Genomic DNA, 72,089 nt, shown 5'->3' with positions numbered 1-72,089 from the left:
CTGTCGAGCCAAGAGCCTGTGCCAGTTCTTCTGAAGTTATCGGGGCATCTAGTTCATCTCTACTTTCCAATGATAGTGTAGGGTTTCTGAGCGGATGCTATGTATTCATCTATCCAAATTTGGAAACCCGTCGGAGCAGGTAAGTTATACTCAGACGTGTAGAAATCCTGAAATGCCTTGGTGATTTGAGTAGGTAAGCTAATCTTTGGGTCAGTCGGTGTTGTGATTTGGGGGATATATGTTAGTAATCTATAATCCCGGAAAGGAGAAGCTCTACAGTGCCTTGCAAAAGCATTCACCCCCCTTGGCATGTTTTGTGTTTTGTTGCCTCACAACCTGGAATTAACATGGATTGTTTGAGGATTTGCATCATTTAATTTTCCTGAGCATGCCCACAATTTTGAAGATTTTTTTTTTTTTATTGTGAAGCAAACAACAAATAGGACAATATAACAGAAAAAGATAATGTACATAACTATTCACCCCCTAAAGTCAATACTTTGTAGAGCCACCTTTTGCAGTTATCACGGAGACCCCTCGGAGATTTGCAGCTCCAAGTTGCTTTGGATAAGTCTCTATGAGCTTGCCACATCTTACCACTGGGATTTTTGCCCATTCCTTCTTGCAAAACTGCTCCAGCTCCTTCAAATTGGATGGTTTGCGCTTGTGAACAGCATTTTTTAAGTCAGAGATTTTCTACTGGATTGAGATCTGGGCTTTGACTAGGCCATTCCAACTCATTTACATGTTTCCCCTTAAACCACTCAAGTGTTGCTTTAGCAGTGTATTCCACTGTCACATGGGTTGGTCACATGGGTTGATGTCACATGGGGACTATGACATCGTAAGGGGGCGGGGTCACCATGTGACACCAACCCATGTGACATAAAGCCATGTGACCGGCGGAGGCCGGAGAGATCGTCGAGGCAACATCTCCTGGAGAAGAAGAAGAAGAAGAACGGAAGGCGGCGGCGACGGCGGCGACAGCGGCGACAGAAGACCGGGCCACCGCCTGTAAAAGAGCTATAAGAAGGCGCGGTGGCCCGGCAGAAGAACCGAAGAGGGGGACAAGACCCCCGAAGTCGGGAGAAGAGGCCGGCGGCGAGGAAGAAAGCCAGACTCCTCCGCTAGCAAAAGAGCTACAAGAAGATAGCGGAGGAGTCCGGCGAGAAGACCCCTGAAGACGGAAGACCCCTGGAGCTGTGAAATAAAGTATTTTATCTCGTGTGTTGTGTTTTTTTTGGTACTTTTATTTTACAGGTGAATGGGTAGGGGTACATTGTACCCCATACTCATTCACATAGGGTGGGGGGCCGGTATCCGGGGGCCCCCTTATTAAAGGGGGCTCCCGGATTCCGATAAGCCCCCCGCCCGCAGACCCCGACAACCAACGGCCAGGGTTGTCGCGAAGAGGCCCTTGTCCTCATCAACATGGGGACAAGGTGCTTTGGGGACCAAGGCACCCCCCCATGTTGAGGGCACGCGGCCTGGTACGGCTCAGGAGGGGGGGGGCGCTCGCTCGCCCCCCTTTCCTGGCCGGCCGGGTAGCGTGCTCGGACAAGGGTCTGTTGTGGACTTGGGGGGACCCCCACGCCGATTTTTTTCGGCGTTGGGGTTCCCCTTTAAGTCCATACCAGGCGGCGGGGCCAGCGACGTCTCCTTCGCGGGCCCCGCCTACCTGGAGACCCGCTCTAAATGAGCGGACTTTTCTCCGGGCGGGAAAAGTCCGCTCATTTCAAAAGTACGGCGGACTGGCATACACCCGGGCAGATTGTCCGCCGAAATGCGAGTCCGACGGACAGTATTACGGAAATTCCGAAATACTTAGTCCGCCAGACTGCACGCTGAAAAAGTCCGCTGAAGCCCACACACGAGCGGACTGTCCGCTGAAATGTGTTTCGGCGGACTAAGTAGGCCAGACAGTCCGCCCGTGTGTACGCGGCTTTAGATTGCACACAGGTGGACATCATTTCACTAATTATGTGACATTTGAAGATAATTGGTTGCACCAGAGCTTTTTATGGGCTTCATAACAAAGGGGGTGAATACATACGCACATGCCAATTATCAGTTTTTTATTTCTGAAAAATAGTTTTATGTATATATTTTCCAAATTTTACTTCACCAACTTAGACTATTGTGTTCTGATCCACTACATATAATTCAGATTAAAAAAATATTGAACCCAAGGCTTAATGTAACAAAATAGGTAGAAATCCAAGGGGGGGTGAATACTTTTGCAAGGCACTGTAGTTGTCTTTCCCTCTTGAGCCAAGCCCCGTGTTTTATAAGGATTCCTCTAATGACAGGTTTGTGAGCCTTCCACACAATTCCAGAGTTGCAGTCCGCTGTCGTGTTTGTTCGGAAATAGAAATGTAATTTCCTGGTCACTTACTCTAGAACCTCCGGTCTCTGTAGCAGGCTTTCATTTAGAAAAATGCTCCATTCTGGAAGGGGACATCAGAAAGTGCATAAGTCAGCAAGATGGGGGTATGATCGGACCATGTCCCTTGTCCGATGGAGGAAGCTTCTACTGCGTGAAGCTGGCCATGGGGGATAAGGAAGTAATCTATTCTTGTATAGATTTTGTGGGGGGAGAAATAGAACATATAGTCCATCTCCCCTGAGTGTTGAAGATGCCACACGTCAACCAGTTGGGCTTTGTGCATAGCCTGTTCAATCCGCTTACGAGAGTCCGTGGGGACAGAGGAGGAGCCCGAGGACATGTCAGGGGAAACTTCAGGGGATCTCAGTGAAGGAGCTAGTTGAGAGTCCAGAGGAAAAACTGCGCTCCAAAGTCAAGAGAAGATCCAAGAAGAAAAGGGGGCGCAAGCCATCTGTTGCCCTTTCCCCTCAGTTACAGAGAAAACCAAAAGAAACAAAACCCTTGGGGAAGGGAAGACGGGGGCAAGAAATCAATGCACACGTTGCTGAGTGAATAGATAGATCAACTCCACTGACTTCAAAGAGACTGATTAGAGCACAAACTATAAAATCACCTGCTGGGAACCAGCTAAAGAACTTAGTGGGGCCCTCCCCTATAGCCTTAATAAAAGTAGAGGGTATCTACACTCAAGCTCTACTGGATACTGGAGCCCAGGTGATGTTGCTGTACCAAGACTGTTACCACAAGTACTTGAGACACATCCCTTAGTGCAAACTCGAGGAGTTAGAGATTTGGGGCATAGGGACCCAGAAGTGCCCATATGACGTATACATACCCATCAAGATAACATTTGACACTGCCTTGGCTGTAAAACTAGAGACATTTGATACATTGGCAGTTGTCTGCCCGACCTCCTGGGGCAGGCTGAAATGCCTTGTTGATAGGCGCCAACACTAATCTGGTGCAGAGACTACTCACTCCACTGGCCTTGGAGGGTGTCCCAGTGGAAAAGATCCATCCTCAGCTGCGGCAGGCTTTCCAAAGAGTGTTGCAAAAGAACAAGGCCCCCGAGGAAGGAGTGGGGAGACTGTAGCGATTGGATGCCCGTGAAAGTATGTTGTATGCAGCTGGGCGAGAGAGCCTGCCTGAAAGCCACGGTTAAGCTGTCCTGGGACCAGCCGGGTCCTTATGTGATAGTGGAAGCGGATTCAACAGAGGAGGAAGTTGGAATAGAGGTGGTCCCAGAGATCATACCCACTAAGGCCTTACTGAGAAGCCAAATTCCTGTCAGTGGGAGGAACGTCACTAGTCACCCAATCAGCCTAAAGCCTAGGATTGTGATTGGGAAAGTTAGTGCTGCCACGGGAGATGAGCTAGTCAAAAAGGGAGATGGAAGAGAGACTACAGTCCACTGCCCAAATCTACCCTCCGGATGGGAGAAGAGGATCAAAGCTCAAATAGTCCGATGGGAGAAAAAGTTCTCCAAAAATGACTTTGATGTGGACTGTGCCCGGAGTTTGACTAACTGAAGATAAGCCTTTTCTTGAAAGAGCCAGGCGAATCCCTTTATGCAATCTGGAGGATCTTCAAGAAAAGTTGGCTGAACTGAAGAGGTCTGGGGTCATCAAGGAGTCCAGGAGCCCTTATGCTTCCCCAATAGTGGTAGTGAGAAAGAAGAATGGGTCCCTCCGGGGGGGGGGGGGGGTGTGGCTGGATGGAGGTGGGTGTGAGGGAGTGAGAGAGAGTGAGACGTGAGTGCCCGAGCTCTCTACCTCCACCCTTTGATTGGAAAATGTAAGCCCCTGCGTGGTTACTGCCTCTGCTGCCTGATCTTTCCCGCTATGGCTTTTCATTGAGTACCGAGGACCTGGAGAGCGCCTATCACTGCCCATTCTAACGGGCGCCTTTGGAGATTGCCGGAAATACCCCAGGGAGGTCCCGCGGACGGTTTGGGATATCGCGAGACTTCGAGCGAGGACCCGAAGCTGTACGAAGTTACACGAGGACAAACGGGAAAGGCCCAGCTGCTGACTTGGATCGACGCAAGATCTTCGGCGGCGTCCGGTGGAGCGGAGCCGCCCCAGCTAACCAGTGGGAATTCCCGCTTTGGAACCACGAGGCTTGCTGAATATCTGAGCGGGATTGACGGGGAGCAGTGGAGCGACTGGACAGCAGCCTTGCCTAAAGCATCGACTTAGGCAGTGGTAACTAGGGGGGAGTGAGGAGAATGAGTAATGAAGATTGAGACTACGATCATTGTTAATGATTGAAAGCAAGGAAGCGCCCTAGCATCCCCTGCCTTGGTGGGACGTTTTCCCTCCCCCCCCTCTTTTCCATCTACAAATAGCCAGCTTGATGGAGTTTTAGTCCCATGACATAATAAGTTTATGATTGTGGTATTGTATTGATAATAGACTGCTTGGTCCCCTCCCCCATGCTTCTCTATTCAAAAGCTGTGTTTCTGCTGTGGGGACCTGACACTGTCACATTACTATCTTGCTGACTCAGCTTTTTATTACGCGGACATTACCATGCTCAGTAAAAGAGCTACGGAGGATATGTTACATGGGGAGGGGAATCAAAAAACGTGCGCAGCTAAGGCTCGGTTCACACAGGGGCGGCACGACTTGCAGCGCCGCGACCTGCACACGATCAGCGGCGATTTGCAAAACAACTTCTGTATAGAAGTCAATGCAAGTCGCTTGAAGTCGCCCCAAAAATAGTACAGGAACCTTTTTTCTAAGTCGGAGCGACTTGAGTCGCTCCTATTAGAACGATTCCATAGTACAGAACGGAGCGCGACTTGTCAGGCGGCGAAGTCACCTGGACAAGTCACCCCTGTGTGAACCGAGCCTAAGGAAAAATTAAACCAAGCCTCTGCGGCAGCAAAACTTGAGCGATTTGCCCATGCGACTTCTCCTGGCAGGAAAGCACAACATCACTCAGCAAGTTTTTTCTCTCGTACACCACTAGAATTACTGAGTTTACAAATTCACGACAATATATGGATGGGGTGTTATATGTTATTGATAGGTATTTAGAGTGGGGGAGGGGGGCGGGGGGAGGTGGATGCTTAATGAATGTTTATGATCTTTTTTGAAATGGAATAATTGGGTGTTTATGGGGTTTCCCCCCCTTTTTTTTTCTTTTTTTTTTTTTTAACATGTATATCACTAGAACTATTGAGTTTACGGATTTATGTCAATATTTGGATGGGGCGTGATGTGCTACTGATAGGCACTTAGAGTGGGGGGATATTCAATGATTGTTTATGATTTTTTGAAATTGAATAATTGGGTGTTCTTGGGGTTCCCCCCCCCCTTTTTTTTCTTTTTCTCCCTCTCTTTCCCTTTATGGAGGGGAATAACTGGATGTTATAAAATGGCCATGATATTCAGAATTGTTCCCACATTGATGCGGAGGGTAGGTTTGTTTTCCTGTACTGCTTGATTGGTGGGCAAGAATATGTTCTAGCTAATATTTATATACCCCCTCCCTTCAAGCTGGAGGTTATGTACAAATTCTTTATGTTTAGCTTGGGTAAACTAGGTGTCCCGTGGATAATATTAGGTGATTTTAGGAGGGGATGGACGGAAGATGTGGGACCGATAACTCAGGAGCAATCGGATGAGATACTAGCACAGGGGAGCTTGGTGTCTATATCCCCATCACAGCGCATGTCCCACCTGCTTCTTATATATAGGGCATATTATACTCCAAAAAAGATGTGGAAAATAGGTAGAAAACCCAAGGATGATTGCCCCAGATGTGGGGCATTAGGGGATCTTCTCCATATGGTGTGGAAGTGCCCAAAATTGTATAGGTATTGGATAGAAATTGTACACAGAATAAACAGGATTTTTAAGACCACCTTGAAACCAGAAGCTAAGATTTGTCTATTGGGGATTATAGTGGAGGGTAGAATTCCCTCTGTAACAAGGACATCCACATTAAGGTGCCTGTATCAGGCTAGGTGGTTAATTGCGATAAATTGTCAGGCAAAAAACCCTCCAGTACTACAAGCATGGGTAAATGCAATTAACTCCACAATTTGGGGTGAACGAGCGATGCTTATAAAACAAAATAACCTAAAAAAATGTAAGGTTCTATGGAACCCCTGGTTGAGTGATATGGGTTACCCTTTGGGTGGGATAGCCGAGGGGTAGATCTAGTGCTCACCCGTCTGGTCTGTGGCCGGGGGGGGGGGGGGTTGGGGGGGTCTCCCTGACACCCCCCTTTGGGGGATTGATCTCTGGATGTGCCCCTCTTTTTCCCCTTCTCCTGTCCCCGGCAGCGTCCGCTTTTCTCCAACCAGCAAACCATGGTTGGGTTGGCTGGGGTCGACAGCATGTGTTAGAAGTGGGGGGTTTTGGGTGGGGGGTGGGGGGGATATTTGTGTAGGCGGGCCAGTGGCAACTTGAATGTTGTGTATGACTCTGCCTTTATGTTATATATGCATTTGATGAAGCAAATTCTAATAGCTGTTGTGATTTGTGTTTTTTGGAAAAACAAAGGAAACATTTTTAATAAAGAGAAATTAGTTTAAAAAAAAAAAAGAATGGGTCCCTCCAGATGTGTATTGACTACCGAACCTTGAGAACCATTCAATCAGTTCAGATCAGACCAGTACATAACCCCCCGCATAGAAAAGGCCCTACAATGCTTTTTTTTTTTTTGTAATTCCTTTATTTACTTTTTCAAATGAGACAGTTTCACAATTCAAAGAAAAATGACAATATTCAAGATAAAATAAAAACAGAGACAGGAAATGAGATACAATTCAATGAGATAACAGCATCGTCAAATATTACATAACATGCAACCAATCCCCGGGTAGTGCACTCAGTAAAAAAAAGCATAGGGGTGAAACTAAACAGCATGGTCAACCGTGCACTACTCTGAGGGGAGCCATCGGACCGCATCCCCAGCAACCCACTGTTACCAGTTGGGCTACCAGGGTAGTGCTGTGAAGGATTTACTTAAACCTGTCGAGGGGGGTCGTCCCACAACCAGCTAGGCCCAGCCGACTGTCATAACTAGTAAAGTAAAGAGGGCAGGATATGCAAAGAATCTGGATGGGCCGGCCTAGGGCTGGGGGTGTCTCAGGGAAAGAAAAGAGGACAACGAAAGCGGAAAGGCAGGGTGGGAAAGATGGGGGAGGGAACAGGGAGGGAAAGTGGCGGCGCCTCCCGGCCAGAGGGTAATTCACGCTATGAGGACTAATCATGCAGAGCAACCTCGCGGAGGTAAGCTTCCGTGTAGATGTACAGTGGTGTGAAAAAGTGTTTGCCCCCTTCCTCATTTCCTGTTCCTTTGCATGTTTGTCACACTTAAGTGTTTCGGAACATCAAACCAATTTAAACAATAGTCAAGGACAACACAAGTAAACACAAAATGCAATTTGTAAATGAAGGTGTTTATTATTAAAGGTGAAAAAAAATCCAAACCATCATGGCCCTGTGTGAAAAAGTGATTGCCCCCCTTGTTAAAGCATACTAGAACTGTGGTTGTCCACACCTGAGTTCAATTTCTCTAGCCACACCCAGGCCTGATTATTGCCACACCTGTTCACAATCAAGGCATCACTTAAATAGGAGCTGCTTGACACAGTAAGGTCCACCAGAAGATCCTTAAAAGCTACACATCATGCCGAGACCCAAAGAAATTCAGGAACAATTGAGAAAGAAAGTAATTGAGATCTATCAGTCTGGAAAGGGTTATAAAGCCATTTCCAAAGCTTTGGGAATCCAGCGAACCACAGTGAGAGCCATTATCCACAAATGGCGAAGACATGGAACAGTGGTGAACCTTCCCAGGAGTGGCCGGCCGCCCAAAATTACCCCAAGAGCGCAGCGACGACTCATCCAAGAGGTCACAAAAGACCCCACAACAATGTCCAAGGAACTGCAGGCCTCACTTGCCTCAGTTAAGGTCAGCGTTCATGCCTCCACCATCAGGAAAAGACTGGGCAAAAATGGCCTGCATGGCAGAGTTCCAAGGAGAAAACCACTGCTGAGCAAAAAGAACATCAAAGCTCGTCTCAATTTCTCCACAACACATCTTGATGATCCCCAAGACTTTTGGGACAACATTCTGTGGACCGATGAGACAAAAGTGGAACTCTTTGGAAGGTGTGTGTCCAAGTATATCTGGTGTAGAAGGAACACTGTATTTCATAAAAAGAACATTATACCAACAGTAAAATATGGTGGTGGTAGTGTGATGGTCTGGGGCTGTTTTGCTGCTTCAGGACCTGGAAGACTTGCCGTGATAAAAGGAACTATGAATTCTGCTGTCTACCAAGAGATCCTGAAGGAGAATGTCCGACCATCTGTTCGTGTACTCAAGCTGAAACGAACTTGGGTTCTGCAGCAGGACAATGATCCTAAACACACCAGCAAGTCCACCACCGAATGGCTGAAGAAAAACAAAATGAAGACTTTGGAGTGGCCTAGCCAAAGTCCTGACCTGAATCCTATTGAGATGTTGTGGTATGACCCTAAAAAGGCCGTTCATGCTCGGAAACCCTCTAATGTAACTGAATTAGGACAATTCTGCAAAGATGAGTGGGCCAAAATTCCTCCAGGACGCTGTAAAAGCCTCATTGCACGTTATCGCAAACGCTTGGTTGCAGTTGTTGCTGCTAAGGGTGGCCCAACCAGTTATTAGGTTTAGGGGGCAATCACTTTTTCACACAGGGCCATGATGGTTTGGATTTTTTTTTCACCTTTAATAATAAACACCTTCATTTACAAATTGCATTTTGTGTTTACTTGTGTTGTCCTTGACTATTGTTTAAATTGGTTTGATGTTCCGAAACACTTAAGTGTGACAAACATGCAAAGGAACAGGAAATGAGGAAGGGGGCAAACACTTTTTCACACCACTGTAGTATTGCCATGGTCGCCATGTCTCCCGGAAGGCCTCCTCCCGCCCACGCAGAGTGGCAGTAAGATCTTCCATGTTTCTGATGTCGTTCACCTTGGCAAACCACAGAGATTTAGTAGGTGGGGTCTCCGACCTCCAGCACAAGGGAATGCATGCCCTGGCAGCGTTCAAAAGATGGATGGTAAGAGAGGCCTTGTATTTCTTAACGGAGAGCTTAGAGAGGTGCAGTAGACAGGCCGCGGGGTCCCCCCCCACGGAGACGCCAGTCAGGTGCTCAATTGTGCCCGTCACCTCCGCCCAAAAAGGTTTAATTTTGAGGCAGTCCCAAAAAATGTGCAGCATCGTTCCTTCCTCCACACCACAGCGCCAACAGGTACTGGGGACCTGTGGGAGAAAACAATGCAGGGAAACGGGCACTCTATACCATCGAGTCAACAATTTATAGCAGGATTCCTGGATCCTGGTGGCAATGGAGGACCTCTGGGCGAAATAAAGTATCTTCTCCCGCTGAGAGTCATTAAAGTGGACGCCTAGGTCCGCCTCCCACCTAGTAAGAAAGGGGGGGACAAACCCATCCACTGGAGAAATCAGGGAGGAGTAGAGTAAAGATAAACAGTGACGGATCGGTTCCCTGCGGTGGCAAATGCGTTCTAGCTCTGTGAGTGGGCGCGATATGCCAGGCGCCCTTGCACATCTGCGCAAAAAATTACGCAGTTGTAGACCGCTCCAGAAGTCCAGTGGGGGATCCAGCGCGGACATTCCCGCTTCCATTGCAAGTCGGCCGTCCGAGCCAAGAAAATCATAAAAATGAGACCACCCTGCCGCTGCCAACCGTCCAAAAATGGGGTTCTGCCTGCCAGGCAGAAAGTCTGGGTTACCCAAAATTGGCACCATGGGGGAGGGCATCGGGGAGACTGAGGAACGTCGTATTGTATCCCTGACTACCCGCAAGGTACTACCAAGAGTAGGATGTTCATTGAGGCCCCGCGGCAGCGGGGTAGCGATCCATGGCCAGCTCCTAGCCATACCCTCTGAGTCCTCCAGTTCCATCGCTACCCACTGCTTGGCCTCTGCATGGCAATACCAGTCGACCAGTCTGGTGAGGTGAGCTGCCCTGTAGTACGTTCTAATGTCCGGGAGACCTACTCCTCCCCTCTGCTTAGTCAGATAGAGGATTTGCAGTCTGATACGCGGTTTTTGATGTGACCAAATAAAGCCGCGGAACAGTGAGTCAACTCGCTTGAAAAAAGACGGAGGCAAACGGATGGGAAGGGCTTGCAGTAGATACAGTATTCTAGGCAATGCGGTCATCTTAATGGCATTGCAGCGGCCAAACCACGTTAAAGTAAGCGAATGCCATTGAAGGAGGTCGGATTTAAGACGGAGGAGAAGCGGGGCAAAGTTGGCCTGGTACAGGTTAGCGAGATCCGCACTAATGTTGACACCCAAATAAGGGATAGTATGGGCCGCCCAGCACAACTGGTAAGTCGACCGCAAACGTCGAACCAACGGTCTCATCCACGGTAATGTTCAAGAGGGACGATTTGGTCAGATTGATCGAAAACCCAGAGAGAGCTCCATAGTGCCTCAAGGCCTGAAGGAGATTGGGGAGAGATTGCAGAGGATCTGTCAGGAAAAAGATCAAGTCATCCGCAAAGGCGGCCACCTTGTGGGGCCCCGAGGATTTATAAAAACCCGAAATACCCGGGTCACCCCGAATCCTGCACAAGAGGGGCTCCAATGAGAGTATGAAAATCAGCGGAGACAGAGGGCACCCCTGTCGAGTGCCGTTACGGATATCGAAGAAGCCGGACCTCGTTTCATTCACCTTGACCGCAGCCGTGGGATGAGAGTAGAGGGAGAGGATCCAACCGAGCATCGAGGGACGGAGACCTATGTGTTCCAGGGACGCCTGTATGAACGCCCAATCCACGCGGTCAAAGGCCTTCTCCGCGTCGGTGGACAGCAGGAGAAGGGGTCTCGCATCAGACCTGGCCGCGTGGATTAGGTTCAAAACCCGAATGGTGTTGTCCCGGGGCTCCCGCTGCGGGACAAAACCCGCCTGGTCTCTATGAATCAGACCCGGTATATGGGGGAGTAACCGATTGGCCAATATCCTAGCGAACAATTTAAGGTCGGTGTTCAGGAGGGCTATCGGACGATAACTCCCACACTGCTGTGGATCCTTCCCCTCTTTGGGGATAAGAGATATGTAAGCGCGCAGAGAGTCCAACGGGAAGGTGTTACCTTCCGTGATCGAGTTAAGGGCCGAGACCAAAGGTTGGGAAAGCGTCTCAAAGAAAGTTTTGTAGTAAGTTGGGGTGAGACCGTCGGGGCCAGGGGCCTTTTTGGGTTTCGAGCTCGCCAGGGCTACCCCCAATTCCACAGTCGTTATGGGTTTTTCCAGTTCCTCCAAGACCTCAGGCGAGAGAGAAGGCATGCCGGACATGGCTATATAGGACCGTGGGGTGAATCCACCAGCGGGGCCGGAGGCATCCGAGTGTGGCCTACCTAAGTTATAGAGGCCTTCGAAAAAGGAACGGAACTCTGATGCTATGTCAGACGATGTGTTTGCCTTACGACCCGTAGAGGTCAGAATGTGTGGAATATAAGTGTTGGTGCGGGGGCCTCGCAACGCCCTAGCCAGCATCGAACCGGGTTTATTGCTGAATTCATACATCGAGCGGTGGGCCCACGCCAGTTTTTGCTTTGTTTTGTGGAACATGAGCGAACGGAGCTCCTCACGCGCTTTAAGAAGTGCCTGATGAGTGGACCGTGCAAGACTGGCTTTGTGAGCGCATTCAAGGGAGCGGATCTGAGCGAGCAGCTCATCCGCACGACGCGTCCTCTCCCGCTTCAGTCGGGCCCCTATCCGAATCAGGGTGCCCCTGATCACCGTCTTGTGGGCCTCCCACACCATCAGAGGGTTGGCAACCGAGGCCATGTTAATAGCAAAGTATTCCCGCAACGAGGCTAGAACCTCTGCGCGGATATCTTCCGATTGCAACAGAGCCTCATTCAGCCTCCACGATGGGGGGGACTGAGTCACCGGGCCCAGCTGAAGCGTCAGATGGATCGGCGCATGGTCCGAGAAGGATATGACATCAATGGCAGTCGAAACTACTCTAGGCAGATCCTTATGGGACAGCAGCAGGTAGTCCAATCTCGTGTAAGAGTGATGGACTTGGGAGAAATAGGAATAGTCTCGTACCTGGGGGTGCAGTAAGCGCCAAGGGTCCACCAAGCGCAGGGTGTGGAGGTCCGCTTTCATCCGCTTAAGTGGAGCGTACGAGAGATGGGAGGCTCCACGGGAGGCATCCAAGAGGGGATCCATAGCAAAATTAAGGTCACCCCCAAAGATAAGCATACCCTCCGAAAAATCTAACAGCTGAGGCAGCAGCGTCCGCAGAAACTGCGGATGGTCGACATTGGGGAAATAAACATTGGCAAAAGTGACCCGCACATCGAACACCCGCCCCTTAAGGAGGAGGAAACGACCCTGGGGGTCCACCCGCTGCGCCTCAAAAACCCATGGAAGCGACCTGGCCAGGATGATGCTGACCCCCTTGGACTTGGAGATAGGTGACACACTGTGGTATGCCGTTGGGAAGGCTCCGTTCGTCAATTTAGGGAAACGCTCATCATGGAAGTGCGTTTCTTGCAGAAAAGCCACATGGGTCCTGCTCTTACGCAGGGTAGCCAGGAGTTGTGAACGCTTTTCCGGGACGTTAAGGCCACGCGCATTAAGGGAGGTGACCTTCAGGAGACCCATAATATCGTCTTAGGGGGCAGCAACCGTGCTGCGTGGAGCAGAGAGAATAGCAATTCTTTGCCAGAGACCTCACCGGAAGGCTCCACCACCTGTGGGGGGGAAGGGTTGAAAGTGGAGGGGGAGGGGGGAGGGGGAAGGGGGAGGGGTAAAAGGGAAAAGGAAGGGTGGGAAGAACTGACTTCCAAATGCAATAGCTTAATAGTCCCCCGCTAGGCACTAGCAGTACCAAGACGGGGAGCTGCCCTAAGTGGGGGTGGACAATGTAATATATGTAGCTGAGAGCAGAACAGCGGTAGAACAGATAGATATAAACAGATGAGACAATGTGTTAGGAGATGCACAGGATGAGAGCAACGAGAACCATGTGAAGTAAAAGAACAAAAAAACATTGGAGCCATCATTATATCCAACTTTACAGAACACAAAATACAAAAAACAGAATATAAAATGCAAAATGGAGGAACCAGGTTGATAGGTATCTGACGCCCGTACTATGTACGAGTGGACCAGGCCCCTCCCATAATACCCATGTCTGTCAGGAGGACAAACCCAGAGCCCCCCCGCCCCACCCACCAGACGCCAGTGCCAGAAGGCAATCCCTGCAAGAGAACCTAACAGTCATTATATAAAGAAATAGCCAAAGGGTCATGAATGCAGTGATAGAACCAAACCCGCAGCTAGAACACATTCAACTATCCCATCAAGGGTCCACCCGCCCGACCGGCCCCACCACCCCCCACCGCAGGGAGGCCAATGCCTCAAGTCCCGCAGGGGGGGGGGAAAGGGGGAAGGGGAGCAGGGCCCAGCGAATAAACCCGAGAGTCAGACAAGAGCCCACCCCACCACATAAACAAACAAAAATCCCCAGATCAGGAGGCATAAAACCAGGGGCAGCACCCCCAGTGAGAGACCCGTCCGATCACCGCCCACAAGGCAAATCGCCAATCTCCTATCAGGGAGACGTGTAGGCTAAGAGAGGACGGGTGGCCCAACCAGGGGAACCGGCACCAGTCTAGGTGAAACAAAATGCATGACATATACTCGAGAAATGAAAAACAAAAAACACCAAGGTACCCCCAACAAAGTACTCCGTGGGATGGGGAGTCCGCCCCGGCTCAAGGCACGGCAAAAAGGACACGCAAAAGAGTCTGAGTTGGTGGGATCTCTGGACATGGCCAAGGCGCTGCAGGTGGGCCATAGGGGGGGGGGAAGGAACAGTCTTACCAGTCCGAAAGTGGGGTATCACGATCAAGTCTCAGAGGCGGTCGGATGCGGCCTGGTGTCCTCGCGACGCGGTGCACGGGAACGGGACCGACGAGCCCGCTGCCGTCTGGGTTCAGGTGGGCCAGGGGACTCCTGAGTGAGTAGATAGTCAAACCAATTTGGTACGGTGATGGCCGCTTTATCGATGAAACCAAACAAATCAGGCAACTGGTCAGGTGAGTGGAGATGAAATTCCGCACCTTGCTTCCGGACGATCAAATGGAAAGGGTGACCCCAGCGGTATGTGGCTTCGGCATCCCGTACCAGATCTAGCAATGGCCTCATCATGCCCCGCATGACACGGGTTTGCCTGGATACATCAGGGAAGATCCGTATGGAAGCGCCATCGAAATCAACAGGGCCCTTCTCCCACGCCAGGCGCAGAATCTCCTCCTTTATGGTGAAAAAATGCACCCTGCATAAGACGTCGCGCGGAAAGTCCAAGGAGGCAGAGGGCCGCGGTACCGCGGAGAGGGCCCTGGGGCCCGGTACACGGTGAACCCTGTCCAACTCCAATGCAGCAGTAGGTGGTTTGTCAAGAACCTGATTCAGTATGGCCGTGACAGTGGCGCGGAGGTCCGAGCCCGCGGTGGCCTCGGGGATACCGCGGAGGCGCAGATTGTTTCGCCTGCTCCTGTTCTCACCGTCGTCCAGGCATAACTGCACATCCACAAGATGGCGACGGAAGGCCCTGTGCTCCGTTTCCAGAGAGAGGAGGCGAGCCTCGGTGGAGGCATTGGAGGTTTCAATAGTGGTCACCCTCTCTTCCACAGTGTCAACCTGCTGTTTTAGGTCATGCAGCTCCCTTGTGAGAGCAGTGACTATGGAGGCTGCCATGGCATTCAAATCCTGCTTAGTAGGCAGGCCGGAGACCAACTCCCTGATGGATCCCTCCAGGAGGCCGCTCGGATCCCCTGCACAATCCGCCTGTGGCTGTGTGTCCATGACCGGGACGACCGGGGACTGTATGGGCGAATGCGCCCTAGAAACAAGTGGGGGGAAGTCCTCCTCCGACACCACTGCCCCCGCCAATGTGCCCTTCTTACTTGCTCCTGCGGCGCTGGTCCGGGGAGCTCGCGGCGGCGCCATCTTGGACCGCGCGGCCGGCGAGGAGATCGGGTCCTGCCGCAGGAAATACTGGGTAATTTCGGGTCCCCTCCGATCCTCGGTGGCCAGCGGGTGTTTGCGGTCCCCTGGCATGAAAGAGCGGCTCGTCTGCGGGCGTATGGCGGAGGTTCTCGGCTCGGTCCCGTGCAGAGCTCCTGACTTGGCTTCCTCACGCTGCCATCGCTAAGCCACGCCCCACATACAATGCTTATCATGGGCCAAATGGTTCAGTGTGCTGGATCTGAAGAGTGGATACTACCAAATACTCATGCATCCGGATGACGGAGAAAAGACGGCCTTCATCTATCCTCTAGATTTTTTTGAATTCGAACTGAATGCCACAAGAATTAACAGGGGCCCCCGCCATCAGAGACTGATGGAGAACACTGTGGGTGATATGAACTTGGTAGAAGTTCTAGTATACCTTGATGATATCATCAATGTACACTAGCATCATGTTCGGCAGAATGCTGGAGTAGCATGAGGCTTGGCTGGAGAAAGTTTTTCAAAGATTACACACAGAGGGGCTAAAGCTGTCACTAAAGAAGTGTCAGTTCTACCAGACTTCAGTCATGTATCTGGGGCATGTGGTATCAGCTGAGGGAATAGCTGTTACTTCCTGGCCTCGTAAAATAAACATAAAATAATTAATGTGTAATCAACATAAATTGTAGAGTAATACAAAAATTCATATAGTTAATAATTTGAGAAAAAGAGTCCATAAGATGGGCACCAATTTCACAATGGAGCTGATATAGAGATGACTGAACCGTCATAAAACAAAAACAGGTCACTGGGCAGGTATATTCATGTAGGCCAGCTTGTCTGTAAACGTCAAAAGAAGGTAGATAAATACTTCTTACCAGCTCTGTTGGACTCACAAAGTCATATGACAATTGAGTCTGAAAAGGCTTGAGGTCTCGCTCTGGGACCAGAGAGTATATGGAAGGAGGTCCGTTGGACTGGTGGAGGAACTTCAAACAGCTGTGTACTCAATGGCGTGTTTCGCAAACTGGAACATCGAGGTAGTTTGGAATCCAGCTCAGACACGGTCCAATACTCCAATCGCCCCAAATGGGGAGAGAAATGTTTGAGGGTTTAAACCACACAGAAGGGAGAAAAGAAAAAAGAGCTCCACATGGTGCGGGTCAAATGATATAAAATACGGATTTATTGAAGTCAAAAAGTTATAAATGACTTGGTGATCACAGAAATAAAATGAAGTAAAGTTAAAAGCAATGTAGGGTGCCAACAGCTAGCCCAACGCGTTTCGACATAAAAGTCTTCGACAGGGGCATGTTGGAACCCACCACATTGCTAACAAATATATAAGGGGTCATAGACAGTTCCGCCTACAAAGGGGCGGAGACTCCTGTTACAGACCGCCTTTCACAAAAACAATGAACAATTAGATCAGGTCAAGATAAATATGTTCAAACGCAATAATCAAGTACACATATCATCTAATATAACCCTTCTATTCACATAAGCAGTTAGTTTAGATTTAGTGATGGTGAAGGATAGATCATATAACATACATACCAAGTAAATCAGTTGCATATATTGATCTAAAAATCCTCCAAAGGTATCTGATATAATCACAGGGCATATGCAAACAAACATCTAACACTAATGTAAAGTTATTAGCCATACAACATTACCTCAATATAAATTATGTTATACCATCATCTAGGAGGACTGATTCACATTTATATTGTATCACCGAAGTGACTGGGGGAATCAAGAAAAGGTATCTCATGATGGTCCATCGTTGTATAAGCTAGATGTTTCTAGCTTGTTTGTTAGCGGTGTGCAGGCAAGGATTGTGTATTCGTAACTATGGTAACTAGTATTACGTATTATTTCATGGGTCAGAAATTCCGATCAGGTGACCGGAAAGTGTCATGGCGTGCAGTGTGGCAAAGAAACCTCCACCAATCACTCGATGTACATGTCACATGACAGGATGTGGGAGTGATTGTGGAGGGCAGCCGTCCGCAAAAAAGGGCGTATACTTGTGAACGTCAGCTGGTCCTTAACCATGTAGGCGTATGAGAGCGGGGAAGGGCGTCTAAAATTGGCGCCATTTACCCTAATGTACGTCAGACGCCACGGGGCATGGTGGGCGGGAAGGGCGTCCAAAATTGGCGCCATTTGCCCTAATATACGTCAGACGCCGCGGGGCATAGCAGGCGGCGCCGTAACGAGTCTCGGCGTTCAAATGTGTGACGACATTACGCATGCGTCATGGCTTGTGACGCAACTACGTCACTTTGTGCGCCGGGGTGTACAAAGAATCCCAAACATCCGGGACAAGCAAAAAAAAAATATTATTTATGCAGAGGGCGCAGTTACGTCAGGCCGGACCAAATGACGGGTCACGGCGTAGCCATAGCAACTAAAGGAACATCCTGCATTTTAAAAGGCAGAGTATAGTAAAGTGAAAAATTAAAGAGAAACAAAAAAAGGGGACTTAAACTTCTTACCAAGATTAGCATGAAGCACTAATGATGGAAGAAGAAACATAAAACAGGTTTAAAAAATATATAGGTTTAAAAATTATATAATGGGTCTGATACTGTGCGTTTGAATACGCACCACTTAGTAAGACAGACCCTGGGGTATCTCAGTCCCTAGGTTAGATTTGGAATGTAATTAATATAATATATACACAGATCATACCGAATAATTAAGAGAGCCAGATAAAAATATATGTTTCACAAAGGATATATACCCCAAATCACATAAGGTTAAGGAAATGCGATGTAATCGCACGAGGTTACAATAAAGGGTGGAGAAAAAATGGGAAACATGTGGAAAAATAAGTGAATCGAAATGTAAAAATTACGAATTATATCTATAAGATTGGGTGACGTGGAAATAGCGTACAGACCAAAGATTGTGGATTGTGTACCATGGAGGTAGAATGTTACATGAATTATTATGCAAACATACTAGAAATCCATGGAAAAGGTGAACAGATGAAAAAATATTTTGTAATACTGTGTGAAAAACTGTGGCTGAATTAAGCTTGATTAATGAAGCTATTGATGTCCCAATCTGTGTTCATGCCAAAGGGGGAGTAGCACCTCAATTCATAAATCCAAAATGTCTCGAGGCGCGACACCCCCCTCAGGCATGAATCTCCCCTCCAGTTCGGGACAAATTTATCAATAATTTGAAAACGTGTGCCCGTAGGGTCTCTATTGTGTTTCTCGAGATAGTGTCTCGGGACCGTGTGTTTATCACAGCCTTTTTTAATTTTGCTGAGATGTTCGTTAACTCTGATAGAAAAGTTACGAATGGTACGGCCAACATATTGTTGGTTACAAGGACATGTGATCAAGTAAACAATATACCTGGTAGTGCAAGTGGTAAAGTGTTTCATAAGGTACCTGCGTGAAGTGGCTGTGGATGTGAAAGAATCACTTTTCCTTTTACCCAACGTGTTATGTATACAGACGTTGCATTTTTTACAGGGGAAGTATCCTTTGCTGTGTGGGAAAAATTGTATTGATTTAGGAATGTCTATTACGTTGGGGGAGATGTCATTTTGTATTGATCGAGCTCCTCTGTAAATAGTTCCAGGTTTCTCTGGAATTATTCCCCCTAGGACTTTATCACTACTTAATACCTTCCAGTGCCTATTAATGATTCTCTTTATATCATTATGTTGTGTAGAGAAAGTTGTGAAAAACGACCATTTAAATTTGTCGTTTGTTCCTGTTTTAACTTTCTTTTGTATAAGGGAGGCCCTATCAGTGTGTAAAGCTGCTTTAATATCAGCATCCAGGGCACATGGATCATAACCCTTATCCAGGAACCTCTTACGGATGGTATAAGATTGTGAAATAAAGTCACTAGTATTCGTGCAGTTACGCCTAAGCCTGAGAAATTGGCCACGTGGAATGGAACTAAGCCATTGGCGGTGGTGGCAACTATCAACCGGAATGTATCCATTCCGGTCCGTTGGTTTAAAAAAAGTTCTCAAGGCTAGGCGTTTCTGCACTACTGTCACCTCCAAATCAAGAAAGTGAATACTAGTTGTACTGGCCTCAAAGGTCAGCTGTATGCCACGATCATTTCTGTTAAGGGTTGCCATGAAGGTATCAAGGGATGACCTACTGCCTTTCCACAGGAGGAGGATGTCGTCTATATACCTTGCCCAAAGCACCAATTCTGGCCTATTAAGGGCATAGACGACATCCTCCTCCCACTGGGCCATAAACAAGTTGGCCAGGCTGGGTGCGTATTTAGCCCCCATTGCAACCCCTCTGGTCTGGGTATAAAAATTGCCCTGAAACCAGAAATAATTGTGGGACATGGCGAATTCTAATATTTGCATAAGGAAATTCCTGTGTATCACAGGGAGTGTAGAATCTCTGGAAAGAAAAAGTTCAACGGCTCCCAAGCCTAAGTTCTGTGGAATGCTAGTATACAACGCAGAAACGTCTGCTGTAACTAGAATGAGATCCTCGTGATACTGTACACTCTCAAGCAGTCGAATTGTATCACCTGTATCCTGTAAATAGGATGGTATATTCCTTACTAAGGGCTGGAGATAAGAATCTATATATTTACCTATTCGCGAGGTAATGGAATCTATACCGCTGACGATTGGACGGCCTGGTGGGTTCACTGAGTCCTTATGTATCTTAGGGAGTTGATACACAGTTGGAATCCGTGGAGCCAGTGGGATCATAAATTCTTTCTCTTTCTTATTTAGAATACTCAAAGAGAAACCTTCATCTATGATCTGTGTAAGTTCTTTTTTATATTTAAGGGTAGGGTCACCTGGTAGGGGGCTATAAGTAGTAACGTCACTCAATAATCTATTCATTTCATCAATGTAACGTGTTTTGTCTAATACCACTAAGCCACCCCCCTTATCAGCAGGGCGAATGATAAGGTTTTTCTTTTCACATAAAGATTTGAGGCCCTGTGCTATGGAGGGATCTTGATGTACCCTTTTAATAGGTAACTTATCCAAATCATTTAGAACGAGATTTTTAAAAACGTTAATAGATGGGGGTAGAATACCTGGGTTGAACAAAGAGGGATTGCTCAATCCAGAGTGTCTGACTGTTGTGGAATCGGGAATCTTGTTGGTTACACTAGGAGAGGACAAAAAATGTCTCTGAATGTGTAACTTGCGGATGAACTTCTGCACGTCAATGAATGTATTAAATTTGTTGAGTTTTCTTGGAGGGACAAATTTAAGGCCCTTGTCTAAAATGCGTTTTTCACTCACTGATAATGTTGCTGTACTAAGGTTAAAAATGCCCGCGCCTACTGTGTCCGTTTTCTTTTTGTGCTGGATACGCCTCCCCCCTCTGGTGCCTCGTTTGGTTTTAGGTTTGCCCCACGAATGGGGGTATCCCTGTGAAAATCCTGATGATAAGGAGGCCCTGGTGGATAATTACGATTATATGGAGGTCTAGAGGGGGGTTCATCATTATATGTCATATAGGGAGGAGGGTCACGTTGAAAATCGTAATGGTCCTCGTCCCTAAGGGGTAGATAGCGATTATAGGTGCGAATCGGAGTGCTATGTGAATAGTCATCCCTCCTATGACTATATTTGTCATCTCGCCGGGTTCCGTTATGTTCACGGGGGGTGTGTTGATAGCCACCATTAGTGTCACCATGGTGTCTATCTTGACCGTGACTTTGATTGTTTCTACCTCTACCCTTATTTCGGGGTTTGAAGCCTTTACCTTGATGGTTAGGGTATGGTGCTTGAGCAGGGGATCTATATACATAATCATTTGTTCTAGAGGGCCCGATAGGCCTGGGCTGGGGTGGAGGAGGTTCGTAAATCAACCTTCTTTCCATCTCCATAGCTTCAGGCTGTATATTATCTGATGCTGGATTATTACCTGGTTCGGAAACGATTTTTTTCTGCCAATTAAAGACAGAATTAGATTTATAATCATTCACATCACGATTGTATTTTTTTTGCTTTTTAATACGTTGGTCTTTTTCCTCTTTCTCTAGATGGTTTTTTAGATTGGAGGATAACGTATTATATTCTGATGTGCCTAATGCCGGTGTAAGTTTTTCTCTAATGTCTTTGATTTCCTTGTCAATGGAGGGTAGCCTAGCCTGTTTCTTATCTATCAAAAAATTCAACAGTTTAATACCCATGTCATTAAAAAAGGTAAACCAGACATCAAACTCCACCTCCCCCTGTTGGGGATGTATATCCCAACGTAATCCCCGGGGGACCATCTTTTCCTTGATATATTGCCTCAAAAAGGCGATGTCCCATTGGAGATGAACCTCAGAGACCATCACATTTTTGAGTCTAATAAAAAGGCCACTGACTTCAGTATTGGTGGAATTAGATGTAAATACACCATCAGTATTGAAGGACCTAGAGGTTCTATATTCAAAAATATCCATATGAAAGATAAAGCAAAATGAAACAAGGAGGAAGCTGCAGTGAATAATATGTCACAAAGAGAAAATAAAGTAAAAGGGAAAACACTGCGCTAAAGTTAAACCTGTAACAAGACGGCCACGATGGCCAAAGATAGCAGCTAACACTAAAAACAAACAAAGTTCAGCATACAGAAGAAAAAATATGTGTAGCGCTTCAATATTACTAAATATAATCAACATAAAATAAACATAAAATAATTAATGTGTAATCAACATAAATTGTAGAGTAATACAAAAATTCATATAGTTAATAATTTGAGAAAAAGAGTCCATAAGATGGGCACCAATTTCACAATGGAGCTGATATAGAGATGACTGAACCGTCATAAAACAAAAACAGGTCACTGGGCAGGTATATTCATGTAGGCCAGCTTGTCTGTAAACGTCAAAAGAAGGTAGATAAATACTTCTTACCAGCTCTGTTGGACTCACAAAGTCATATGACAATTGAGTCTGAAAAGGCTTGAGGTCTCGCTCTGGGACCAGAGAGTATATGGAAGGAGGTCCGTTGGACTGGTGGAGGAACTTCAAACAGCTGTGTACTCAATGGCGTGTTTCGCAAACTGGAACATCGAGGTAGTTTGGAATCCAGCTCAGACACGGTCCAATACTCCAATCGCCCCAAATGGGGAGAGAAATGTTTGAGGGTTTAAACCACACAGAAGGGAGAAAAGAAAAAAGAGCTCCACATGGTGCGGGTCAAATGATATAAAATACGGATTTATTGAAGTCAAAAAGTTATAAATGACTTGGTGATCACAGAAATAAAATGAAGTAAAGTTAAAAGCAATGTAGGGTGCCAACAGCTAGCCCAACACGTTTCGACATAAAAGTCTTCGACAGGGGCATGTTGGAACCCACCACATTGCTAACAAATATATAAGGGGTCATAGACAGTTCCGCCTACAAAGGGGCGGAGACTCCTGTTACAGACCGCCTTTCACAAAAACAATGAACAATTAGATCAGGTCAAGATAAATATGTTCAAACGCAATAATCAAGTACACATATCATCTAATATAACCCTTCTATTCACATAAGCAGTTAGTTTAGATTTAGTGATGGTGAAGGATAGATCATATAACATACATACCAAGTAAATCAGTTGCATATATTGATCTAAAAATCCTCCAAAGGTATCTGATATAATCACAGGGCATATGCAAACAAACATCTAACACTAATGTAAAGTTATTAGCCATACAACATTACCTCAATATAAATTATGTTATACCATCATCTAGGAGGACTGATTCACATTTATATTGTATCACCGAAGTGACTGGGGGAATCAAGAAAAGGTATCTCATGATGGTCCATCGTTGTATAAGCTAGATGTTTCTAGCTTGTTTGTTAGCGGTGTGCAGGCAAGGATTGTGTATTCGTAACTATGGTAACTAGTATTACGTATTATTTCATGGGTCAGAAATTCCGATCAGGTGACCGGAAAGTGTCATGGCGTGCAGTGTGGCAAAGAAACCTCCACCAATCACTCGATATACATGTCACATGACAGGATGTGGGAGTGATTGTGGAGGGCAGCCGTCCGCAAAAAAGGGCGTATACTTCTGAACGTCAGCTGGTCCTTAACCATGTAGGCGTATGAGAGCGGGGAAGGGCGTCTAAAATTGGCGCCATTTACCCTAATGTACGTCAGACGCCACGGGGCATGGTGGGCGGGAAGGGCGTCCAAAATTGGCGCCATTTGCCCTAATATACGTCAGACGCCGCGGGGCATAGCAGGCGGCGCCGTAACGAGTCTCGGCGTTCAAATGTGTGACGACATTACGCATGCGTCATGGCTTGTGACGCAACTACGTCACTTTGTGCGCCGGGGTGTACAAAGAATCCCAAACATCCGGGACAAGCAAAAAAAATATATTATTTATGCAGAGGGCGCAGTTACGTCAGGCCGGACCAAATGACGGGTCACGGCGTAGCCATAGCAACTAAAGGAACATCCTGCATTTTAAAAGGCAGAGTATAGTAAAGTGAAAAATTAAAGAGAAACAAAAAAAGGGGACTTAAACTTCTTACCAAGATTAGCATGAAGCACTAATGATGGAAGAAGAAACATAAAACAGGTTTAAAAAATATATAGGTTTAAAAATTATATAATGGGTCTGATACTGTGCGTTTGAATACGCACCACTTAGTAAGACAGACCCTGGGGTATCTCAGTCCCTAGGTTAGATTTGGAATGTAATTAATATAATATATACACAGATCATACCGAATAATTAAGAGAGCCAGATAAAAATATATGTTTCACAAAGGATATATACCCCAAATCACATAAGGTTAAGGAAATGCGATGTAATCGCACGAGGTTACAATAAAGGGTGGAGAAAAAATGGGAAACATGTGGAAAAATAAGTGAATCGAAATGTAAAAATTACGAATTATATCTATAAGATTGGGTGACGTGGAAATAGCGTACAGACCAAAGATTGTGGATTGTGTACCATGGAGGTAGAATGTTACATGAATTATTATGCAAACATACTAGAAATCCATGGAAAAGGTGAACAGATGAAAAAATATTTTGTAATACTGTGTGAAAAACTGTGGCTGAATTAAGCTTGATTAATGAAGCTATTGATGTCCCAATCTGTGTTCATGCCAAAGGGGGAGTAGCACCTCAATTCATAAATCCAAAATGTCTCGAGGCGCGACACCCCCCTCAGGCATGAATCTCCCCTCCAGTTCGGGACAAATTTATCAATAATTTGAAAACGTGTGCCCGTAGGGTCTCTATTGTGTTTCTCGAGATAGTGTCTCGGGACCGTGTGTTTATCACAGCCTTTTTTAATTTTGCTGAGATGTTCGTTAACTCTGATAGAAAAGTTACGAATGGTACGGCCAACATATTGTTGGTTACAAGGACATGTGATCAAGTAAACAATATACCTGGTAGTGCAAGTGGTAAAGTGTTTCATAAGGTACCTGCGTGAAGTGGCTGTGGATGTGAAAGAATCACTTTTCCTTTTACCCAACGTGTTATGTATACAGACGTTGCATTTTTTACAGGGGAAGTATCCTTTGCTGTGTGGGAAAAATTGTATTGATTTAGGAATGTCTATTACGTTGGGGGAGATGTCATTTTGTATTGATCGAGCTCCTCTGTAAATAGTTCCAGGTTTCTCTGGAATTATTCCCCCTAGGACTTTATCACTACTTAATACCTTCCAGTGCCTATTAATGATTCTCTTTATATCATTATGTTGTGTAGAGAAAGTTGTGAAAAACGACCATTTAAATTTGTCGTTTGTTCCTGTTTTAACTTTCTTTTGTATAAGGGAGGCCCTATCAGTGTGTAAAGCTGCTTTAATATCAGCATCCAGGGCACATGGATCATAACCCTTATCCAGGAACCTCTTACGGATGGTATAAGATTGTGAAATAAAGTCACTAGTATTCGTGCAGTTACGCCTAAGCCTGAGAAATTGGCCACGTGGAATGGAACTAAGCCATTGGCGGTGGTGGCAACTATCAACCGGAATGTATCCATTCCGGTCCGTTGGTTTAAAAAAAGTTCTCAAGGCTAGGCGTTTCTGCACTACTGTCACCTCCAAATCAAGAAAGTGAATACTAGTTGTACTGGCCTCAAAGGTCAGCTGTATGCCACGATCATTTCTGTTAAGGGTTGCCATGAAGGTATCAAGGGATGACCTACTGCCTTTCCACAGGAGGAGGATGTCGTCTATATACCTTGCCCAAAGCACCAATTCTGGCCTATTAAGGGCATAGACGACATCCTCCTCCCACTGGGCCATAAACAAGTTGGCCAGGCTGGGTGCGTATTTAGCCCCCATTGCAACCCCTCTGGTCTGGGTATAAAAATTGCCCTGAAACCAGAAATAATTGTGGGACATGGCGAATTCTAATATTTGCATAAGGAAATTCCTGTGTATCACAGGGAGTGTAGAATCTCTGGAAAGAAAAAGTTCAACGGCTCCCAAGCCTAAGTTCTGTGGAATGCTAGTATACAACGCAGAAACGTCTGCTGTAACTAGAATGAGATCCTCGTGATACTGTACACTCTCAAGCAGTCGAATTGTATCACCTGTATCCTGTAAATAGGATGGTATATTCCTTACTAAGGGCTGGAGATAAGAATCTATATATTTACCTATTCGCGAGGTAATGGAATCTATACCGCTGACGATTGGACGGCCTGGTGGGTTCACTGAGTCCTTATGTATCTTAGGGAGTTGATACACAGTTGGAATCCGTGGAGCCAGTGGGATCATAAATTCTTTCTCTTTCTTATTTAGAATACTCAAAGAGAAACCTTCATCTATGATCTGTGTAAGTTCTTTTTTATATTTAAGGGTAGGGTCACCTGGTAGGGGGCTATAAGTAGTAACGTCACTCAATAATCTATTCATTTCATCAATGTAACGTGTTTTGTCTAATACCACTAAGCCACCCCCCTTATCAGCAGGGCGAATGATAAGGTTTTTCTTTTCACATAAAGATTTGAGGCCCTGTGCTATGGAGGGATCTTGATGTACCCTTTTAATAGGTAACTTATCCAAATCATTTAGAACGAGATTTTTAAAAACGTTAATAGATGGGGGTAGAATACCTGGGTTGAACAAAGAGGGATTGCTCAATCCAGAGTGTCTGACTGTTGTGGAATCGGGAATCTTGTTGGTTACACTAGGAGAGGACAAAAAATGTCTCTGAATGTGTAACTTGCGGATGAACTTCTGCACGTCAATGAATGTATTAAATTTGTTGAGTTTTCTTGGAGGGACAAATTTAAGGCCCTTGTCTAAAATGCGTTTTTCACTCACTGATAACGTTGCTGTACTAAGGTTAAAAATGCCCGCGCCTACTGTGTCCGTTTTCTTTTTGTGCTGGATACGCCTCCCCCCTCTGGTGCCTCGTTTGGTTTTAGGTTTGCCCCACGAATGGGGGTATCCCTGTGAAAATCCTGATGATAAGGAGGCCCTGGTGGATAATTACGATTATATGGAGGTCTAGAGGGGGGTTCATCATTATATGTCATATAGGGAGGAGGGTCACGTTGAAAATCGTAATGGTCCTCGTCCCTAAGGGGTAGATAGCGATTATAGGTGCGAATCGGAGTGCTATGTGAATAGTCATCCCTCCTATGACTATATTTGTCATCTCGCCGGGTTCCGTTATGTTCACGGGGGGTGTGTTGATAGCCACCATTAGTGTCACCATGGTGTCTATCTTGACCGTGACTTTGATTGTTTCTACCTCTACCCTTATTTCGGGGTTTGAAGCCTTTACCTTGATGGTTAGGGTATGGTGCTTGAGCAGGGGATCTATATACATAATCATTTGTTCTAGAGGGCCCGATAGGCCTGGGCTGGGGTGGAGGAGGTTCGTAAATCAACCTTCTTTCCATCTCCATAGCTTCAGGCTGTATATTATCTGATGCTGGATTATTACCTGGTTCGGAAACGATTTTTTTCTGCCAATTAAAGACAGAATTAGATTTATAATCATTCACATCACGATTGTATTTTTTTTGCTTTTTAATACGTTGGTCTTTTTCCTCTTTCTCTAGATGGTTTTTTAGATTGGAGGATAACGTATTATATTCTGATGTGCCTAATGCCGGTGTAAGTTTTTCTCTAATGTCTTTGATTTCCTTGTCAATGGAGGGTAGCCTAGCCTGTTTCTTATCTATCAAAAAATTCAACAGTTTAATACCCATGTCATTAAAAAAGGTAAACCAGACATCAAACTCCACCTCCCCCTGTTGGGGATGTATATCCCAACGTAATCCCCGGGGGACCATCTTTTCCTTGATATATTGCCTCAAAAAGGCGATGTCCCATTGGAGATGAACCTCAGAGACCATCACATTTTTGAGTCTAATAAAAAGGCCACTGACTTCAGTATTGGTGGAATTAGATGTAAATACACCATCAGTATTGAAGGACCTAGAGGTTCTATATTCAAAAATATCCATATGAAAGATAAAGCAAAATGAAACAAGGAGGAAGCTGCAGTGAATAATATGTCACAAAGAGAAAATAAAGTAAAAGGGAAAACACTGCGCTAAAGTTAAACCTGTAACAAGACGGCCACGATGGCCAAAGATAGCAGCTAACACTAAAAACAAACAAAGTTCAGCATACAGAAGAAAAAATATGTGTAGCGCTTCAATATTACTAAATATAATCAACATAAAATAAACATAAAATAATTAATGTGAAAAACGCATTTTAGACAAGGGCCTTAAATTTGTCCCTCCAAGAAAACTCAACAAATTTAATACATTCATTGACGTGCAGAAGTTCATCCGCAAGTTACACATTCAGAGACATTTTTTGTCCTCTCCTAGTGTAACCAACAAGATTCCCGATTCCACAACAGTCAGACACTCTGGATTGAGCAATCCCTCTTTGTTCAACCCAGGTATTCTACCCCCATCTATTAACGTTTTTAAAAATCTCGTTCTAAATGATTTGGATAAGTTACCTATTAAAAGGGTACATCAAGATCCCTCCATAGCACAGGGCCTCAAATCTTTATGTGAAAAGAAAAACCTTATCATTCGCCCTGCTGATAAGGGGGGTGGCTTAGTGGTATTAGACAAAACACGTTACATTGATGAAATGAATAGATTATTGAGTGACGTTACTACTTATAGCCCCCTACCAGGTGACCCTACCCTTAAATATAAAAAAGAACTTACACAGATCATAGATGAAGGTTTCTCTTTGAGTATTCTAAATAAGAAAGAGAAAGAATTTATGATCCCACTGGCTCCACGGATTCCAACTGTGTATCAACTCCCTAAGATACATAAGGACTCAGTGAACCCACCAGGCCGTCCAATCGTCAGCGGTATAGATTCCATTACCTCGCGAATAGGTAAATATATAGATTCTTATCTCCAGCCCTTAGTAAGGAATATACCATCCTATTTACAGGATACAGGTGATACAATTCGACTGCTTGAGAGTGTACAGTATCACGAGGATCTCATTCTAGTTACAGCAGACGTTTCTGCGTTGTATACTAGCATTCCACAGAACTTAGGCTTGGGAGCCGTTGAACTTTTTCTTTCCAGAGATTCTACACTCCCTGTGATACACAGGAATTTCCTTATGCAAATATTAGAATTCGCCATGTCCCACAATTATTTCTGGTTTCAGGGCAATTTTTATACCCAGACCAGAGGGGTTGCAATGGGGGCTAAATACGCACCCAGCCTGGCCAACTTGTTTATGGCCCAGTGGGAGGAGGATGTCGTCTATGCCCTTAATAGGCCAGAATTGGTGCTTTGGGCAAGGTATATAGACGACATCCTCCTCCTGTGGAAAGGCAGTAGGTCATCCCTTGATACCTTCATGGCAACCCTTAACAGAAATGATCGTGGCATACAGCTGACCTTTGAGGCCAGTACAACTAGTATTCACTTTCTTGATTTGGAGGTGACAGTAGTGCAGAAACGCCTAGCCTTGAGAACTTTTTTTAAACCAACGGACCGGAATGGATACATTCCGGTTGATAGTTGCCACCACCGCCAATGGCTTAGTTCCATTCCACGTGGCCAATTTCTCAGGCTTAGGCGTAACTGCACGAATACTAGTGACTTTATTTCACAATCTTATACCATCCGTAAGAGGTTCCTGGATAAGGGTTATGATCCATGTGCCCTGGATGCTGATATTAAAGCAGCTTTACACACTGATAGGGCCTCCCTTATACAAAAGAAAGTTAAAACAGGAACAAACGACAAATTTAAATGGTCGTTTTTCACAACTTTCTCTACACAACATAATGATATAAAGAGAATCATTAATAGGCACTGGAAGGTATTAAGTAGTGATAAAGTCCTAGGGGGAATAATTCCAGAGAAACCTGGAACTATTTACAGAGGAGCTCGATCAATACAAAATGACATCTCCCCCAACGTAATAGACATTCCTAAATCAATACAATTTTTCCCACAGAGCAAAGGATACTTCCCCTGTAAAAAATGCAACGTCTGTATACATAACACGTTGGGTAAAAGGAAAAGTGATTCTTTCACATCCACAGCCACTTCACGCAGGTACCTTATGAAACACTTTACCACTTGCACTACCAGGTATATTGTTTACTTGATCACATGTCCTTGTAACCAACAATATGTTGGCCGTACCATTCGTAACTTTTCTATCAGAGTTAACGAACATCTCAGCAAAATTAAAAAAGGCTGTGATAAACACACGGTCCCGAGACACTATCTCGAGAAACACAATAGAGACCCTACGGGCACACGTTTTCAAATTATTGATAAATTTGTCCCGAACTGGAGGGGAGATTCATGCCTGAGGGGGGTGTCGCGCCTCGAGACATTTTGGATTTATGAATTGAGGTGCTACTCCCCCTTTGGCATGAACACAGATTGGGACATCAATAGCTTCATTAATCAAGCTTAATTCAGCCACAGTTTTTCACACAGTATTACAAAATATTTTTTCATCTGTTCACCTTTTCCATGGATTTCTAGTATGTTTGCATAATAATTCATGTAACATTCTACCTCCATGGTACACAATCCACAATCTTTGGTCTGTACGCTATTTCCACGTCACCCAATCTTATAGATATAATTCGTAATTTTTACATTTCGATTCACTTATTTTTCCACATGTTTCCCATTTTTTCTCCACCCTTTATTGTAACCTCGTGCGATTACATCGCATTTCCTTAACCTTATGTGATTTGGGGTATATATCCTTTGTGAAACATATATTTTTATCTGGCTCTCTTAATTATTCGGTATGATCTGTGTATATATTATATTAATTACATTCCAAATCTAACCTAGGGACTGAGATACCCCAGGGTCTGTCTTACTAAGTGGTGCGTATTCAAACGCACAGTATCAGACCCATTATATAATTTTTAAACCTATATATTTTTTAAACCTGTTTTATGTTTCTTCTTCCATCATTAGTGCTTCATGCTAATCTTGGTAAGAAGTTTAAGTCCCCTTTTTTTGTTTCTCTTTAATTTTTCACTTTACTATACTCTGCCTTTTAAAATGCAGGATGTTCCTTTAGTTGCTATGGCTACGCCGTGACCCGTCATTTGGTCCGGCCTGACGTAACTGCGCCCTCTGCATAAATAATATTTTTTTTTTGCTTGTCCCGGATGTTTGGGATTCTTTGTACACCCCGGCGCACAAAGTGACGTAGTTGCGTCACAAGCCATGACGCATGCGTAATGTCGTCACACATTTGAACGCCGAGACTCGTTACGGCGCCGCCTGCTATGCCCCGCGGCGTCTGACGTATATTAGGGCAAATGGCGCCAATTTTGGACGCCCTTCCCGCCCACCATGCCCCGTGGCGTCTGACGTACATTAGGGTAAATGGCGCCAATTTTAGACGCCCTTCCCCGCTCTCATACGCCTACATGGTTAAGGACCAGCTGACGTTCACAAGTATACGCCCTTTTTTGCGGACGGCTGCCCTCCACAATCACTCCCACATCCTGTCATGTGACATGTACATCGAGTGATTGGTGGAGGTTTCTTTGCCACACTGCACGCCATGACACTTTCCGGTCACCTGATCGGAATTTCTGACCCATGAAATAATACGTAATACTAGTTACCATAGTTACGAATACACAATCCTTGCCTGCACACCGCTAACAAACAAGCTAGAAACATCTAGCTTATACAACGATGGACCATCATGAGATACCTTTTCTTGATTCCCCCAGTCACTTCGGTGATACAATATAAATGTGAATCAGTCCTCCTAGATGATGGTATAACATAATTTATATTGAGGTAATGTTGTATGGCTAATAACTTTACATTAGTGTTAGATGTTTGTTTGCATATGCCCTGTGATTATATCAGATACCTTTGGAGGATTTTTAGATCAATATATGCAACTGATTTACTTGGTATGTATGTTATATGATCTATCCTTCACCATCACTAAATCTAAACTAACTGCTTATGTGAATAGAAGGGTTATATTAGATGATATGTGTACTTGATTATTGCGTTTGAACATATTTATCTTGACCTGATCTAATTGTTCATTGTTTTTGTGAAAGGCGGTCTGTAACAGGAGTCTCCGCCCCTTTGTAGGCGGAACTGTCTATGACCCCTTATATATTTGTTAGCAATGTGGTGGGTTCCAACATGCCCCTGTCGAAGACTTTTATGTCGAAACGTGTTGGGCTAGCTGTTGGCACCCTACATTGCTTTTAACTTTACTTCATTTTATTTCTGTGATCACCAAGTCATTTATAACTTTTTGACTTCAATAAATCCGTATTTTATATCATTTGACCCGCACCATGTGGAGCTCTTTTTTCTTTTCTCCCTTCTGTGTGGTTTAAACCCTCAAACATTTCTCTCCCCATTTGGGGCGATTGGAGTATTGGACCGTGTCTGAGCTGGATTCCAAACTACCTCGATGTTCCAGTTTGCGAAACACGCCATTGAGTACACAGCTGTTTGAAGTTCCTCCACCAGTCCAACGGACCTCCTTCCATATACTCTCTGGTCCCAGAGCGAGACCTCAAGCCTTTTCAGACTCAATTGTCATATGACTTTGTGAGTCCAACAGAGCTGGTAAGAAGTATTTATCTACCTTCTTTTGACGTTTACAGACAAGCTGGCCTACATGAATATACCTGCCCAGTGACCTGTTTTTGTTTTATGACGGTTCAGTCATCTCTATATCAGCTCCATTGTGAAATTGGTGCCCATCTTATGGACTCTTTTTCTCAAATTATTAACTATATGAATTTTTGTATTACTCTACAATTTATGTTGATTACACATTAATTATTTTATGTTTATTTTATGTTGATTATATTTAGTAATATTGAAGCGCTACACATATTTTTTCTTCTGTATGCTGAACTTTGTTTGTTTTTAGTGTTAGCTGCTATCTTTGGCCATCGTGGCCGTCTTGTTACAGGTTTAACTTTAGCGCAGTGTTTTCCCTTTTACTTTATTTTCTCTTTGTGACATATTATTCACTGCAGCTTCCTCCTTGTTTCATTTTGCTTTATCTTTCATATGGATATTTTTGAATATAGAACCTCTAGGTCCTTCAATACTGATGGTGTATTTACATCTAATTCCACCAATACTGAAGTCAGTGGCCTTTTTATTAGACTCAAAAATGTGATGGTCTCTGAGGTTCATCTCCAATGGGACATCGCCTTTTTGAGGCAATATATCAAGGAAAAGATGGTCCCCCGGGGATTACGTTGGGATATACATCCCCAACAGGGGGAGGTGGAGTTTGATGTCTGGTTTACCTTTTTTAATGACATGGGTATTAAACTGTTGAATTTTTTGATAGATAAGAAACAGGCTAGGCTACCCTCCATTGACAAGGAAATCAAAGACATTAGAGAAAAACTTACACCGGCATTAGGCACATCAGAATATAATACGTTATCCTCCAATCTAAAAAACCATCTAGAGAAAGAGGAAAAAGACCAACGTATTAAAAAGCAAAAAAAATACAATCGTGATGTGAATGATTATAAATCTAATTCTGTCTTTAATTGGCAGAAAAAAATCGTTTCCGAACCAGGTAATAATCCAGCATCAGATAATATACAGCCTGAAGCTATGGAGATGGAAAGAAGGTTGATTTACGAACCTCCTCCACCCCAGCCCAGGCCTATCGGGCCCTCTAGAACAAATGATTATGTATATAGATCCCCTGCTCAAGCACCATACCCTAACCATCAAGGTAAAGGCTTCAAACCCCGAAATAAGGGTAGAGGTAGAAACAATCAAAGTCACGGTCAAGATAGACACCATGGTGACACTAATGGTGGCTATCAACACACCCCCCGTGAACATAACGGAACCCGGCGAGATGACAAATATAGTCATAGGAGGGATGACTATTCACATAGCACTCCGATTCGCACCTATAATCGCTATCTACCCCTTAGGGACGAGGACCATTACGATTTTCAACGTGACCCTCCTCCCTATATGACATATAATGATGAACCCCCCTCTAGACCTCCATATAATCGTAATTATCCACCAGGGCCTCCTTATCATCAGGATTTTCACAGGGATACCCCCATTCGTGGGGCAAACCTAAAACCAAACGAGGCACCAGAGGGGGGAGGCGTATCCAGCACAAAAAGAAAACGGACACAGTAGGCGCGGGCATTTTTAACCTTAGTACAGCAACATTATCAGTGAGTGAAAAACGCATTTTAGACAAGGGCCTTAAATTTGTCCCTCCAAGAAAACTCAACAAATTTAATACATTCATTGACGTGCAGAAGTTCATCCGCAAGTTACACATTCAGAGACATTTTTTGTCCTCTCCTAGTGTAACCAACAAGATTCCCGATTCCACAACAGTCAGACACTCTGGATTGAGCAATCCCTCTTTGTTCAACCCAGGTATTCTACCCCCATCTATTAACGTTTTTAAAAATCTCGTTCTAAATGATTTGGATAAGTTACCTATTAAAAGGGTACATCAAGATCCCTCCATAGCACAGGGCCTCAAATCTTTATGTGAAAAGAAAAACCTTATCATTCGCCCTGCTGATAAGGGGGGTGGCTTAGTGGTATTAGACAAAACACGTTACATTGATGAAATGAATAGATTATTGAGTGACGTTACTACTTATAGCCCCCTACCAGGTGACCCTACCCTTAAATATAAAAAAGAACTTACACAGATCATAGATGAAGGTTTCTCTTTGAGTATTCTAAATAAGAAAGAGAAAGAATTTATGATCCCACTGGCTCCACGGATTCCAACTGTGTATCAACTCCCTAAGATACATAAGGACTCAGTGAACCCACCAGGCCGTCCAATCGTCAGCGGTATAGATTCCATTACCTCGCGAATAGGTAAATATATAGATTCTTATCTCCAGCCCTTAGTAAGGAATATACCATCCTATTTACAGGATACAGGTGATACAATTCGACTGCTTGAGAGTGTACAGTATCACGAGGATCTCATTCTAGTTACAGCAGACGTTTCTGCGTTGTATACTAGCATTCCACAGAACTTAGGCTTGGGAGCCGTTGAACTTTTTCTTTCCAGAGATTCTACACTCCCTGTGATACACAGGAATTTCCTTATGCAAATATTAGAATTCGCCATGTCCCACAATTATTTCTGGTTTCAGGGCAATTTTTATACCCAGACCAGAGGGGTTGCAATGGGGGCTAAATACGCACCCAGCCTGGCCAACTTGTTTATGGCCCAGTGGGAGGAGGATGTCGTCTATGCCCTTAATAGGCCAGAATTGGTGCTTTGGGCAAGGTATATAGACGACATCCTCCTCCTGTGGAAAGGCAGTAGGTCATCCCTTGATACCTTCATGGCAACCCTTAACAGAAATGATCGTGGCATACAGCTGACCTTTGAGGCCAGTACAACTAGTATTCACTTTCTTGATTTGGAGGTGACAGTAGTGCAGAAACGCCTAGCCTTGAGAACTTTTTTTAAACCAACGGACCGGAATGGATACATTCCGGTTGATAGTTGCCACCACCGCCAATGGCTTAGTTCCATTCCACGTGGCCAATTTCTCAGGCTTAGGCGTAACTGCACGAATACTAGTGACTTTATTTCACAATCTTATACCATCCGTAAGAGGTTCCTGGATAAGGGTTATGATCCATGTGCCCTGGATGCTGATATTAAAGCAGCTTTACACACTGATAGGGCCTCCCTTATACAAAAGAAAGTTAAAACAGGAACAAACGACAAATTTAAATGGTCGTTTTTCACAACTTTCTCTACACAACATAATGATATAAAGAGAATCATTAATAGGCACTGGAAGGTATTAAGTAGTGATAAAGTCCTAGGGGGAATAATTCCAGAGAAACCTGGAACTATTTACAGAGGAGCTCGATCAATACAAAATGACATCTCCCCCAACGTAATAGACATTCCTAAATCAATACAATTTTTCCCACAGAGCAAAGGATACTTCCCCTGTAAAAAATGCAACGTCTGTATACATAACACGTTGGGTAAAAGGAAAAGTGATTCTTTCACATCCACAGCCACTTCACGCAGGTACCTTATGAAACACTTTACCACTTGCACTACCAGGTATATTGTTTACTTGATCACATGTCCTTGTAACCAACAATATGTTGGCCGTACCATTCGTAACTTTTCTATCAGAGTTAACGAACATCTCAGCAAAATTAAAAAAGGCTGTGATAAACACACGGTCCCGAGACACTATCTCGAGAAACACAATAGAGACCCTACGGGCACACGTTTTCAAATTATTGATAAATTTGTCCCGAACTGGAGGGGAGATTCATGCCTGAGGGGGGTGTCGCGCCTCGAGACATTTTGGATTTATGAATTGAGGTGCTACTCCCCCTTTGGCATGAACACAGATTGGGACATCAATAGCTTCATTAATCAAGCTTAATTCAGCCACAGTTTTTCACACAGTATTACAAAATATTTTTTCATCTGTTCACCTTTTCCATGGATTTCTAGTATGTTTGCATAATAATTCATGTAACATTCTACCTCCATGGTACACAATCCACAATCTTTGGTCTGTACGCTATTTCCACGTCACCCAATCTTATAGATATAATTCGTAATTTTTACATTTCGATTCACTTATTTTTCCACATGTTTCCCATTTTTTCTCCACCCTTTATTGTAACCTCGTGCGATTACATCGCATTTCCTTAACCTTATGTGATTTGGGGTATATATCCTTTGTGAAACATATATTTTTATCTGGCTCTCTTAATTATTCGGTATGATCTGTGTATATATTATATTAATTACATTCCAAATCTAACCTAGGGACTGAGATACCCCAGGGTCTGTCTTACTAAGTGGTGCGTATTCAAACGCACAGTATCAGACCCATTATATAATTTTTAAACCTATATATTTTTTAAACCTGTTTTATGTTTCTTCTTCCATCATTAGTGCTTCATGCTAATCTTGGTAAGAAGTTTAAGTCCCCTTTTTTTGTTTCTCTTTAATTTTTCACTTTACTATACTCTGCCTTTTAAAATGCAGGATGTTCCTTTAGTTGCTATGGCTACGCCGTGACCCGTCATTTGGTCCGGCCTGACGTAACTGCGCCCTCTGCATAAATAATATTTTTTTTTTGCTTGTCCCGGATGTTTGGGATTCTTTGTACACCCCGGCGCACAAAGTGACGTAGTTGCGTCACAAGCCATGACGCATGCGTAATGTCGTCACACATTTGAACGCCGAGACTCGTTACGGCGCCGCCTGCTATGCCCCGCGGCGTCTGACGTATATTAGGGCAAATGGCGCCAATTTTGGACGCCCTTCCCGCCCACCATGCCCCGTGGCGTCTGACGTACATTAGGGTAAATGGCGCCAATTTTAGACGCCCTTCCCCGCTCTCATACGCCTACATGGTTAAGGACCAGCTGACGTTCACAAGTATACGCCCTTTTTTGCGGACGGCTGCCCTCCACAATCACTCCCACATCCTGTCATGTGACATGTACATCGAGTGATTGGTGGAGGTTTCTTTGCCACACTGCACGCCATGACACTTTCCGGTCACCTGATCGGAATTTCTGACCCATGAAATAATACGTAATACTAGTTACCATAGTTACGAATACACAATCCTTGCCTGCACACCGCTAACAAACAAGCTAGAAACATCTAGCTTATACAACGATGGACCATCATGAGATACCTTTTCTTGATTCCCCCAGTCACTTCGGTGATACAATATAAATGTGAATCAGTCCTCCTAGATGATGGTATAACATAATTTATATTGAGGTAATGTTGTATGGCTAATAACTTTACATTAGTGTTAGATGTTTGTTTGCATATGCCCTGTGATTATATCAGATACCTTTGGAGGATTTTTAGATCAATATATGCAACTGATTTACTTGGTATGTATGTTATATGATCTATCCTTCACCATCACTAAATCTAAACTAACTGCTTATGTGAATAGAAGGGTTATATTAGATGATATGTGTACTTGATTATTGCGTTTGAACATATTTATCTTGACCTGATCTAATTGTTCATTGTTTTTGTGAAAGGCGGTCTGTAACAGGAGTCTCCGCCCCTTTGTAGGCGGAACTGTCTATGACCCCTTATATATTTGTTAGCAATGTGGTGGGTTCCAACATGCCCCTGTCGAAGACTTTTATGTCGAAACGCGTTGGGCTAGCTGTTGGCACCCTACATTGCTTTTAACTTTACTTCATTTTATTTCTGTGATCACCAAGTCATTTATAACTTTTTGACTTCAATAAATCCGTATTTTATATCATTTGACCCGCACCATGTGGAGCTCTTTTTTCTTTTCTCCCTTCTGTGTGGTTTAAACCCTCAAACATTTCTCTCCCCATTTGGGGCGATTGGAGTATTGGACCGTGTCTGAGCTGGATTCCAAACTACCTCGATGTTCCAGTTTGCGAAACACGCCATTGAGTACACAGCTGTTTGAAGTTCCTCCACCAGTCCAACGGACCTCCTTCCATATACTCTCTGGTCCCAGAGCGAGACCTCAAGCCTTTTCAGACTCAATTGTCATATGACTTTGTGAGTCCAACAGAGCTGGTAAGAAGTATTTATCTACCTTCTTTTGACGTTTACAGACAAGCTGGCCTACATGAATATACCTGCCCAGTGACCTGTTTTTGTTTTATGACGGTTCAGTCATCTCTATATCAGCTCCATTGTGAAATTGGTGCCCATCTTATGGACTCTTTTTCTCAAATTATTAACTATATGAATTTTTGTATTACTCTACAATTTATGTTGATTACACATTAATTATTTTATGTTTATTTTATGTTGATTATATTTAGTAATATTGAAGCGCTACACATATTTTTTCTTCTGTATGCTGAACTTTGTTTGTTTTTAGTGTTAGCTGCTATCTTTGGCCATCGTGGCCGTCTTGTTACAGGTTTAACTTTAGCGCAGTGTTTTCCCTTTTACTTTATTTTCTCTTTGTGACATATTATTCACTGCAGCTTCCTCCTTGTTTCATTTTGCTTTATCTTTCATATGGATATTTTTGAATATAGAACCTCTAGGTCCTTCAATACTGATGGTGTATTTACATCTAATTCCACCAATACTGAAGTCAGTGGCCTTTTTATTAGACTCAAAAATGTGATGGTCTCTGAGGTTCATCTCCAATGGGACATCGCCTTTTTGAGGCAATATATCAAGGAAAAGATGGTCCCCCGGGGATTACGTTGGGATATACATCCCCAACAGGGGGAGGTGGAGTTTGATGTCTGGTTTACCTTTTTTAATGACATGGGTATTAAACTGTTGAATTTTTTGATAGATAAGAAACAGGCTAGGCTACCCTCCATTGACAAGGAAATCAAAGACATTAGAGAAAAACTTACACCGGCATTAGGCACATCAGAATATAATACGTTATCCTCCAATCTAAAAAACCATCTAGAGAAAGAGGAAAAAGACCAACGTATTAAAAAGCAAAAAAAATACAATCGTGATGTGAATGATTATAAATCTAATTCTGTCTTTAATTGGCAGAAAAAAATCGTTTCCGAACCAGGTAATAATCCAGCATCAGATAATATACAGCCTGAAGCTATGGAGATGGAAAGAAGGTTGATTTACGAACCTCCTCCACCCCAGCCCAGGCCTATCGGGCCCTCTAGAACAAATGATTATGTATATAGATCCCCTGCTCAAGCACCATACCCTAACCATCAAGGTAAAGGCTTCAAACCCCGAAATAAGGGTAGAGGTAGAAACAATCAAAGTCACGGTCAAGATAGACACCATGGTGACACTAATGGTGGCTATCAACACACCCCCCGTGAACATAACGGAACCCGGCGAGATGACAAATATAGTCATAGGAGGGATGACTATTCACATAGCACTCCGATTCGCACCTATAATCGCTATCTACCCCTTAGGGACGAGGACCATTACGATTTTCAACGTGACCCTCCTCCCTATATGACATATAATGATGAACCCCCCTCTAGACCTCCATATAATCGTAATTATCCACCAGGGCCTCCTTATCATCAGGATTTTCACAGGGATACCCCCATTCGTGGGGCAAACCTAAAACCAAACGAGGCACCAGAGGGGGGAGGCGTATCCAGCACAAAAAGAAAACGGACACAGTAGGCGCGGGCATTTTTAACCTTAGTACAGCAACATTATCAGTGAGTGAAAAACGCATTTTAGACAAGGGCCTTAAATTTGTCCCTCCAAGAAAACTCAACAAATTTAATACATTCATTGACGTGCAGAAGTTCATCCGCAAGTTACACATTCAGAGACATTTTTTGTCCTCTCCTAGTGTAACCAACAAGATTCCCGATTCCACAACAGTCAGACACTCTGGATTGAGCAATCCCTCTTTGTTCAACCCAGGTATTCTACCCCCATCTATTAACGTTTTTAAAAATCTCGTTCTAAATGATTTGGATAAGTTACCTATTAAAAGGGTACATCAAGATCCCTCCATAGCACAGGGCCTCAAATCTTTATGTGAAAAGAAAAACCTTATCATTCGCCCTGCTGATAAGGGGGGTGGCTTAGTGGTATTAGACAAAACACGTTACATTGATGAAATGAATAGATTATTGAGTGACGTTACTACTTATAGCCCCCTACCAGGTGACCCTACCCTTAAATATAAAAAAGAACTTACACAGATCATAGATGAAGGTTTCTCTTTGAGTATTCTAAATAAGAAAGAGAAAGAATTTATGATCCCACTGGCTCCACGGATTCCAACTGTGTATCAACTCCCTAAGATACATAAGGACTCAGTGAACCCACCAGGCCGTCCAATCGTCAGCGGTATAGATTCCATTACCTCGCGAATAGGTAAATATATAGATTCTTATCTCCAGCCCTTAGTAAGGAATATACCATCCTATTTACAGGATACAGGTGATACAATTCGACTGCTTGAGAGTGTACAGTATCACGAGGATCTCATTCTAGTTACAGCAGACGTTTCTGCGTTGTATACTAGCATTCCACAGAACTTAGGCTTGGGAGCCGTTGAACTTTTTCTTTCCAGAGATTCTACACTCCCTGTGATACACAGGAATTTCCTTATGCAAATATTAGAATTCGCCATGTCCCACAATTATTTCTGGTTTCAGGGCAATTTTTATACCCAGACCAGAGGGGTTGCAATGGGGGCTAAATACGCACCCAGCCTGGCCAACTTGTTTATGGCCCAGTGGGAGGAGGATGTCGTCTATGCCCTTAATAGGCCAGAATTGGTGCTTTGGGCAAGGTATATAGACGACATCCTCCTACTGTGGAAAGGCAGTAGGTCATCCCTTGATACCTTCATGGCAACCCTTAACAGAAATGATCGTGGCATACAGCTGACCTTTGAGGCCAGTACAACTAGTATTCACTTTCTTGATTTGGAGGTGACAGTAGTGCAGAAACGCCTAGCCTTGAGAACTTTTTTTAAACCAACGGACCGGAATGGATACATTCCGGTTGATTGTTGCCACCACCGCCAATGGCTTAGTTCCATTCCACGTGGCCAATTTCTCAGGCTTAGGCGTAACTGCACGAATACTAGTGACTTTATTTCACAATCTTATACCATCCGTAAGAGGTTCCTGGATAAGGGTTATGATCCATGTGCCCTGGATGCTGATATTAAAGCAGCTTTACACACTGATAGGGCCTCCCTTATACAAAAGAAAGTTAAAACAGGAACAAACGACAAATTTAAATGGTCGTTTTTCACAACTTTCTCTACACAACATAATGATATAAAGAGAATCATTAATAGGCACTGGAAGGTATTAAGTAGTGATAAAGTCCTAGGGGGAATAATTCCAGAGAAACCTGGAACTATTTACAGAGGAGCTCGATCAATACAAAATGACATCTCCCCCAACGTAATAGACATTCCTAAATCAATACAATTTTTCCCACAGAGCAAAGGATACTTCCCCTGTAAAAAATGCAACGTCTGTATACATAACACGTTGGGTAAAAGGAAAAGTGATTCTTTCACATCCACAGCCACTTCACGCAGGTACCTTATGAAACACTTTACCACTTGCACTACCAGGTATATTGTTTACTTGATCACATGTCCTTGTAACCAACAATATGTTGGCCGTACCATTCGTAACTTTTCTATCAGAGTTAACGAACATCTCAGCAAAATTAAAAAAGGCTGTGATAAACACACGGTCCCGAGACACTATCTCGAGAAACACAATAGAGACCCTACGGGCACACGTTTTCAAATTATTGATAAATTTGTCCCGAACTGGAGGGGAGATTCATGCCTGAGGGGGGTGTCGCGCCTCGAGACATTTTGGATTTATGAATTGAGGTGCTACTCCCCCTTTGGCATGAACACAGATTGGGACATCAATAGCTTCATTAATCAAGCTTAATTCAGCCACAGTTTTTCACACAGTATTACAAAATATTTTTTCATCTGTTCACCTTTTCCATGGATTTCTAGTATGTTTGCATAATAATTCATGTAACATTCTACCTCCATGGTACACAATCCACAATCTTTGGTCTGTACGCTATTTCCACGTCACCCAATCTTATAGATATAATTCGTAATTTTTACATTTCGATTCACTTATTTTTCCACATGTTTCCCATTTTTTCTCCACCCTTTATTGTAACCTCGTGCGATTACATCGCATTTCCTTAACCTTATGTGATTTGGGGTATATATCCTTTGTGAAACATATATTTTTATCTGGCTCTCTTAATTATTCGGTATGATCTGTGTATATATTATATTAATTACATTCCAAATCTAACCTAGGGACTGAGATACCCCAGGGTCTGTCTTACTAAGTGGTGCGTATTCAAACGCACAGTATCAGACCCATTATATAATTTTTAAACCTATATATTTTTTAAACCTGTTTTATGTTTCTTCTTCCATCATTAGTGCTTCATGCTAATCTTGGTAAGAAGTTTAAGTCCCCTTTTTTTGTTTCTCTTTAATTTTTCACTTTACTATACTCTGCCTTTTAAAATGCAGGATGTTCCTTTAGTTGCTATGGCTACGCCGTGACCCGTCATTTGGTCCGGCCTGACGTAACTGCGCCCTCTGCATAAATAATATTTTTTTTTTGCTTGTCCCGGATGTTTGGTATTCTTTGTACACCCCGGCGCACAAAGTGACGTAGTTGCGTCACAAGCCATGACGCATGCGTAATGTCGTCACACATTTGAATGCCGAGACTCGTTACGGCGCCGCCTGCTATGCCCCGCGGCGTCTGACGTATATTAGGGCAAATGGCGCCAATTTTGGACGCCCTTCCCGCCCACCATGCCCCGTGGCGTCTGACGTACATTAGGGTAAATGGCACCAATTTTAGACGCCCTTCCCCGCTCTCATACGCCTACATGGTTAAGGACCAGCTGACGTTCACAAGTATACGCCCTTTTTTGCGGACGGCTGCCCTCCACAATCACTCCCACATCCTGTCATGTGACATGTACATCGAGTGATTGGTGGAGGTTTCTTTGCCACACTGCACGCCATGACACTTTCCGGTCACCTGATCGGAATTTCTGACCCATGAAATAATACGTAATACTAGTTACCATAGTTACGAATACACAATCCTTGCCTGCACACCGCTAACAAACAAGCTAGAAACATCTAGCTTATACAACGATGGACCATCATGAGATACCTTTTCTTGATTCCCCCAGTCACTTCGGTGATACAATATAAATGTGAATCAGTCCTCCTAGATGATGGTATAACATAATTTATATTGAGGTAATGTTGTATGGCTAATAACTTTACATTAGTGTTAGATGTTTGTTTGCATATGCCCTGTGATTATATCAGATACCTTTGGAGGATTTTTAGATCAATATATGCAACTGATTTACTTGGTATGTATGTTATATGATCTATCCTTCACCATCACTAAATCTAAACTAACTGCTTATGTGAATAGAAGGGTTATATTAGATGATATGTGTACTTGATTATTGCGTTTGAACATATTTATCTTGACCTGATCTAATTGTTCATTGTTTTTGTGAAAGGCGGTCTGTAACAGGAGTCTCCGCCCCTTTGTAGGCGGAACTGTCTATGACCCCTTATATATTTGTTAGCAATGTGGTGGGTTCCAACATGCCCCTGTCGAAGACTTTTATGTCGAAACGCGTTGGGCTAGCTGTTGGCACCCTACATTGCTTTTAACTTTACTTCATTTTATTTCTGTGATCACCAAGTCATTTATAACTTTTTGACTTCAATAAATCCGTATTTTATATCATTTGACCCGCACCATGTGGAGCTCTTTTTTCTTTTCTCCCTTCTGTGTGGTTTAAACCCTCAAACATTTCTCTCCCCATTTGGGGCGATTGGAGTATTGGACCGTGTCTGAGCTGGATTCCAAACTACCTCGATGTTCCAGTTTGCGAAACACGCCATTGAGTACACAGCTGTTTGAAGTTCCTCCACCAGTCCAACGGACCTCCTTCCATATACTCTCTGGTCCCAGAGCGAGACCTCAAGCCTTTTCAGACTCAATTGTCATATGACTTTGTGAGTCCAACAGAGCTGGTAAGAAGTATTTATCTACCTTCTTTTGACGTTTACAGACAAGCTGGCCTACATGAATATACCTGCCCAGTGACCTGTTTTTGTTTTATGACGGTTCAGTCATCTCTATATCAGCTCCATTGTGAAATTGGTGCCCATCTTATGGACTCTTTTTCTCAAATTATTAACTATATGAATTTTTGTATTACTCTACAATTTATGTTGATTACACATTAATTATTTTATGTTTATTTTATGTTGATTATATTTAGTAATATTGAAGCGCTACACATATTTTTTCTTCTGTATGCTGAACTTTGTTTGTTTTTAGTGTTAGCTGCTATCTTTGGCCATCGTGGCCGTCTTGTTACAGGTTTAACTTTAGCGCAGTGTTTTCCCTTTTACTTTACTTCCTGGCCTCGGCCAACCACCGTCACTGAGTTGAGGTCATTTTGGGGTTTCTGCTCTTACTATAAAAGACTTGTGAAGAACTTCTCACAGATTGCCCAGCCATTGAATGAACTTTTACAAAAACAAACAGAAGGGGATCAGCAAAAAAAAAACATAAGGGAGGTCCAAGGAAGCCTCAGGAATCTATCCAAGAGCAATGGACAATTAAATGTGAAAGGGATTTTGAACAACTCAAGGGGAGCCTTGTTGAAGCACCGGTGCTGGCTTATGCTGATCCATCTAAACCTTAGGAATTGCACGTGGATGCCAGCAGAGATGGCCTTGGGGGAGTGTTGCATCAAGAGTGGGAGGGGAGAATTCGCCCGGTGGCCTATGTGAGTCGTAGTCTCACTCCCCCTGAGAAAAACTATCCTGTACACAAATTGGAGTTCTTGGCTCTCAAGTGGGCTGTGGTAGTTAAACTACATGATTATTTATACGGGGCTACTTTTGTGGTAAAGACTGATACCTACTGACTGGTAATTGACTTACCTACTGTCCACTGCCAAGTTGGATGCCACTGGGCATCGGTGATTGGCTGTACTGTCTGAATTCCAGTTCAGTTTGAAATACCGACCAGGAGTGGGAAATTGAGACGCTGACACTCTTTCCCAAAGGCCCCACTTCACTAACGCTGGCCAGAAGAGTTGGGTTAATTTACCCTTGGAAGGAGTACAGGCTGTGTGTCAAGGAGTAGAGCATAAACACTGAGGGGTCATAGGGGCCAAAGCTTTGGGAGTCACCCCTGCGGGAGTATCAAGATATTACTGTGATTTGACCCAGGTGCGCAGCCAAGAACTGCCTCCGTTGACAAGAGAGGACATGAGACGGGACCAACGTTCAGATCCCTTTGGGGAATTTTGTGAGGAAATCGTTAGCTGCCCAGAACCCTCAGATACTGTTGAGTAGTCCCATTGAGGGAGCCAAAGTCATCCATAGAGAATGGGAACAAATGCGGTTGGAAGATGGAGTCATAAACCGGTGAGGTCCATCTGAGGAACAAAAGGGTGTCTGTCAACTGTTCCTCCTTGAGAAACACAGACTAATAGTGTTAACCGCTCTCCATGATGACCATGGCCACTTAGGCTCAGATAGAACCTTCAAGTTAGTCAGAGACCGATTTTATTGGCCATCCATGAGAACTGAGGTGGAAAGCTACTGTCGCTCTTGCAGAAGATGCATTCAGAGAAAGACTTTACCAGGAAGGGCAGCCCCGATGGGCTATCTTCAAACCCAGGGACCATTGGAGTTGGTGTGCATTTAGGACGGAGTAATGGTTGTGACAGATCATTTTATCCATTATGCTCAAGCTTTCCCCATTAGGGACCAGCAAGCCAGTACAGTAGCAAAAATTCTAGTGGAAAAGTTTTTTGTTCACTACTGGCTGCCTCAGCACCTAAATTTGGATCAAGGTCTGGATTTTGAGAGCAAGCTGATCAGAAGACTGTGTGAGCTCTTAAATATTAAGAAATCCAGGACTACTCCTCACCGCCCTCAAGGGGACCCACAACCTAAGTGTTTCAACCAGACCCTGCTGAACATGTTGGGAACCATTCTCTTGGAGAAGAAACAGCACTAGGGAGAGCATATAGTTGCAATGGTTCATGCTTATAATAGCACCTCGAATGATTCTACTGGATACACCCCCAATAGATTAATGTTCGGAAGAGAGGCTCGATTACCAGTGGATCTGGCCTTTGGAACATCGTTAGATCACATCTCTCAGGCCTCCTGTCGGGGGTATGTTGACAGACTTCGGAAGAATCTAAAAGTGGCCTATGAGAAAGCCAAGGAAGCCTTTGCCATCAGAGAACAGAGGAACAAAGAAAAACGTTGATCTCAGAGTCCTGTTTAGGATCTACAACCTGGAGACCAAGGGTTGTTGCACAATCTAGGGGTGCCTGGGAAACATAAGCTGGCTGATCGATGGCGCTCTCAATCCTACATTGTCTGTAAGCAATTACCTGGGCTCCCTATGTATCAGATGCGAAAGATGCTAACAACTGACGCGTTTTGCACTAAGGCTAGTGCTTACTCATAGCTGGTCCATCCCTTGACACTACTGGGAGAGCCACTGACTTGTTACTGGCCTGTCGCAAGATTAATATGACTTCGCCTGACAATTTATATAATTTACTGTTAGAAGATCCTTCTTTGGGTCAGTTGCTGGCTGTTACAACTTCTAATTTGCTAATTTGAGCCGACCCAAAGGGATTGTGGGACTAGTAGTTCCTAAGAATGGCAATTACTCCATATGACTATGCACCCAGACTACATATCCCAGGGATCTTTGCCATCAGCAAAGAGAATGCTGGGAAGAGCATAAAAGAGACCAGAGACCCACGCTACGCTCTCTTCCTCCTGGGACTGGGGCCTGGTGCGTGACGGACCCCATCATTGCTTGCTGATCGTCAGACATCTATCCAGCATCATCCTGATAGTCCAACAACCTGCCCTTTGTGCTGTGCATCAGACGATCATCGCAAATGGAACCGATGCAAGGACGCCTCTTCAGGAATTGCTGTTCGGAAGGCATTGAATCAGACAAACCTTTCTTTGTTGCTACACTGGGACACTGTGCACAGACAGCTTTACCCTGGGGAAACACTTTACTACATCTCTATTTGAACATTGTACATATACACCTGTTGCATGAACCTTTCCAAAAAATATTATTATTATTATTATAATACACGATTTATATAGCACTAACAGTTTAAGCAGCGCTTTAACCACTTCCCGACCAGCGCACGACGATGTACGTCGACAGAATGGCACGGGCAGGCACATTGGCGTACATGTACGTCCAATATTCGTTGCCGCCGTGCCATCGGGAGCGCGCCGCCAGCGGCGCGCTCCCGCGCTGGTCGGGACCCCCGTGAGTCCGGTCGCGGGACCCGCGGACTCGATCGCCGCGGGCATCCCCGCGATCGTCTCACGGAGCGGCCGAATGGAGGAAATGCTGTATAAACAACATTTTTCCATTCTGCCTAGCAACTAGTGACGCTGATCTCTGCTCCATGTGATTGGAGCAGAGATCAGTGTACACTAAATGAAAGCCCAACCCCCCCACAGTTAGTAACACACCCCTAGGAACACTTAACCCCTACACTGCCACCCACTGGTTAACCCTTTCACTGCCAGTGTCATTTACACAGGAATCACTGCATTTATATAGCAGTGATTACTGTATAAATGACAATGGTCCCAAAAATGTGTCAAAAATGTCCGATGGGTCCCCCACAATGTCGCAGTCACAATAAAAATCGCAGATCGCCGCCATTACTAGTAAAAAAAAAAAAATTATTAATAAAAATGCTATAAAACTATCCCTATTTTGTAAACGCTATAACTTTTGCGCAAACCAATCAATAATCGCTTATTGCGATTTTTTTTACCAAAAATATGTAGAAGAATACGTATCGGCCTAAACTGAGGGAAAAAATTTTTTTTTATATATTTTTGGGGGATATTTATTATTACAAAAAGTAAAAAATAATGCGTTTTTTTCAAAATTATCGCTCTATTTTTGTTTATAGCGCAAAAAATAAAAACCGCAGGGGTGATCAAATAACACCAAAAGAAAGCTCTATTTGTGGGAAAAAAAGGACGTTAATTTTGTTTGGGAGCCACGTCGCACGACCGCGCAATTGTCAGTTAAAGCGACGCAGTGCCGAATCGCAAAAAGTGGTCTGGTCTTTGACCAGCAAATTGGTCCGGTCTGAAAGTGGTTAAAATGTAGAAGGGGACAGCACAATTACAGTACAGTCCAATACAGAAGGGACGGTAGGGCCCTGCTCGTAGAACTTATATTAAAAAGGGAGGGGGTGGTGGTACAAAAGGTAATAGATGTGGGGAATACATTTTTACAGAAAGAGACAGAGGAATCAAATTAAACACTACATCCCAATATACTAGAAAATAAATGATAGAGAAAGAGAGGTAACAAACCTCAGGACTTTTAAGGTATTGGATATACATGATGTATTGGACAATTACACAAAAAATTCAATTAGATTTTTATTACAAAGATAAAAAAACATGAGAACATTGTTTCATCAATATCAAAAGTGGATTGTTCTATAGGAAGGCATAAATTACAGACACTACCACTCAACATGTTTTCGCTTTACAAAGTTTCCTCAGGAGATTCCGGTGTGACGTTTTATATGATATAGACAACAAAGAGATTTGAATGAATGCTCATGTTGATTTGTGTTGGTAAACAAGACATATTTATCAATCATATTGACATTAAATAAATATGCAGATATTCAAAAATAATAATGAAATGTAATAGATGCAGGGAATGATGTGATGGGGGTGACTCTGGGACAGTTGTTAGGTGGGTGTGGGATAGGCTTCCCTGAATAAGTGAGTTTTTAGGGATCTCCTAAAGGTGGACAGGTTAGGGGCTGATCAGACATACCAGTGTAGGGAGTTCCAGAGGATGGGAGAGGCTCTGGAGGAGTCCTGAAGGTGAGCATGGGAGGAGGTAACGAGGGAGCTAGAGAGCAGGAGGTCCTGGGAGGAGTAGAGGGGACCATTGGTCAATATCTGCAGAGGAGGTTGGTGATGCAGCTGGGGGCCATTCATAATAGATTGAACCGGGGGAAAGCCTGCATAAGGGTAGGCCATTAAGGAGAAAATTGCAGTAGTCAAGGCGGGAAATAATCAAGGAGTGAATAAGTTGCTTTTGGTGTCATTAGTCAGGAAGGGTTGAATTCTGGAGATGTTGTGGAGATTAAGGCGGCAGGATTTAACCAGTGATTGGATGTGGGGGCTGAAGGAGAGGTCAGAGTCAAGGATTACACCCAGCACCTGGCATGTGTGGAGAGACCAATGGTTGTCCTGTTGATCTTAAATGTAAATCATGGGGGGGAGGCGGGAAGGAGGAAATATAACAAGCTCAGTTCTAGAAAGATTGAGTTTGAGAAAGTTGTGTGACATCCATACTGATATGTCATTCAGTAAGTTTGAGATTCGTAAGGAGATCAAGAGGGTGAGTTGAGGAGTGGAGAGATAGATATGGGTGTCATTGGCGTAGAGGTGGTATCAACTGGGCCAGGGAAGAGGTATAGAGCGAGAATAGGAGTGGTCCATGGATGGAGTTTTGGAGTACCCCAACAGAAAGAGGAAGAGGAGCGGAAGAGATGGAGTTGTAAGTGACACTGAAAGTGCGCTGAGATAGGTAGGAGGAGAACCAGGATAAAGCAGAATCACGGAGGCCAAGGGAGTGTAGTTTGCTGTGGAGGAGCAGGTGGTCAACTGTGTCAAAGGCAGCAGAGAGGTCTAAGAATATGAGTATGGAGTAATGGCCATTGGTTTTAGCAGTTAGTAGGTCATTGGTGAGTTTTAGTAGGGCGCTTTCAGTGGACAGTGTAAAGAAGCCGGACTGTAGGGGGTCAAGAAGGTTGTTGTCTGTGAAGTAGCAACTCATTTGGTCATGGACAAGGCGTTCGATGAGCTTGGAGGCAAATGTGAGCAGGGAGATGGGTCTTAAGTTATTCAAACTAGTGGGGTCTAGTGAGGGTTTTTTTAAGATGGGGGTAACCAGTGCATGTTTGAGCGGGGAATGAAAGGTGCCGGAGGAGAGGGAGAGGTTGAAGATGTGTGTTAGGGAGTTTAGGATAGAGTTAGAAGGTGGTCACAGTAATTGTGAGGGGACAGGGTCCAGTGGACAGATGGTGAGGTGGGCCATGGAGGAGTTTATCAACTTCATCGGTGGTAACTTTGCAGAAGGTGGAGAGTATTGAGTGTGGTGTTGGACCTGATGTGTTGGGTGGGGTAGGAAGTTGAATGCTGGATATCTTCTTGCGAATTATGACAATTTTTGCTTTTGAAATGGTTGGCAATCTGTTAAGCGGTAAACAAGTTGGTGGGTGGGGTGAAGTAAGGAATTAAGGGTAGAAAAGAGTTGACGAGGATTAGTAGAGAAGGTTTTGATAAGAGTGTTGTAGTAGGTTTGTTTAGCAGTGTGGAGGCAGGAGTTGTATTTGAGAAGGGCAGATTTGTACAGGGTAAAATCTTGCAGGGATTTAGATTTATGCCATGCTCGCTCAAGAGCATGGCTGTGTCACTTGAGACTTCTGGTGTAATCTGTTTACCAGGGTTGTGGCAGATGCAGCCTGGTTCTGCATGTAGAAAGAGGAGCAAGTACCTCTAGGAAGGATGACAGCATGTTGTTGTAGATGGAAGTGGTTAGGTCAGGGCAGGACAGGGGTGTGCGATTTTGTTGTAAAGGCTATCAGTAGCAGAATGAAGAAGGGAAGGGTTGAGGTTGCGAAGGTTTCTGCAGGTAGTGGTTTGTGGGTTGGCAGCATAGGAGGTAGGAGACAAGGAGAGTGTGGAATAAGGTTGTGATCAGAGAGAGGGAAGGGGGTGTTAGAGAGGTTGCAGGGAGTGCAGCAATGGGAGAATACTAAGGTCGAGAGGTGGTTTGTTTCCATTGTGTTAGGTTAAAAGAGGAGGTTGAAGACAGAGTGGGCATTCCAGAGGGCACATGAAAGAGGGGGGCTGACTTAGGAATTAGGAAGAGAAGGTGGGAGTTACGACTACCTGTTAGAGGAGGTACACAGGCAATTTTGGGGGTGGGAATTGGGTGTGGGAGGGCTGGGGTTTGGTGTGATGTCCCCAGACATTAGGAGTAGTAGAAGGGTGGTAAGGTGGGAGTGGGATTTATAGGAGGGCAGTTGAGTGGAAGTGGGGATACTGTGTGGGCTTAGAATGAGCAGAAGGTGATAAGTGCAGTAATATTGAATGGGCAGAAGAGAGGGAGATATGATGTTGCGCCTGGAGAGAAGGGTAAAGAAATGAGAGTTTGAGGAGAGAGAGCGTTATAGCAAAGATTAGTGTGAGCATGGTGGAGGGTGGGGAGAGGGGAATAGAAGGAAGGCTGAGGAAAGTTAGAGGATGAAGGGGAACTTCCTGTAAAATAGGTGTGGAACACTAATGTTTGTACTTGCTTTTTGTAGCAGTGCCTTAGTCAAAGTGTCCATGTACAAGTGCCAAACACTTGCCGCCGGAGTGACACTTTGAGCAAGGAGTGGCCAGCCCAAACCCTCGCTAGCCTTCCCAAGAAATGAACTACATTGATAGAGGGATGGTGTGGGGGAAAGATTCACAATTTTTCAATTAGGAGCTGATAAAACCAGGCTCGTGGGTGGGTGGGGTTTACAACTGGCCTGGACAGAGTGCAATGCAAGAGGGGGCAACAGGATAAGGTTAAATGTTTGATCTTGTCCAAGGCAGCGTAATACAAAATAAGTGACACTTTCAAAAATAAACAAACAAGCAAGTATAGACAGCAGATTCAAATTCTTAGTAAGGTAGAGTAATGCCCTGTACACACGACCGGTTTTCCCATTGGAATAAACTCTGAAGGTTTTTCCGACAGGGTTCTGATGGAATTTCGCTGAAAAGTCTGACCGTCAAGAATGTGATGACGTACAGCACGTACGAAGGGACTAGAAAAAGGAAGTTCAATAGCCACTGCGCTACCCTTTGGGCTCCTTCTGCTAATCTTGTGTTAGTAGAAGTTTGGTTAGAGACAATTCACGCTTTTCAGACTCCTGCTTTTTCAGATCGCTTTACTGCTGTTCAGTTTGTGCTTGTGGGTTTGTATCTGGTTTTCAGTGCCTGTATTCAGTTCGTATCTGTTTTTCAGTGCGTTCTTGTCCACTCATTGCTGATTTTCAGCTCGCTCTTCACAGGCCTTGCTGTTCTTCAGTGTGTTCTGTTAAGTTTGTTCTGACCAGCTGACCGTTTTTAAACCACGTTGCGGGTATGTACTGGTCGTACAGTTTGTGTTGTGTGGGGGCTTGGTGTTGGGGTTCATACTTTGACCCAAGCCCAGTCCATGAACAGGGCGTAGTTCATGGACCAAGAATTGGTTACTCCAGCGCGACCAATTCTTGTACATGCCTCTGCTTTGTGAGATCCAGGAGAATAAGCCTGATGACTTCAGGAACTTTCTCCGCATGACGGACCCCATTTTTCACCATCTGTTGGCTTTGCTCACCCCTTATATTATGAAGCAGGACACCTGCATGCAGCAAGCCATCACTCCGGAGCAGATGCTAGTCGCCATCTTGCAGTACTTGGTGACTGGGAGAAGTCTACAGGACCTCAAGTTCTCTACAGGAATCTTAGCCCAGGGTCTGGGGATCTTTATATTTAATGTTTGCTAATGTATTGTATTTATTTCATTGTTCCCTAATTACCATGATTGGAATATGCTGTGAATGCCCCCTTTATCCTCATGCATGCTATAAGCTTTTTAAATGCTCCTTTTTTGGCCTACATGCATATTTACCTTCCCTAACCTCCCCAGCATGCTATCCTGGGCCCATATACACCCATAGTCAAGTCCCTTAACAATGTATTTTGTCAGCTCCATTGTAGTGCTTTACCCAAAACACCCAGAGGCTTTTTTTGGCTCCCAAAGTCACCTCAACCCCCCCCTAAAAATTTTACAATGGGCCATCGGGGGGGGGGGGGGGGGGGTTGGGGTTATACTGATGTTGGCCAAGAATGTTAAATCTGCTTACAATGTTATGTGCAAAAGTACTTATCTATTTTTTTCTGTTTTGACTCCACAGTTCCCTTCAACGCCACAGGAATGGCAGATTGTGGCCTTCCATTTTGCCAACCTTTGGGACTTTCCCAACTTTGGAGGGGCAATAGATGGGAAGCACGTTCACATCGTGCCACCTCCCCATTCGGGGTCTTACTATTATAACTATAAGGGGTTTAATAGTATAGCGTTAATAGCGGTGGTGTCAGCACAATATGAGTTCCTCTATGTGGACGTGGGGAAGAATGGCCGGATGCCAGATGGAGGAGTCTTTGCCCAGACAGAGTTTTACCAACGTCTCCAGACTGGTGGCTTAGCATTGACACCTGATGCGGACAACGTGGAAGGACTCCCCTTCATCTTTCTTGCCATTCCCCCAAAGGACCCTCACCCAGGAGAGGAGGGTTTTTAACTACCGGCTGCCCATAGCGAGAAGAGTTGTTGAGAATACCTTCGGGATAATGGCCAGCCGGTTCCGCCTGTTTCTGACAGCAATCTATATGGCGGACTACAAAATCAACCATATCGTCCTATCCTGCTGCATATTGCACAATTTTTAAAGGAAAAAGTCCCAAAATTATATTGCCTCAGTTGGGTCTGAGGCCGGACTTCCTATTAATCCCCTGACGGACCTGGATACTTGCCGTACTGGCTTGGCCCCCCAAAGCGCCTGTGAAGTTCGGCAGAAAGATGTAAATTATTTTATGGGTAGGGGGGCCATTGCTATGCCAGGCAATGTCTAAAAAAAATTTTTATAAAAAAAAATAAATTATCTGATAAAATCTTGATTTTTCTTTATGGCTTGTGTTTGTTTTTGGCTGTCTCCTAGGTTCTCCTAGTGCACTTGTAGTGCCAAGTGGATTTTCCTTTAATAAATAAGCTCCATTGTCACTGTAAACACAATATTACTTAAAAAACTGGTATTGACCATTGAAATATGAAGCCACACATTGTTGATGAGCAAAGTTTTTACTGTGTGCACATTCACACATGTGCGTTTTCAAAATTTTTATTTTTGTAATTTTTTTTTTTTTTGTTCAAAATAGGCATGTTTAATAACATATAACATACAAACCTCTGGAACTTACAAAGTTCAATGTAGAATACCATAAAGCAACATCAGACATTATAGTATGTCCTAAATGTCTGGATATTGCTGTCATCAGAAGGGCTGGTGTCACCGCTATAAAAGCCAAATTTTGAAGATGCACACAATTTGTATTGTATTGTATAAAATAGGTATTTTTCCCCTTGAAATCAGGGGAAAGTTGTGGGTGCGTGTCAACAGGTGCTATCTGCCATCATGGGGGATCAATGGATGTGTTTTGGAGGTGCAACCCCTTCCTCTCACCTATTTCATTTGGGAGGGAGGGGTTGCACCCACAAAAAGCATACCGTGAAAATCAGGGGAAAGTTGTGGGTGCGTGTTATACGCCGATCCCCCACTGTTCCTAACCTTCTCTGCCGCTCTCGGTGGCTTTCGAGTATTTCCGGCCATTGTCGGCTATTTTTGGCCACACTCAGAAAGCTGAAAGCCCCCGAGAATGGCCGAGTGCGGCCAAAAATAGGCGAGAACGGCCGAAAATAGATAAGAAGGGCCGAGAATGGCCGTGTGTGGCCGAAAATACCCGAAAGCCGCCGAGAACAGCCGAGAACTACCGAGCGCCGCCGAGATACACAGGACATCCGCTCTGTATCTCGGCGGCACCATTTTTAACCAGCAAAGACACTGACAAGCCTGCAAATAACTGACAAGACTGCAAATGACTGACAAGGCTGCAATGGAAGGCTGCAAATGACTGACAAGGCTGCAAATGACTGACAAGGCTGCAATGGAAGGCTGCAAATGACTGACAAGGCTGCAAATGACTGACAAGGCTGAAATGCAAGGCTACAAATGACACTGACAAGGCTGCATTGATGGCCATTTAAATGTAAGTTTTTTTCCTTAAACTTACCTCCTAAAAGTTTTTTTCTTTTAAATTCTCTCCTAAACTTGGGGTGCGTGTTATACGCCGACACGTGTTATACGCTGATAAATACGGTACATTGAAATCCCCTGATGGCAGATAGCACATGCTGACACACTGTGTGCAGGGCCGGACTTACCATTGGGCTTGTCTAGGCTCAAGCCCATGGGCCCCGCCCAATAAGGGGCCCCATCAAGATACATAGCCGAGTGTATTCGGCTCAGCTCCTCTCATAGTCACGCCCAGTCCCGCCCTATGATGGACATAACACAGGGCTGGGCATGACTGTGAGCTGAGCCAAGTACACTGGGCTACTCTCGGCTCAGCTTGGGACTGCAAGGACCCGAGAGCCGCTGTAACGACATATTGGGCGACCCATCGCAGTTTGCTACGGAAGTGATGTTCTGTCGCCGCCATCTTGCTACACCCCACACTCGTCCACAGTAAGGATACACTAAGAAGGGGTAAAATTTGGATTTTACTAATTACAAAAAAAATTTGGTTTAGAACAATAATTAAAATGTTTGCATTTTCAAGAACTTTTAAATTCTCCCCAACAAATCAATCATGTACTTCATTTGTTGTTCAAGAAAATGTAGTTTGTTTCTTATAATGTCGATTTCACGATTACATGTCATGATGTCCTGGATTAGGAGTTGTGCACTTGCACTTGTGAATCTTGGAGCTTGCTCTTCCACAATCAGCAAATCACCTAAAAATTTTGGGAAAAAATGTGTTTCTCTCTCTGGTGGTGCTGAGCAGCATGGCTCTCTCTGGTGGCGCTGGGCAGCATGGCTCTCTCTGGTGGTGCTGGGCAGCGTGGCTCTCTCTGGTGTGCTGGGCAGCATGGCTCTCTCTGGTGGTGCTGAGCAGCGTGGCTCTCTCTGGTGGCGCTGGGCAGCGTGGCTCTCTCTGGTGGCGCTGGGCAGCGTGGCTCTCTCTGGTGGTGCTGGGCAGCGTGTCTCTCTCTGGGGCGCTGGGCAGCATGGCTCTCTCTGGTGGTGCGGGGCAGCGTGGCTCTCTCTCTTGCTTCCGCCCAGCACACTCCTTATTCTTTGTCCTGTAGCGCTCTCTCCCTCAGCTTTTTTCCAGGCTGCTGTCTCTCAATCTTGATTGAGCTGTAGCCTCCCCCTGTGGAAAATGGGACCACCAATCTTTGGGACTACATGTCCCATGATGCTCTCCTCTCCTAGTCTCCTCTGATTGGCTCTCAGTTATGGCCAATAGGGAAGGAACAAAGTAGGCAGAAAGCTGGGCGGGGAACCTGGTGAGAGCTGCCATCTCTTCTCCCTAAAAGGAGAAAGGGGGGGCAAGCGGGGGAAACCACACTACACTGATAGGGGGCTTGGCAGCATCTTGATGGTGGCACCCCACTGGCAGGTGGCAACCAGGTGCAGGCTGCCTGCACCCCAATAGGGATGCAACTGTGCTGAATTTAAGATCCGATCCCTTATTCCAGGGAGGGGGGCACTTGACCCCCCTTGCCCCTACCTGCAGACGCCCATGCCCACTAACCTGAAACTTGCCATTTTAAAATGTCCTACAGTAAAGAAAATCACATGGCACAGCATGCAAGTAATAATAAAGAATCGGAATACACGACAACTACTTACTTTTTCTAACTACTCTCTTGATCCTTCTATACTGATTCAGCTCCCCTCAGTTTCAGGTCTGATCAGCGTTTCCTTACTTGCTCCTTTGTTCGTCGTACCCCAAAATTTGTGTGCAGACTCTTCACAACATTTGTCATAATTTTGGTCTTTCTCACATACGGGTTTAGGTATGGTCCATTCTTCCCATCATAGTCGGTCATCCTCCAACATCTCCACCATCTCAAGAAAGGACATATTTGTAGCCTTAAATCGTTGCCTTCAGGATTGGGATGTTTCGGCCTCAGGGCTTTCCTTCTTCTCGTTACTCCAATCACACACCTGCTGTGTCTCCGCCATGTCGCTCCTACTACCACGCCGAAGAGAAGGGGTGGGAATACACTAGAAATAACGTCAGGGGCGGGCAACGTGGGCGACGCATGCGCAGTGTATATAAAGTAACACACGTGTGTCGTACGTACGATCGGTGTGCTGAGGAAGGAGGACAAATGTACTAACGAAGGTAATATCTTAACTTTGGTACATCAGTGGCCTATACTGCTTCAAGATTGAGGTCTATATTGGGATAAGATTATGAGAGTTTAGGCTGACATTAATGTTTTTGTCTTTTGTATTATCTTACATAAAATATGAAACACTTTAAGGACCCAGAATTTATGGCCAGTTTCATAGACAAGTACAGGGAGATGAGGAATTTGTGGGAGGTGAAACACAGCTTATATTATAATAAACAAGCTAGGAGGTCAACGCTGGAGAAACTTCTGGAATTTGTGAAGATTCGGGTCCCCGATGCAGCCATCGTGTTCTTGAAAAAGAAAATTGGGTTCTTGAGGAACATGTATAAGAAGGAGCATAATAAGATGCAGAAATAACTCCGATCAGAAGCACCAGCAGCACAAGTGTATGTCCCCAGACTGTGGTACTTCAACAAACTGCGGTTTCTGGACGACCAGAAGGCAGGGAATCTCTTTCTTCCCTTCCCTGCAGCCTTCCCTTCACCCTTCCCTCAACCCCAACAGAGGCTGACGAGGAACGACCTTGGCCTTCCATCCTGGAAGAAGTGGATTTTCCCAGCTGGTGCCAGGTATATTATTTTTAGACATATTTATTGTCCTAATATTAATGATGTTAACTAGATGTTATAATTGATAACAAATGTATTATTTAAAAAAAAGTAATGTATACATATCAATAGACAGTAGTGGCCAAAAATGTTTGGGACAAGAATAAAAAATGCTGGGGTCAGAATGATAGTCTTTTCTATTTATTAACATTCAATTTGCAAGTCATGAGCTGAAAATTGTGTGTGATTGATAAAGTAAAAACTAAAACGATGTCACTTTTTTATACACAGGATGAGCTCAGCCAGGAGGAGGATCTGTAAAGTGTCAGCCAGGAGGAGGCCGTGCCCAGTGTCAGCCAGGAGGAGGTCGTTCCCAGTGTCAGCCAGGAGGAGGCCATGCCCAGTAGGGCAGCCATCAGAAATTTACAAAGGCTTAGTGGGTGGGGATGCGTGTGTTGTGGAGACTGGAGGGATGGATGGTGCTTGGTGTGGGTGGGGATGTGTGCTTTGTGGAGACTGGAGGAATGGATGGCGCCTGGTGTGGGTGGGGATGCGTGCGTTGTGGAGACTGGAGGGATGGATGGTGCCTGGTGTGGGTGGGGATGCATGTGTTGTAGAGACTAGAGGAATGGATGGTGCTTGGTGTGGGTGGGGATGCGTGCGTTGTGGAGACTGGAGAGATGGATGGTGACTGGCGTGGGTGGGGATGTGTGTGTTGTGGAGACTGGAGGGATGGATGGTGCTCGGCGTGGGTGGGGATGTGTTGTGGAGACCGGAGGGATGGAGTAGATGCTGGGTGCGGATGAAGATGATTGAGTTGCATTGTGAAAATGGATGAGGATGACTGTGGATGGGGATGAGAGTTACATAGAGAAGAGGCAGGCAGTGGGCTCTCCAAAATGTAACTCATTTGCACCCAGAGTCATCCATTTTCACAATGCAAATCAATAATAGGCAGCTAGTCAGCCTAAGGATGTCCCATCCAAGAAGAAGGAGATAAAGTCCCACTAAAATGTACAGGCAGCACATGGGGCACAGTCAGCAGCACACATTAAATATTTCCGACTTACCCTCCATGCTGCACTCTCCAATCTGTTATTGGTATCTGTTTCCATGTGCACTGTCGACTAGCTGGCCAATCCCCCTGTCCCTGTCCTGCCAACCACAGTCCGAGCAAATCCTGGCTCTGCCTCCGAAGGGAATGGATGAGCAGAGTGCACTGGCCGTGGTGAAAGTGTCATCCTCTCTCCAGCAGCCAGCTGACAAGTGGGGGGGAGGGGGGGTTGTGCTGGCGAAAAAGGGTCATCCCTTCAGGTGATCTCCTCCTCTGTCCAGCAGCTCTTGAGGGGAGAGGGAGTTGCTGGCAAAAAGGATAGTGTCACTCTCCTCCTCTCAACAGCAACCAGCAAGGAGGAGGGCGGGCCCAGTGTCAGCCAGGAGGTGGCTGGGCCCAGTAGGAGCCTTACCCACTCCCAGGTGCTTTCCCTCTGCCTTACAACCAAAAATCCCAGGAAGGGGACAATGATGGAGGAGGCAGCATTGGGCCTTATTAGGGAAGCAAGCAATGTCCTCAGGAGACCCCCCCCCCCCCCCCCCAACGCTGAAGAGGTCTATGGCTACTATCTAGCCACAAGATTGCTGAAATTCCCTCTGTGAGGGAACTATTTTTGATGCCCTTCAGAAGGGGTTAAGGGGCCAGCTGACTGAGAACAGCCACATATATGTGCAAGCCCAACCTCCTCTTCCTTCTCCTCCTCCTGCCACAAGTCCACCACCAGAGCCACAGCCTCCAAGGAAGGCTGCAGGGAAGGATGCAGGGAAGGCTGCAGGGAAGTGTGGAGGGAAGGCTTCAGCGAAGAGAAGAAAGTGATGGCCTGGGTTCAGTCTGGTCTGACAGAAGACGCAGGCTGGTGTAGTACCACAGCCTGGGGACAGATGTCATCTGCTGCTGGTCCTAATCTCTGGGAGTCCTGAACCAGATTGGGCTCCAAATTACATGGACTCCTCAAGCTACCAATTTTCTTTTCCACGGACTTGATGTGTGCCCTGAGGGCCAAAAGGCTTCGCAAATTCCAAAAGTTTCTCCAGCGTTGCCTCCCTCTTTATTTTGTTACAAAGAATAAATGTAGATTTTATTTTCAGAAAATACTTTCCTATGTGTGTTTCTTCAAATAGGACAGTTTGTTTGTGAGTAGGCAGGTACATTTCTAAACGACAATGTTAAATTAACAAGGGACACCACCCTCCTTGAGGTTAATAACAAATACAAGCTAATAATGTTATTGTGGTAACTTGACACACAAAAAAAAATTGTATATGGAGATCACTAGAAAATAATTTTTCAGTAATCCAAAAAAAGGAGATCTTGATGAAATAAAAAAAAAAATATATGACTATAAAAACTAATTGTAAACATTATTATGGAGATTGTACTATTCAAAAAATAGAGTATTATTAATTTGATCAGGAGAAATAACGAAGAAATAAGTTTGTGAGAACTCTGTGTGAATATGAGCAGCAAATCAACTTCATTCTTCTAGCATTAAAAAAAGAAAAGAATGCGCTGCATTAAAAGATCACAGAATTTGCTGCGTGAGGAATGTGCTAGCTCCATTACGAACGCTAGTTTTACCACACCGAGCGCTTCCGTCTCGTACTTGCGTCAAAGCATGCATAGTTTTTGGTCTGTCAGAACAGCGTACAAACGAACGGTTTTCTCGATAGGAATTGGTTCCGTCGGAAATATTTAGAACATGTTCCATTTCTTGGTCCGTTAGAATTTTGGACGTAAAAAGTCAGATGGAGCATACACACGATCGGAATACACGATGAAAAGCTCCCGTCTGACTTTTTCTGTCGGACATTCTGCTTGTGTGTACACGGCATTAGAGTTCAGTTAGGATATAATCCAGTGTTTAAGAGAAATACCATAGCCTTGTTGCTGCACCTTATTGGATATAGTTAACAAGCTTCGACTGCCAGTGAAGACCATCAGGCCTGCAACTGGAACATTACTGTAATTCTTACCTAAAGACCTTCATACTGTTTTTGTTTAATTGATCTCTCATTAGGATTAAAAGTTGAATAGGCCGGCCTGGGTTTTAGAAGTCTTGCCAGAACTAATGCTTAACTCTTGCTTATCTTTTAGGTCATGTTCAAGTGGTACTCCATTGTACATATAATATACTGTTATCTCCAGATTATCTTAACTTGTATTATTGTGGAGGAATTCTTCTTCTGAACTAGGACTGTTATCTGAAGTTCAGTTGATCTATTACCTCCTTTGTACTACAAAATCTTCCTTGAGTTATTCAGTAAATGTTAATGGAATATAAATTCATTGAGTGGTTTGACTTATTACTTTAAGGTGGTGCAAAGATGTCTGAACCCAGAGTGTCAGGTGGGTTGGAATGTCCCCAGGGTCAGATGAGCAGGTAAATCCAAGCAGTCCCCAAGGGGGCAGTGCTACACTAATATTCTATATCATATGACCATCTCAAGTCTTCCTAAAAAGGAAAAAATAGTTGTTTTTTTAGATATACTGTACATGTTAACGTGATAAGTGATCAGCTTGATGTAAATTTCAATGACAATATCAATGAGTGCTATTTTTTTGAAACCCTTGTTACTTTTATGACGTATTTGTTCAATATGTATGTAATGTATGTTCTGTCTCCTGCTTGGTAAACATTTACAGTGGTTGTGCCTTACTGCTCCTGTCTGTCAGTGTTTGTCTACCTGTCTATCATATATACCATCTAACTTCAATACATTTAGTCACTGACCTGAAACTGGTATGCACTTAAGAAGTTCTTACCTTTCTCTAACTTCAAAAAATCAGAATTCATGTTTCACTGTTTTACCTAAAATTAACTTATTTTGATTGGTTTCTATGGGTTTCTGTGCTTTGAACATTTGCACCATTTTTTGCTCTGAATTAATTCAGAAACCTATTAGAAGTACATTTTTTAGGTTCCATTTCAATCTGTTGAAGTCTATATGATCATAAATCAAAAGAGACAGCTGAAAATAATATTTTGAATGCATAGACTGGAAGACCCAGTGTAGCTCTTTGAATGACATTTTCATGTACAGATCTGACCTTCTGCAAGAGGTGTCTGTTTTTGTGCCAGTTTGTAACAGATGTATTTTCTAGTCTTGCTAAAACATGTCATGTTCATAAATCACACAAACCTATTAATGATACTGGCTTGTAAAAATAGATCTCTAAGAATTCCTTGATCTTTACAACTCATGTCATTTCACCAAACAATAGGGAGGAACCTGTTGTGATCCACCTTCTGTGCAGTTTCACTGGGCCCTCTGATTTCTAGGAAAGTATTACTGAAGAGCCCCCCCTATGTGTAATGGGCCATAAACTTACTTAGAGCAAAGCCCCATACACACTATCAGTTTTTCTGCTGAGTTTTTCCTTCAGGTTTACCAAAACCATGTAGTACAAGGGCCTGTCTGATTGCATACAAATTGAAACTCCTAAGGTTTGACCTCATATTATATGGTTTTGGTAAATCTGAAGGAAAAGCTCAGCAGAAAAACTGATAGTGTTTATGGGGCTTAAAATTCTTCCAGCTGCAAGACTCTGGCCTTGCACTTTGGGGGATTGATCTTTTCCGCAAGGGTGCATACCTAGTTTTGGTGTCAATTTCACTTAGAAGAGCCAGTAGTAGCATCTAAGTTTTCTTTACAACTTCTGCTTGAGATAAGTAACCTGTAAGCAGGTTACAATTGAGCTAGTTAATAAGCAAATAATGGTGCGCTTTTTCGAAACAAAAAAATGTAAATCTCCACATCTAAACAATAAAAAAGTGCAACGGTAAAAATAAAATAAATGACACACATAAAAATATGCCAGGAATCAGTGTGTAATACACTATACACCATCTGCTAGGCAACATGGTAAATATGAGAGATAAATGAGAATAACAAATTGGAGAATAAAAAAAATATATATAGAAATATTCAAAAGAGGGGGATATTGTAGGATCCATATGTATAAGAACCTATACATGAAATATATATATATATACAGTAAATATAATGTACTGTAGTTGTACCCCCATGGGGGCTGCTGATTTTATTCATTACCTTTTGCCAGATTGTTCCGCTTCTGATCCCCCATGCAATTACATAACACCAAACAGTCAAGATTCCGGATATTAGAATTCTTTTTCGGGCTGTTCAATAGGGTATATGAGATGCCCCACCCGACCTCGTTTTCAGATCAAAAGGGTATTAATCCGTAGCCGTGGCTTTGTTAATTAAGTCCCTTATAGCGATCCTTTCCTGGTCCCAATTCTCTCTTAGATAGCACTCCCAATATGGGCAGATAAACATTACTCTGAATAATGCAGTAAGTATTGACCTCAAAGTCACAGGCCATACTGCTTATTTCCATGACTTGTGTTGTCAAACTTCCCTCAATCCTGGAAAGTGCTTGATACTGTGGTCCTTGGATACACAGTATGAAGTTCCTGAATCGCTCTACTGGGTTTTCACCCCCATTGCTCTCTCTCAATCAACAGCCCATGTTCTACTCACAGAAAGTCGATTCCGCAGTCTTCTTCCTCCGCTTAGATCCTACTTCGCTTAGCTCCTCCTCCTCCCATGCTGTCGGCACATCTCAGCATGGGACATCCGGTATTCCTCCAGCGCTACAAGCTGACTTCTCCTCCAGGGGCCAGACTTCGGCCTCCCTGGACTCGCCTCTGGCTATTCGGCTCCGGGATCTCTGAACTCCAGGGCCTTAAGCCTCAAACTTCTCCTCCCCAGAGCATGTGACCCCACTTTTTATGAGAGACCTCCCCTTGACCATATAAATTAACCATTGGTCAATCCTCTCACATGGGTTTCCTGCCACTCAGGTCTCAGCCCATCCTCTCTTTCCAGCAAAATCCACTGTCAAGCAGAGGAGGTATCCCTGAGCCCAAGTGTAGGTGACCACACCCCCTTCTACTCTGAAACTCCCAACACTGAATAAACAACCAGGCCCAGTAAAGAGCAGGACCCTGGCTAAATTTACCTGTCTTTATATCCTATACTGTCAGAAAAACATCGCTAAGCACCTACCTAAAAGTAGGGGGCGCTACAATAATATAACACCAAAATAGATCAATAATTGTAGATGAAACAGTTCAAGTCAAAGTAAATATTCATACAATATGGGTGTTCAAATATCCACCTGGACTCATTTTTACTTAATTCTCTGACTTTATTGCTTCCTCTCCAATGGGGTTTATATCTGTCAATTGCCCAAAATTTTAAACCAGAAGGATCTTTTGCATGACATTGTGCACTGACAAAAAATGTGTTCCTTTTTCGTTTTTGTTTAATTCGTTTTTTTGCTTTTTTCGGAAATTCGAAAATTTGGAATTCGGAAATTTCGGGAATTTTCACATGCAGATTTTTCGGATTTCCGAATTTCCGAATTTCAAATTTTCGGATTTCCGAATTTTAGAATTTCCGAATTTAACATTTTCTGATTTCCAAATTTCCGAATTTTCGATATTTCTGATTTCCGAATTTCCGAATTTTTGATTTTCTGAATTTTTGATTTTCTGAATTTTTGATTTTCTGAATTTCGGATTTTCGGATTTCCGAATTTCTAATTTCCGAATTTCGAATTTTCATATTTCCAAATTTTCTAATTTCCAAACTTCGGATTTTCGGAATTCAGAACTTTTGGATTTTCGGAATTTGGGAATTCAAATATTTGAAAGTCCAAAAATGTTAAAATCTGAAAAAAAGAAAGAAAATCAGTTTAATTAATAACTAACTATTAAATTAACGAGTTACAAATTATCTGAAATAACGAATGCCGCATCTAAACAAATGGAAAGGAACAAATTAATAATAAATAATTAATAATAACTCATTAATAATAATAAAAAGGTTTTATTATTATTATTAGATCGTTACGTTCCATTTGGTGAGCGTTCGTTATTTCAGATAATTTGTAACTTCAGATAAATTCGCACTCGTTACATTCACTAACAGACAAATTTGAAAGGGAATTCCAATACCTATAATTTAATAGTTAGTTATTATTTATAATTAAACAGATTTTCTTTCTTTTTTTCTGATTTTCAAATTTTCACATTTCCGAATTTCCGAAAATTCAGAAATCCGAAAATCCACAATTCGGAAATTCGGAAATCCGAAAATCTGAAATTCTGAAATTCTGAAATTTCAGAAATTCATAATTTAAAAAATTTTGGAATTCGGAAATTCTGAAATTTCGGAAATTGAAAAATTCGGAAATTCGGAATTAACGAATTTGTCAAAATTCATTAAAAAACTAATTTGGAACACTGTGTTTGGGAAAACCTTTACATATGTTTTGGACATGCTCCCGTATTCTTTTCCACATAGGACGTTTGGTTCTTCCTACATATTGCATCATACATGGACATTTTAAGATATAGACTACCCCTTCCTTTCTGCACGAAATAAAGTCCCTAATTGGATATTCCTTCTTTGGTATTAGATATAAATTTCACACATTTTTGACCATTGAAGTTTGTATTTCTAAATGCAAAACACCTCTTAAAGGGAAAAAAACCTTAATGATCAAAAATATGTGAAATTTATATCTAATACCACATTATTAATTTGAGGCACAAACTGAAACACTTATTTACAAGCAAGAGGGACATTCATTTATCTTCAGAATCATCACATTCCCTTGGACTTGTTTCATTATTTGGATTTATAATGTGTGTTTATTTTATTTTTACCGTTCCACTTTTTTATTGTTTAGATGTGGAGAGTGACATTTTTTAGTTTTAAATAAGTGCACCATTATTTGCTTATTAATTGTTTCTTTGAGTGCGAGTTCACTTACTGAATGGTAGCAGTTGTTCTTTTTGTTCACATTAGATAATTTCACAGTTGGAAGTTATCATCTTTATCATAGCAGCACACAAGTTTCTATTTATATTGAGCTAGTTAGGTGCTGCCCATGACGGGAGGATGAGGGTTAATATTTTTCTGTTTCTTTAGTTTGGCTGGTTTTCTTTGGGCCACTGATCCTGTGCTATAAAAGGGGGACAGTGGTCCAGAGCGGTGAGCCAAAAATGGAGAGAGTTGGAAGAGCCGCACTAATGAGAATGTCGCTAACTTTTGCAACTGCCACGATGTAGGTGGTCATCAGGACCTGGGGTTCATTCCCAAAGACACCAGCCACTGGGGAATGCCACTGATGGACCCCTGTTTATGCATGTATGCCAGGGCAGCAGATAGCCTAAGTTAGGATTAGGAAAAAAGACTGTTTTTGCATTTTGGACTTGTCAGGGTACCAATAGCAGGAGGTCTCTAGGACCCAGCACCTGTCAGAGAACCAGAAGGGCTCTAGACAGTGGCGTAACTAGAACCCTCACGGCCACGATGCAAGAAACCATGGAGGCCCCCCCCCAACCTCCGGACAAAACTCTTTTCTCCGAGCCCGATGGCGGAACACCAGGGCCCGGTCACAAGTCGGTGGCTGCATATAAAGGAACCGATTTGTCCATTTCCCCCCCCCCGCTTCTCCTCCTCTCCCTCCCACAGGCATTCAGCGGGTGCAGGAGGAAATGGAGAGATTGGTTCCTCTATGTCGGTGTTTCACAATCTTTTTCCAGTCAGGGCACCCTTGAAGTATATGCCTAGGTAAATGGGGCTGCACTGAAACCCCTCTGAAACTGTGTGCATTGCATGCAGTTGCAGCATAGTGATGATGCATTTAAGGGGTTAAAACAGGTGGTCAGTAGGCAACATATTGCCTCTCTACTGGCTATCAAATGCCTCTGAAAAGTGATCTGAGCATGGATCGCTTTTCGGAGGAACAAAATTTTACATAAAATGTGCATACATACATGTTAACACACACACATATATAAACACACACACATAGTACGCACACATATACTATATATATACACACACACACACACACACACACACACACACACACACACACACACGCACACACATATAAACCAGTGGCAGCTGGTGCTCAAAATTTTTAGGGGGCGCAAGCAAACTGAAAAATTCAGAAAAAAATACATAAATTGCAGCCACTGAGCCCATCAATTGCAGCCACTGTACCATCAAATGCCACCACTCTGCCAACAAATGTCGCCACTGTGCCCATCAAACTCTGCCACTGTGCCATTGAATGCCACCAGTGTGCCCATCAAATGCTGCCAGTGTACCCATAAAATGATGCCAGTGTACCCATCAAATTCTGCCACTGTGCCATCAAATGCCACCACTGTGCCCATCAAATGCTGCCACTGTGCCATCAAATACCACCACTGTGCCCATCAAATGCTGCCACTGTGCCCATCAAGCTCTGCCACTGTGCCATCAAATGCTGCCACTGTGCCCATCAAATGCTGCCACTGTGCCCATTAAATGCTGCTGGTGTGCCCATTAAATGCTGTCAGTGTGCCATCAAATGCTGCCACTGTGAATTCCTACCACCCGCTCGGAGTCTGCCCGGGATTTACCCTGCCATGGTGGGGCAGTGGGTGACGGCCACGAGTGGGGTCCTCCATGTGTCTCCTGCCATCCTCATCTCCCGTTCTCTCCTCCTGATAAGCATCCAATAGCTGCGCCTATTGTTTCAGCCAATCAGGTGAGGGGTAACAGACCTGCACACCTGATTGGTGGAGAGGCGGTTCAGTGTCAGTTGCTTCAAAAACACCCCCACCACTGTAATTCAGGCACCCGGCACCCCAAAATGGACCAGACACCTAAATATGGGGGTGGCAGTGGTGGCCATGGATAGATTCATGCTATGCTATACATGAATCTATCCATTGGTCATAGAGGGAGTGGCTGGAGAGAGGGGGCGGCACCTGTGCGCCCTTTTGGATGCACCGCCACTGATAAACACATGCACATTCACATATATACATATGCATACATGCACACTCACATACATGCACACACACATGCATACATACACATACATATATGAACACACACACATGCACACACACACAGACATAGATGCATCATGCACACACACAGACATACATGCATACACACACACACACACACACACACACACATGCACACACACACATACATGCACACACACCCACATAAATGCATGCACACACATACATGCATGCACACCCACGCACACACATACATGCATGCACACACACACACACACACACACACACACACACACACACACACACACCTACATGCACACACCCCCACACACACATGCATGCAAACACCTACATGCATGCACACATACACATGCATGCCCACACACATACATGCACACACACATGCATACACACACATACATGCACACGCACACACACGCACACACACACACACACACGCACATATAAACACACATACAGTAGATAGATAGTCTTATTAAAAAAAGGCAGTCCTTTACCTTGGCTCTTCCTGCCGGGTACTGCACTGTAGGGGGAGACAAAGAGCACACACTGTGCTTGCACTTTAGGCTAATGTGAGGAGCTTCCTGCACAGTGCCGATTACAGTTCGTAATCGGCTGATGATCGGGGGAGCTCCTCTCAGCCGCCCCTCCTATCGAAGAGTACAGGGAGCCCTCAAGGGTCCCCTGCAGCAAGGGGCCCGGTCGTCATGGCAATCTCGGCGACCCCTATAATTCCACCACTGGCTCTAGGACCCAGCATCTGCCAGAGAACCAGAAGGGCTCTAGGATCTAGGACCCAGCACCTCCGCCAGCACATCGCATAGGCCTTTAGAAGGAAGTCAGCCCTTGGCTGAAGTGTGGTTTGATCTCAGCTGCTACCGACATTCCTGTTTCCTGTGATCCTTGATAACTGATCCAGCTTTTTCCAGACCTGTCTCCTGCCTGCCTCCTGACCTTGACCACAGCTTGTTAAACAGATATCCTCGGCCTGCTACATGTCTTGACCTTGGCTCCCACCTAACCTCGTCTTCTCTGCTATTCACCTGGTACCGAACCTTGGCTTGTACTGACTGACTCTGTCTCAGTGACCCTGGTTACCTGCTACATCTCACAGGTGCCACCTGCCTGCAGCAGCCCCGCAGCACATCAGTGGTGTTCCTGCGTCTTTTCTGCAAGCAACTCTGCAGGCAACCTGTGTGACTTTGGGCCTGACTCCTCCTGTCTCACCTCCAGGGGAGTTTGGAACTGAGCTGCAAGGGAAGCCCTCTCTCCATTGGTATCCAGCACATTGGTACCTGATATTGTATAATGCAAGTAAATGACACTACAGCCTGGGTCACTAACACATTAGGGTATGAAGACATCAGTATAAGAGTTTATACAGTTTGATGACACAAGTGGTTACCAAGGGTAACAGAGTTTTACCAAGCAGCCTGTAGTGAAGCATGTGCCTGTGGCAAGTGGGAGGGCCTCTTGCAGCAAGGGAGTTGTCCACGCTCTCTCCATGAGCAGTCTGTCTCCCATAGCAATGGGAGCAGATCAGCACTGCATAGGTCTCCAGCCTGTGCACAGGTACAGAAAAGCAAGACTCAAGGAAGTGCATGCATGGAGTCCCTGGTAGGTGCAGGGCAGGACCTAGAATACTGGGTGTGAGTTATCGGTCATACGCTGGATGGATGGATATGGACAAGGCTCAGCATGCCCCTGCTAAATGTAATTTACAGTGAGGGTGTACATTGTCATGGGGACTTGAGAGTTAACTGGAGAACAGTTATGGTACAAATGTACACAGTGCTCCTCACAAAAGTAAAGGTACCCCGTGTGACACAGGTGTCTAGCGTAGCCCAGAAGACCCTTACCACAGGGAAGGCCTTCCATGTGACCCCTTGCTTGGCACCCAATGGGGAAGGGAGCATGGTGGGGAGTGGAGCACCAATTTAAAAAGGCCCTCCTCCCACTGATACCAATGCAAGGTGAGCCATCGCCACTGACCACCAATCAAGGGGGTATTCTAAAGTGAACACCAATGTAAGAGGGCCATTCTCCCAATGATACCAATGAAATGTAGCTCATTTCCATGGGCTACCAATATAAGGTAGCATTCTCCACTGTACATCAATGTAAGATGGCCCATTTACTACTAACTAGCAATGTAAGGCTGTCTTTCGCCCACTAAGAAGCAAGGTCGGGGTCCCTTTTACACTGGCCACCAATGTAAGGGAGAATTCTCCATTAACCACCAGTGTAAGATGACCCTACTCCCACTAACAAATAATGTCAAGGGCCCTTTTCCACTGACCACCACTGTAAGGTGGTCCTACTTCCATTGGTACCAATGTATGTTGGCCTTTCTTCCACTGACCATCAATGCAAGGGGCCCACTTACAAGACCACTAATGTAAGATGGCACTTGTCCTACAGACTGTCAATGTAAGGGGGCACTTTGTAATTGATTACCAATGTAAAGTGGCCCTCCCGCTGAGCACCACTATAATGAGGCCGTTCTACCACAGAGGATCTATGTGGGAAGTCACATGTACATGCTAAATGGTACACTTGTACAGTCTTATCATCATTCCCCAATGCATTTAGTGACCCAAGCTGTAGACTATGTGTCCTGATTACTTGCATTACACACCTTCAGGCAAAGACAAAGTTTGAATAATATAGATATGATATGAGATACTCATCATTATACAGAGCACAGTGCTCATTATCAGTGTATAGAGATACTCACCATCATTATACAGGGCACAGTCCTCATTATCAGTGTATGGAGATACCCATCATCATTATACAGAGCACAGTGCTCATTATCAGTGTATAGAGATACTCACCATCATTATACAGAGCACAGTGCTCATTATCAGTGTATAGAGATACTCACCATCATTGTACAGAGCACAGTTTTTATTATCAGTGTATAGAGATACTCATCATCATTATACAGAGCACAGTGCTCATTATCAGTGTATACAGATACTCTGAATCATTATACAGAGCACAGTGTATAATATCAATATAGAGAGAAACTCAGCAATCCGCATCATTATTAAGCATATAGTGTTCAATATGAGTGTATAGAGATACTTAGGATCATTATTTATTACACAGCTTATTGTCAGAGTATAGAAGATCTGTACATAACTACAGAATGAAGGGAGTTCATTAGGAATGTGCATTGATGCAGACTCTGTTTGTCCAGAAGAGGTATCAGCACAGGGAGAGAAGATTTGGGGATTTTTCAAGCGCATTACATTTATTGTGCACTTTACTTTTATTAATATTATATTGTAATAAATAACAAAATAATTATAAAACTCACCATAATGCAGAATCAGTGAGAGGCCTGAGCTTGTTTTCCTGCAACTAGAAGATCTCATCTGAGGGTGATGAGAGACAGTGACACCCGAGTGTTTATCTTATGTCCTAGTCTTCCCGGTAATCGCATTTGTCCCATTGCTGTCACTGCAAAAAACTCTGCTTCAGGAAGATAGGATGTTGGAAATGGAAGCAGGCTTTTCGGTGCTTTTTTGGCAATCTCAGGATATTCTTCCTTGATTTTAATCCAGAACATATGAAGATTTGAAGTTGTCTCAAACATACGTTTACAATCTGAGGCAGTAGATCCTCTTCTAGCATGGACAAAGTTGATTCCCCTGACTTATTCACAAATGATTGTGCCAGACTCAACCAGGACAGGGGCTTTTGGAGAGGACTATGGGCAAGCTTTCTGAATAAGGACAATAAAGCTTCCCTTCTGGAGTGGATGGAAAGGTATAATATTAATCTTGTACAGGTTAATGCTCAGAGGGAATACGGTGGCCCTCCTACAGACTGTGTTGGAGAAGCCCTCCACTTGGGACAGTAATATTTATTAACAATATCCCTCAAGAAAAATACGAAGATAAATAAATTCCACCTTTTCAGACTACTGGAACATTGTATGAATTTGTCTCATAGACTTTTGTAGTCTGAAGTGGGGTGGGACCAATGTTTATGTTATATGTGTCTCTCCTATTGTGTGCCTCCTAAGTGTGAATTCCCATTGTTAATTGAGTTAAGTCACCTATTGTTTCTGTTTGTT

The sequence above is a fragment of the Lithobates pipiens genome, unplaced genomic scaffold, assembly GCF_037356315.1.
Source record: "Lithobates pipiens isolate NorthernLeopardFrog02 unplaced genomic scaffold, aLitPip1_a1.2 Scaffold_8, whole genome shotgun sequence".
NCBI lineage: Eukaryota > Metazoa > Chordata > Amphibia > Anura > Ranidae > Lithobates > Lithobates pipiens.
Note: the sequence above shows the minus strand (reverse complement) of the source record.